At 34.3% G+C, this 60,948-nt stretch overlaps 7 protein-coding genes across 11 annotated transcripts; 4 read left to right on the forward strand and 3 right to left on the reverse strand.

Annotated features, from left to right (window-relative positions):
- The first annotated feature begins 26,284 nt into the window (after positions 1-26,284).
- LOC107962008 (probable WRKY transcription factor 31) lies at positions 26,285-28,792 on the forward strand. 2 transcript variants are annotated; one of them, XM_041115972.1, is made up of 6 exons: positions 26,341-26,785; positions 26,884-27,123; positions 27,217-27,603; positions 27,700-27,813; positions 27,912-28,227; positions 28,315-28,792. In XM_041115972.1, exons 1-6 carry the CDS (start codon positions 26,504-26,506, stop codon positions 28,545-28,547), a joined length of 1,572 nt encoding a protein of 523 aa, XP_040971906.1. In that variant the 5' UTR covers positions 26,341-26,503; the 3' UTR covers positions 28,548-28,792. The 2 variants fall into 2 exon arrangements, with proteins under 2 accessions (XP_040971905.1, XP_040971906.1); XM_041115971.1 differs by having other exon boundaries at positions 26,285-26,785; positions 27,912-28,792.
- Positions 28,793-32,907: 4,115 nt separating this feature from the next.
- Positions 32,908-34,368, forward strand: LOC107962009 (uncharacterized). Of its 2 annotated transcripts, XM_016898218.2 has the most exons (3): positions 32,908-33,960; positions 34,032-34,073; positions 34,178-34,368. In XM_016898218.2, exons 1-3 carry the CDS (start codon positions 33,153-33,155, stop codon positions 34,303-34,305), a joined length of 978 nt encoding a protein of 325 aa, XP_016753707.2. In that variant the 5' UTR covers positions 32,908-33,152; the 3' UTR covers positions 34,306-34,368. The 2 variants fall into 2 exon arrangements, with proteins under 2 accessions (XP_016753707.2, XP_016753708.2); XM_016898219.2 differs by lacking the exon at positions 34,032-34,073 and having other exon boundaries at positions 32,911-33,960.
- Positions 34,313-35,849, reverse strand: LOC107962012 (putative pectate lyase 2). Its single transcript, XM_041115973.1, has 3 exons — positions 35,118-35,849; positions 34,932-35,035; positions 34,313-34,863 (listed from the first exon to the last, which is right to left on the reverse strand). Exons 1-3 carry the CDS (start codon positions 35,832-35,834, stop codon positions 34,503-34,505), a joined length of 1,182 nt encoding a protein of 393 aa, XP_040971907.1. The 5' UTR covers positions 35,835-35,849; the 3' UTR covers positions 34,313-34,502.
- A 606-nt stretch (positions 35,850-36,455) lies between these two features.
- On the forward strand, positions 36,456-39,262 carry LOC107910042 (pyridoxal phosphate homeostasis protein). Its single transcript, XM_016837780.2, has 7 exons — positions 36,456-36,888; positions 37,018-37,084; positions 37,510-37,556; positions 37,838-37,925; positions 38,240-38,373; positions 38,466-38,564; positions 38,924-39,262. The coding sequence occupies exons 1-7, from the start codon at positions 36,604-36,606 to the stop codon at positions 38,996-38,998; spliced, it is 795 nt and encodes a 264-aa protein (XP_016693269.2). The 5' UTR covers positions 36,456-36,603; the 3' UTR covers positions 38,999-39,262.
- A 689-nt stretch (positions 39,263-39,951) lies between these two features.
- LOC107910044 (pentatricopeptide repeat-containing protein At4g04370) lies at positions 39,952-42,402 on the forward strand. The gene has a single exon (XM_016837782.2). The coding sequence runs from the start codon at positions 40,100-40,102 to the stop codon at positions 42,344-42,346; it is 2,247 nt and encodes a 748-aa protein (XP_016693271.2). The 5' UTR covers positions 39,952-40,099; the 3' UTR covers positions 42,347-42,402.
- A 167-nt stretch (positions 42,403-42,569) lies between these two features.
- Positions 42,570-46,032, reverse strand: LOC107962015 (glycosyltransferase BC10). Of its 2 annotated transcripts, XM_041115977.1 has the most exons (11): positions 45,803-45,976; positions 45,351-45,657; positions 45,140-45,256; positions 44,955-45,055; positions 44,776-44,847; positions 44,546-44,627; positions 44,176-44,256; positions 43,723-43,764; positions 43,551-43,610; positions 43,285-43,431; positions 42,570-43,111 (listed from the first exon to the last, which is right to left on the reverse strand). In XM_041115977.1, the coding sequence occupies exons 2-11, from the start codon at positions 45,627-45,629 to the stop codon at positions 42,935-42,937; spliced, it is 1,158 nt and encodes a 385-aa protein (XP_040971911.1). In that variant the 5' UTR covers positions 45,630-45,657; positions 45,803-45,976; the 3' UTR covers positions 42,570-42,934. The 2 variants fall into 2 exon arrangements, with proteins under 2 accessions (XP_040971911.1, XP_040971910.1); XM_041115976.1 differs by having other exon boundaries at positions 45,351-46,032.
- A 135-nt stretch (positions 46,033-46,167) lies between these two features.
- LOC107962013 (leucine--tRNA ligase, chloroplastic/mitochondrial) lies at positions 46,168-53,143 on the reverse strand. Of its 2 annotated transcripts, none has more exons than XM_041115975.1 (21): positions 52,641-53,143; positions 52,320-52,464; positions 52,166-52,222; positions 51,642-51,761; positions 51,437-51,541; positions 51,092-51,315; positions 50,940-51,006; positions 50,704-50,858; positions 50,293-50,557; positions 49,988-50,182; positions 49,800-49,879; positions 49,411-49,473; positions 49,168-49,249; positions 48,614-48,691; positions 48,442-48,543; positions 48,150-48,322; positions 47,884-48,061; positions 47,530-47,607; positions 46,892-47,023; positions 46,425-46,791; positions 46,168-46,324 (listed from the first exon to the last, which is right to left on the reverse strand). In XM_041115975.1, the coding sequence occupies exons 1-20, from the start codon at positions 53,024-53,026 to the stop codon at positions 46,546-46,548; spliced, it is 2,931 nt and encodes a 976-aa protein (XP_040971909.1). In that variant the 5' UTR covers positions 53,027-53,143; the 3' UTR covers positions 46,168-46,324; positions 46,425-46,545. The 2 variants fall into 2 exon arrangements, with proteins under 2 accessions (XP_040971909.1, XP_040971908.1); XM_041115974.1 differs by having other exon boundaries at positions 46,419-46,791.
- Positions 53,144-60,948: the final 7,805 nt, after the last annotated feature.

Here is a 60,948-nt window from a genome sequence, read left to right on the forward strand (position 1 = left end):
ATCACTATCACTTTCATCCTCAACCCCTTCCTCACCAACTTTTTCAACACTACTATTTAAACCTCCATCACCCTCTTCTAACCCTTCAATAAATGTATCTAAACCATCTAAACCTTCAACACCTTTACCACCCTCACTAACACATCTTAAAAATCAAGTTAGTAGAAATTGGGTTAATGGACCGAGAGAGTGGTCGCCCGAATTTTAGTTATTATTTATTTATTTTAGGTGATCTTTTGATATTAATAAATATCAAGTATAGTGGTTGAGCAGTGGTGGAGCTGTCCATGATGACTTGTGTTCGAATCCCTTCCCTCACACTATTTTCTATGTGGTGCAATTTTGCCTCAAACCTTAACAAATGACACACCATGTTTTTAAAATAAATGTGGTAGGAATTAAAATAGGGAAGTGAAGTGGTCATGTGGTTAAGTGCTCTTAAGTTATCCTAAAGGTCTTAAGTTTAAGTCCCATTATTCTTATCTTCTTTTTTTTTAAATTTTTTAACACAATTTCCATGTGCATAACGTGCTTGCCATCTACCCCATTGTTACCATGTTTAGAAGGATTCCTTTTCCTTATTATGAGTCAAACTTATCATATGTTGAGGTAACATGATCCCCTTTTTACTCTATATCTCCCTCCCTTGCCAAAACTTCATATCTTGCCTCTTGTTGTGGTTCATTGAACCTAGTCACGATTGACCAAGCTTTCACCACCCTTTGTTGTCCCTACCTCCTTCATTCTCCCTTATTCCTTTTTTTCATTTCTTTCACCTCTATTTTCTCTCAACTTGAAAAAAAACCACCACCACTTTTCTTTTCTCTTTACTCTTCTTCCACCACAATCGACCCTTGTATGACCATCAACACACCTTTTAACCACCATAAGCACCGCCCTTCCTCGTTCCTCCTAACTTCTATCGCCAACCGCCGCCACAAGCTACCGCAGGTCCTTCTTCTTCTCCACCTTATTTTCTTTTCTCACTCCTTTCTCCCCCTCTTTTTTGTCAAAACCCCATAGCCCTTTATCGTCGGACTGCCACTCTACCATCACCGGGCTATCTTCAGATCACTATTCTACCACATTTGGACCACTACCAAGCTGCCATTGCAGTCATTGTCGGTGGCCAAGATTCTTCATTTTTCTTCCTCTTTTATTTGCTGACTCTTTAATTAAATAAAATCACATTTTCTCTTCGCACTATCAATCATTTTATATCACTCAAATCATCGATCTCATTCCTTCCTCGACATCGACCATTCCGTATTGAATCAAATGTAAGTGTGGTTATTTGGATCGTAAAATCCTTCACTTAAAGGTTTCATATCTTAGTCGAATGGCATAGTGCCATAGTGTCAATATAATATTTTATTTTTTTATTATTATCATACTAATACGATTTCATATCGACTTTAAAGAGCCAAATGATATTCGTAGAGGAGACCCTAACTTCACAATTGGAAACCCTCATTTCGAGAGTCTTAAATTGTGGGGTAAGTGTTGATGAGACTTTTAATAATTGATCTTTTAAGTGATGAAAATGTTATCAAAAGATCCCAATTAATAATCGTTACTTATGCTTTGGATTGTCTTGCAAGATAGATTGAGTGAAACCGTTAAAAGGGATTGTGGCAATCGGATCTACAAAATAAGGTATGGGATTTAAACCTTTAATTTGTGTGTAATATGTTCGCTTTCATTTTAATAATATGATAGTAGATAATTAATTGAGATTACATTAAGTACTCCAATAGGAGTTGAAAAACTCATCAAGAAGAAACCCATTAGTTTCATGAAAGGCATGTTTTGTAATGTGTTGATGTATGTGATGATATCTTGTGTACAAACTCATCTCAATGTTATATAATACATGACTTATCTAGTATGTTGATGATTTAAATGTGTGATATATGTGTATGTAATGAGATCCATGATTTAATATGAAAAGTATATTAAAGTATGCTTTAAGTGAATAAAAGCGAATATTATGTGCTATATGAAAATATGGGCATGTTTACATGCATGTGTGTAATATTGAGAAATATGTGTTACGTGAGATTATGAAAATTATTACGTGAAAAATGTAAAAAGTGAATTATATGTGTTAAATTTGACAAATGGCCATATCACATTCATGGGTTGAGTTTTGTGAAAGGTGGAAGTTATGTGGCATTTTATCTGTGATTATGTGGCTGTTATTGGCAATTATGTGGTAGCTTGTCCATAAATGATGTGTTATTAGATGGACAGGTTCTTGGGAACTCGATATTGGTGTGTAACGGAGATGGGTAAGAAATTCTTCATAATTTGCATTGTTACATAAGCATGTCTCTATATATTCATGAATGTGTATCTATGGTGATTTGAGATTTCTACGAATATGATATACATATTAAAATGAATGTGTTGTTATGTAACAATATTTTGATGATCTCACACTAGGCTTGTAAGCTCACCCATCTTATGTGTCTGTTTCAAGTTATCCTCGAAATCAGGATTTGGATGCAGATTTTCGGTGATGCTCTCGGATGTGAACTTTAAATTATTGACTTTATATCATTTATGGATTTTTATAGACTTTGATTTGGGTTTGTTTTAATCATTATTTTGGGACTTTATTTTAAATTGTGGATTATGGCATGGGGATTTTCCTTTCTGATATTTTAGAATTATTGTATGGATTGCTTATGTTGGATTTCAGTTTTAAATGATCATTAAAGATTTTTAAGAGTTAGTATCCGCTGCAAATGTGTTTTCAAAACTAAGTTATAATACAAGTATTTTAATAAAAAGGAACAAATAAATTTTATTGAAAAGAACATGATATTTTCAAAATGACATGTTTCAAGGACAAATGAATTATTCTTATAAAAAAATTTTGGCCACCTTTATGGCCCATATAATTGCTCAAATTGGGTTGTAACATCTAGGCCCGATTTAAGGGGTTATACTTACTACCTTTATCTCCAGCAATCTCAGCACTTTTCCCATTTAAACCTTCACCACCTTCAACTTCACCACCATTGCCACATTTAATGCCAACAACCTCAACACCTTTCTCACCTAAACCTTCACCACCCTCACCATCTTTATTGCCAGCAACCTCAACACCTTTATCACCTTTACTGCCAGCAACCTCAACACATTCGTTACCATCACCAGCACCTTCCACAGTTGCTACAACTAACATTAAATCATCATAACCAAAAATAGTAGTGTCAATCTCATGCTCTATATATAGGTCTATCTCCTTATGCTTAACCCAGTAGTTCAACATGTTAATAGTGTTATTGTCATTCCACAAAACCCTAAGGTTATCCTATAAAGTCCTACTAGTTATCCTGTAAAGTCCTACTACTAGGTACATGGAAATAAGTTAATTGCACTATATTAAACCCTTTTAGCTATTTTACACAACTCAAAATACGTTATTGTATCTAGATCCTCTTTAAGCTTCACCATCTCACCACCTAAATACCTAACATAAGGATCACGTACAGATTTACAGCCAACATACAAGTTTATGTAGTATTCCTCTTCTATAGACATCTGCAATTTAAACAATAAAAAAACATATTACAAAAGTTAGAAAATAGTAAGATTCCATACTAATAGACAAACAAAGTGCAACCAGAAAAGGTATACACAAACAAAATATTAAATATTATAAAAAATACAAAATGCATATAAAGTTAAATGATTTAATAATTATATAATCAAATCTAATAAGGTTTATATATTTAATAATATAAAAACAACAAAAGATGGAAGGACTACTTCAATAAGTTCATCTACTGAATTATAACCCCTACCTAAAATTCGTACACTTAACCAAAAAGTATAATGAAACATACAGATTTATCAAATGAAATAATCAGAAAGGCCTCTTTTTTAGGTTTTGGGTTTATTGAGGGATTTTGATTTTGTTAGTAGCCAAAAAATAAAATACATGAAATTCCTCTTCCAATTAATAGCAAAACCCTAAAGCAATGTATTAAAAATTGAAAACCCTAAGCAAAAATCTCCAAATCAAAATACCCTAAATGAAAATCCCCAAAATCAAAACTCCTAACCCAAAATCCCTAAATCCGACAACCTAAATCAAAATCCCCAAACTCAAAAACCCTAAACATAAACCGAAATAACATACATAATATTTTCAAAGTGAAATTTTTTAAAAACATACCCCAATATCATCTAAAATCAAATGTGATTTTACAATAACCTTTGGGTAATTTTCTTTTGCACAGTTTTCTTACTTTCTCAAGCTAGGGTCCACTGTCTGCTCTCTCTCTCTCTTTTTATTAATTGATTCAAGATTTTTTTGTTTTTAGGATCGATCGGTCTTCTTTTTTTTTGAATATCTGATTCTTTTTTTAATTAATTTTAATTTTAATTAGGTGTCAAATGCGTTGGGGGCTAAGTGAAGTAAAAAAAAATTCCAAACTAGCATCGTTAATCACGTAACGGCTACATCAGCATCTCCGTTAAAAACAGGCCAATTTGACCCCCGCAGAAAAAATATTAGGTGTAAAAGTGATCCCCAAAAAAGTTAGGGGCCAAAGTGACTAAACAACCAAACCTTAGGGACTATCTTTTATACTATGTCATATTATAATTATATAAAAATTCATTTATTAGTTCCACATCTTGGAAATTAAATCAAAATGTACACATGACATCAAACCAACCATTGGGTAATGGGAATAACCATTAAAATATTTCATGTTGACATGTGCTAATATTTGCAACCATTGGATAATGAATTTTTAGTTTTATAGTATCTAACCATACCAAAAATATTTTATATTATACAATTCTTAGCAAACAATTTTTAAGTTTTCAAAGTCCAAACTAATATATTGTACTTAAAAATCCAGAGATAAAAAATTTAAATAATAAATTATCGTTAAAATGTAGAGGATCCTACAATTATCGTTTTACTTATGGAAGATCGAGAATATTGTATTTAACAGGAAAATAACCCCAATGATTTGACAACTATTCCCATTATCTACCGGTTGGTCCAATGTTATGTATATTGGAAAAATTCAATTTAGAAAATATTTTATTTGCAAAATGGAAATTTTCAATTTTTCTAAAATCTGAGCTTTTGTGTTATTTATAACAATAAAGTTTACTAAATTAGTGCATGTGATATCGACTAAGTGGCTCTAGTCATTTTTTGACTTTCAACTAACATGATCTTCTCCATTATTCATGAACTTTCGATTTGCTTAAAAAGTGAGTTCTAATTCATGAACCGATCACATAATGAAAACTTTTAATTTTCCAATAGGGAAAATTAAATCTCTCTATAGGCAAGAAACATGACTCAAGTCTTACAAAAATAAAATTTATTTAAGAATAAATCTCTCTATTTTTCGATAGAGTGATTGACTGCCTCCGAATGTACCAACTTTCAAAGTAAGAATCCTGCATAAAATATATCAAATAGGCGGTGTCCACAAGTATACAGGTCAGGTAGTAATATAGTTACAATGAAGTAGGTGAGTACTTCGAAGATTACCCAAGGGAGGCAAGCACTAAATTAACCCTAACCTAAGCACAAATAGAGTTAATTAGTACTTTAAATAAGTTATGTTATGAATAAACATAAAGAAAGATTTTTTGGTATTTTTTAAATAAACAATAAAATAATATAAAGAAAAAGACTTTGGGAAACTTAATATAAAAACTGAATCAGATTTGAGCATGGTGATTAGCTTGCTTCAGTAATCATAACTAATTGTCACTTCGGGTTTTCTGTTCAATCAACAAGTCGTTACCATAATATTTCGATCCTCCACTAAACTAACAAGTCAGAAAAACTATTTATTTCTCGACCTCAAAGTCCAAACCGATTCGAGACTAAGGTGTTCACGAATAGACCATACAATTTTGGGTCAATTCCCACATAGATGACTTCCTAAGGTCGTCAAACCTTGGGTTTAAGCTCTTCATCTCCTGAACAATTGATCCACTAAGAAAATCCTGCACAACAATCAATTAATCATACCTCCACTCGCTAATCCTCTATAAGGGAATTAGTTCCTCATGGATCTCAAAAACACAATAAACTTGATACGAAAGATAAATAATAACGAATCAAGATACGAAGGTTTAAGAGGATCCTAAATTGTATTATTGAAGCACGAAATCCATAAAGAGTTGATCAAGTTCCACAAATCAAGTCTTCTGACAAATGCAAATAGAAAATAACCTAAAGCCTAAGAAAAATGAAAAACTAAAAAATGAAATTACAAAAGAAAATTATAAAGTATGAAAGTTGTCTGCAATATCCCGATTTTGGCCTTAGTCGGAACAGTGGTTTCGGGACCACAAATTCGATGAGGAAAATTTCATTTTTATTATATTTTTATGGTATACGATTTCATGAAATGATTTCGTGAAAATTTCGTTTGAAAATTTCGATGTTTGGGCACTCAATTTAGTAAAATGGACTAAATTGTAAAAAATACAAAAGTTGAGTTTTATATGTTAGAGGTGTCTAATTGTCATGAAATTTTAAATAGGAGGTCCTTAAATGATAATTAAACCATTGTATAAATTTTTGGACAAAAATGACCTTGTTTGGGTAAAATTTGAAAGAATAGTAAAAAGTGCATTTTGGTCATTTAGGTGTAAAATGAATTAAAAGACAAATTTTAAACCCCAAATGTGTCCCTTTCTTCTTGCTACAGCAGAATGTACCAAGAGCAGCCATGGTTAGGGTTTGGCCAAGCTTCCAAGCTTAATAGTAAGTGATTCCGAGCTTCATTTTTAATGTTCTATGTATTTTTAAAATTCCGGTAACTTGTTCTACTTATTTCTACCATTAATTTGAGCTAAGGTTCATGTCTAAAAATTTACCCATGAATAATATACATGTATTTTGATGTCTAATGATAGAAAATGAAGGTTGGGTGTTAGATAAACGACTTTTGCTAAGAGATTTTTCGTGAAAACGAGTAAAATGACATAATCTGTAAAAATACCTAATGCTAATAAATACATGTTAGAGTGAGAATTGGATGTTGATATAGAAGAGAAAAATGATCATCATGTCATAAAACATAAGAAAATAGGGTGAAGTTTAATTTACGAGATTTGGGGCAAAAGTGTAAATATGTGAAAGTTAATAGGCAAAATTGTAATTTTTCCAAAATATGATTTTGGGTCGATTTGAATAATATGAGTCCTAATTAGGCTATATTTGAAATGATAGAGCAAGGAAAATCGAAATTCGGGCTAAAATCGGCAAAATACCAAGTTGTGGACAAAATGGTAAAAATGACCATTTTCGCATACGAGGTAAGTTCATATGATTTTAATAATGCAATGTGTATTTTAATGTTAATGTTATGATATTATATGAATAGTAAGTATACATATATGTGAATAATTTGATATTATGTAAATGATGTAACATTACTGTATGTTGTTTATGTATTTATAATGGTATGATGATTATTATTTACGAATTGTTGCATGTTATGATTATTGTTGAATTATTATACAAATTATGTGGAATACTTGAAAAATATGAGTTGCCACCGGAGTATCGATATTGACATCATGAGAAAAATGGAAAAGGCATATGATCGAGGAATAATTCCGTTTGAACCTTAGGAATAGATTAGGATACAAGTGACATGTCACTAGGATATTTGAGTTCCGAACTCGTTGAGTTGAGTCCGAGTTTGTGAGATGTAACTAGGCATCCGAACTCATTGAGTTGAGTCCGAGTTCACTTATGGATGCGAACACCCGAGCTCGTTGAGTTGAGTCCGAGTTCACTTATGGGTGGGTTACATGGTAGCTTGGCTACACATATATTCTGCAGGCTATTGAGTTTGTCTAGCTGATACGGGGTTGCGCGCGGACCAAGATCGAGTTGCCAAGTCACGGGAAACTCCTAATTATTTTAATATGGAAATTCGGTCAAAGGTCATTTTATCTGGGACTCTTGGACTGAATATTGACATAAAAATTTAAACTAAGTAAATAAATAAATAAATAAATAAATAAAAATAAAAATAAAACTTTACAACTTGGGCCACTTTGACAATTTGGCCTGATTTTCAACTAAGTATGGATGGATTTCTTGATTGGGCTGGGAATTTGCTTATTGGGCCTCGCCTTCAAGAATTTGGGCTTTTGTGACTCGTATCATTCCCCCCTTCCTCAAAAAGATTCGACCTCGAATCTGAAAAATCAAATGGGGACAAGTCAGCCACATTAAAAGTAGAACTTACATTGTACTCACTAGGTAGATCAATTTTATAGGCATTATCGTTGATCCTCTCGAGTACTTGGAAAGGCCAATCGCCCCTTGGGTCCAACTTGGTCTTTCTTCTTGCAGGAAATCGTTCTTTCCTCATATGGACCTAAACCCAATCTCCGAGTTCTAGGACAACCCGTTTGCGCCCCTTGTTTGCTTTGTTGGTGTTGGCATCATATGTTTTGGCTATTCGTTGCCTAGCCTGCTCATGTAAGGATTTCACCAACTCAGCTTTCTGTTCACCATCTAAATTAACAATGTGTTCAAGTGGTAATGGCGCAAGATCAAGTACTGTTAGTGGGTTAAAACCATAAACAAGTTCAAATGGAGAATAACCAGTTGTAGAATGAATAGATCTATTATATGCAAATTCAACAAACGGTAGGCATTCTTCCCAATTTCTAATGTTCTTTCCCACAACAGATCGTAATAAAGTCCCTAAGATCCGATTAACTACTTCGGTTTGGCCATCAGTTTGGGGGTGACATGTAGTGGAATAAAGTAATTTAGTACCAAGCTTACCCCACAATACCTTCCAAAAGTGGCTAAGAAATTTGACATCTCTGTCAGAAACAATTGTTTTAGGGATGCCATGAAGTCTTACCACCTCTTTAAAGAATAAGTCTGCTACATGTGTAACATCATCTGTTTTGTGACAAGAAATAAAATGTGTCATCTTTGAGAACCTGTCAATAACAACAAATATACTATCTCTTCCTTTCTTATTTCGAGGCAAACCTAGAATAAAGTCCATGGATAAATCTACCCAAGGTGAAGTAGGAATCGGTAAAGGAGTGTAAAGGCCATGAGGCATTACCTTAGATTTTGCTTGTTTGCATGTAATGCACTTGGAACATACCTTTTCGACATCCTTTTTCATATGTGGCCAATGGAAGTGTTCTTGCAAGATATCCAGTGTTTTGGCCACTCCAAAATGTCCCATTAAACCTCCACTATGGGCCTCATGAATCAATAAGTCTCTCATGGAACACTTTGGTATGCATAACCTGTTCATACGAAAAAGAAAGCCATCTACAAGATAAAATTTATCGAAAGCAGTATGTCCACAATTCTTATAGATATGGCCGAAATCAGCATCATCATCATATAGTTCCTTAATATGTTCGAACCCTAAGACTTTAGCACTCAATGTAGTTATTAAAGTATATCGTCTAGACAAAGCATCTGCAACTACATTATCTTTACCTATTTTATATTGTATCACATAAGGGAATGTTTCAATGAATTCTACCCATCGAACATGTCTTTTACTCAACTTACCTTGTCCCTTTAACCATTTAAGAGATTCGTGATCTGTGTGTATGACAAACTCATTAGGCAGCAAATAATGTTGCCATACTTGAAGTGCACGAACTAATGCTAATAGTTCTTTGTCATAAGTCGAGTAGTTTAACTGTGCACCATTCAATTTCTCACTAAAATAAGCAATAGGTTGCTTATCTTGCATTAAAACAGCGCCAATTCCAATTCCTGAAGCATCACACTCAAGTTCAAATTTCGATCCAGTTGCCATGGTTCTCCTAGCAACAAATGGCAGGCTTGAATAGGCATTACGTCGCACACAACTTCGTCTTGATACTTACCGATAGAAAAGGCGATGCGCACTTGTTGAGTGACCCTAAATTGGCCTTCGTTGCTAAGCCCTTGTAGTTGATAAGGTTGTGGATGCTTGGTAGTGGTTAAGCAAAGCTTTTCCACCATCGTCGTGCTGGCTATGTTTGAGCAACTTTCACCATCAATAATAACTCTACAAAGCTTACCTTGTACATGGCAGCGAGTATGAAAGAGATGTTCTCGTTGCTGCTCGCTCTTTGGTTTTGCCAAAGATGATTGTCCACGATCATGAAAATCATCATCCATTCTAGGGACACGTTGAGGGCTGCACCTATGGGGCTGGTTATCCCTATCTTCCTTAATTGGATCTCGATATTGATGTTTTTGATTCACTCGTACCTCATTCAAAGTAGTATTCAATGCTTGAAGTGTAGCATTTATTTGTGTGATTGCAGCAGTATGTCCGTCTAACTATTGTTGGACTTTCATAAGTGCATCATTATTATCACCTTTAGACATCTTCAAAACTGTAAAAAATAAACACTCAACACTCAAAAATAAAAGTTAGCAAACCTCACCATTAATCACTCAAAAAGAAAAATCAAATTCTCAATGAGGTCAAATTCAATCTTGTGAGTTCTTTATCAGAGTTTATATCAACCAATTAGAGAGTGTGAACCAAACTACCAAAGAATCCTAATTTGCACTAGGATGCCAAAAACTGACGAGACACCAATTGATTCGTGTTGCACCAAGGAAGAAGTTGTGCACACGTTTAAATCCTACTAACACAAGAACCAAGAAGGTGTTAGATAACGTAAAGGAAGAATAAAGGTAAACAAATGAAAACCTACAGCTAAGAATCAATAAAAATTGCTGAAAACAGAAAACCCGAAAAACTGCAGAGTAACTTGACAACTTCGTTCGAGGTGTTCCCGATCTCCAAAAATCACGAAATTAAATCTGGAGTGTCCTTATATATTGAATTTTTGATCTGGAAATTTTGGGCACCAAATTCAACCCGCTGAATCTTTTTTTTAAATTTTTATTTAATTTCGTATTTTTTGATTTTTTTGACTTTTTTGACTGATTTTTTTGCGGGAATAATTTTTTTATATTCAATCACAGTGCCAAAAACATGTATGTAAATTTCAGATCAATAGGACAACGTTTACCCACTCAAATGAATTTTTTTTGAACAATTTTTCTGGGTAAAACTGCTGTTTATGCTTTAAAAAATAGAGATCAATTTAGAAATCAACCAAGAACACCCAAAACGCCCAAAATCTGATACCAAATGATACGGGGTTGCGCGCGGACCAAGATCGAGTTGCCAAGTCACGGGAAACTCCTAATTATTTTAATATGGAAATTCGGTTAAAGGTCATTTTATCTGGGACTCTTGGACTGAATATTGACATAAAAATTTAAACTAAGTAAATAAATAAATAAAAATAAAAATAAAACTTTACAACTTGGGCCACTTTGACAATTTGGCCTGATTTTCAACTAAGTATGGAGGGATTTCTTGATTGGGCTGGGAATTTGCTTATTGGGCCTCGCCTTCAAGAATTTGGGCTTTTGTGACTCGTATCACTAGCTGTGGGCATGGCACTTATGTGCATGCATTCCGTGTATCCTATTATATTCCGAGTGTTCAATAGGTAATTTGACGGAGTATTCGATAATGGTCCCAATGAGACAAGCCATTGGTGAGTATGTTCTTAAGTTAAATTACAAGTTGTACAGGTATGTGCACTAAACTTATGTGTGATGCCTTGATATATGATGTATATAGTATTTGTGAATACTATGAAAATGACATGATGAGGAATAGGTCTTGATACTTGATGACATTGAGATTATGGATCTATGCCTATGAAGCATAATTATGTGTTCTTTTCATGATGGATGAAATGATATTGTATGGATTTAGTGAATAATAGTTGTGATTGAGTAAACTTAGCCTTGACAGTTTTGGGTTACGGCAGTGATGCAAATTTGGAAATTCACCATAAATTGTGAAAATTGATTTAGGGGCTGAATAAAATATGAGATTAAATCTCAATGATTCTAGTTTCACATAGAGGAAACGATACATGCAATTGAATTTTATGTTATGAGATATTTAAATTGTTGTGAGGTAGAGTCTGAATGACTTCGAGATCCCCTACTCCTATTTGAGAAATTAACTAAAAATTGTAAAAAAAATAATTAGGAGTTATAATTTACATGTATAGATTCCTTATTGAGTCTATTTTTAAGATAAATAAACGACATATCTCTTTGAATTCTGTACAGAGAGAAAATTGATTCGTAGTAAACAGAGGTCAAAGTAGACAAACACTGAAACAGGGGAAACTTTAATGAATAAAATGTACTAATTGGATAAGTAAAAAATTCTAGAAAAAAATTAGTAGATATATATATGAGTTTAGTTTCAGGAAAAATTTACGGATCTTAATTTTGAGTTTCAGAACTCGAGATATGAATTTTTAAGCGACTGTAACGCAATTAGCCAGCTTGTCTGGAAATTTTAAAAATAAATTATTTGAACTGTTTAATTAATGAATTAAGTTCGTTAACACCTCGTGCTCGACTCTAGTAATGGTATCGGGTATGGGGGCGTTAAATTTTCCTTTAACAAGTGTTTAAGAGCCTATTTATAGAGTTAAGGTTGTTGTCATCCTCGACCCTAAGTCAGCTAACACTCCTGTGCTTAATATTTGATTGTGCTGACCAAAACGCCCCTGGCTCATAATTACTTCCCGTAAAAAATTGATGTCATGACACTCTAGTTCTTGTTTCGCAACATCGAAAATAGTATGCTCATACTCAGGGTAGCATCAGGGGTGTGTCGCGACATCCCTTGGTTGTGTCGCGATACTGAAGGCAGTCTTGGGATTCTTGTGCTCTGCTCCTTATGGTGGGACATCAAACTCCCTGTGTTGCAACAAAGTGACCAATATTAAGTTGGTACACCCTCTAATGGTCTCCTACATACTCACAAAGTATATTATCTCACCCTTGCGCCTCATTCGACCCCTAAGGTCAATAAAAAACTCAAATTACACTTTTTATTAAATGTAATTGAATTATAAAAACTCAACTAAAACATAATAAAAATATTTGTATTCAAGCTCCTCAAATGCGAAAAATAGTTTAATTTGCTACTCTAATTACGACAGATCAGTGACTACACTCAACATCTGATTTATTTATAAAGAAAATCACAAGAGTCCTACTTGAACAAGAAGAGATAAACTAATAATATTTTAATAAAAATTGCACATAGTCCCACAGGGACTATATGGTGGGTTAAATGTGTTGCCCATGGTCTTTTTACCAACTCATATAATTTATCCACCTTAATAACCCCTTTTATATTCCCAAAATATTATTTATTTAATTAAAATAAATTTAATTAATTCACTCAATTAAATTATGTTTTCAACGTAACACTATTCTCATTAAAGTCATGATTGTTATAGAAAAATTAATAAAACAATAAATAAAAGTGGATTAAAATACGGGATAATTTTTCATTGACTTATTTCCGCTTACAAGGTGCTATTTATAAGCTCATTTACGTTTAATTAATAAAAGTATTTAATGAACTAAGTTTTCTTAATTACTCCATTTAATGATCTACTGATTATAAATGAAGTAATGAGTTTTATCTCTTTTCTTTAATATGCTTAAGGGGGTTATAGACATCCATTTAATTTAAAACACTCCTCCTTGGATGTCTTTTTAAATAAAAAATTGCCTCATTAAAACCTTTATTAGGAAAAACCCTGTGGGATAAAAGCCTAATGAAGGAAAAAGAGTACACAATCTCCTATTACAAGTTGCCTCGTTAAAAACCTTTACCATGAAAACCCAGTGGAACAAAACCTTGGTTAAAGGAAAAGAGTACAACATGTTTTAGACTCCCCTTAATGACGACATCACATTATATCTTTGAGTCGACGTATTCCAATCTTGTTTCGTAGTCTTTCAAATGTTGAAGTTGGCAATGCCTTGGTAAAAAGATCTGCTAAATGATCACTAGAATGAATTTGTTGAACTTCTATGTCACCTTTCTTATCAAGATCATAAGTGAAGAATAATTTTGATGAAATATGTTTCGTTCTGTCACCTTTGATATAACCACCCTTTAATTGAGCTATACATGCTGCATTATCTTCGTATAAGATAGTTGGCATATTTTCCTGTAAAGGAAAATTACATATCTTCTAGATATGTTGGGTTAATAACCTTAGCCAAACACACTCTCGGCTCGCCTCATGCATTGAAATTATTTCAGCATGATTTGAAGAGGCAGCAGCTAACGTTTGCTTTGTCGAACGCCATGATATGGCAGTACCTCTACATGTAAATAAATATCCCATTTGAGATCGACCTTTATGTAGATCCGATAAATATCCAACATCAGCATAACCAACTAATAGGGATTTTGAATCATTTCAATAAAATAACCCCATATCAATGGTCCCTCTAAGATATCTAAATACATGTTTAATTTCATTCCAATGTCTACGTGTTGGAGAAGAACTAAATCTTGCTAATAAGTTTACAGTAAAAGCTATATTAGGTCTTATGTTATTTGCAAGATATATCAATACTCCTGTGACACTTTATATGGTACTTCAGGACCAAGAAACTCTTCATCATTCTCATAAGGACGAAATTGATCTTTATTCACATCTAATGATCGTACAACCATCGGGGTACTCAATGGATGTGCTTTATCCATATAAAATTTATTTAAGATCTTTTTCGTATAAGTTGACTGATGGGCATGAATTCTATCTTTTAAATGCTCGATCTGCAAGCTAAGACAAAATTTTGTTTTTTTCGAGATCTTTCATCTCAAATTCTTTTTTTAAATAATTTACTGTATTTTGAAGCTCTTTAGGAGTTCCAATAATATTTAGATCATTAACATAAATAGAAATTATCACAAAGTTTAATTCAGACCTTTTTATAAAAACATATGGGCAGATTGGATCGTTTTTATAACATTCTTTTAACAAATATTCACTAAGACAGTTGTACCACATACGTCTAGATTGTTGTAATCTATATAAACTTTTCTTTAATCTGATTGAGCAATTTTCCTGAAAAACTCTATATCCTTCAGGGATTTTAAATCCTTCTAGGATTTTCATATAAATTTCACTATCAAGTTTACCATACAAATAGGCTGTAACAACATCCATTAGATGCATGTCAAGTTTTTCACGTACTGCCAAACTAATAAGGCCTCTAAACATGATTGCCTCCACCGCAGGAGAATATGTCTCTTCATAATCAATGTTGGGCCTTTGCGAAAATCCTTGTGCTACAAGTCGTGATTTATATGTTACGACTTTATTTTTCTCATTTCGTTTTCGTACAAATATCCATTTATATCCTACCGGCTTTACATATTTAAGTGTTTGGACTATAGGTCTAAAAACCTCACGTTTAGAAAGTGAATTTAATTCTGCTTGAATTGCGTCTTTCCATTTTGGCCAATCTTTTCTATTTCTACATTCCTCAATAGATTTAGGCTCAGGATCCTTATTTTCTTTTGCTATTTCAATAGCAACATTATAAGCAAAATTGTTGTCGGCAACTATATTTTTTCAGTTCTATCTTTTTCCTAAAGTAACATAACTTATTGAGATTTCTTCGTTATCACCATTTTCAGGTACCTGAACCTCTTCTGGGGTTTTTTGATTAGTTATATCTTTGGCCTCTTCTTGGGCACTTGCCTCCACAATATTACCATATTGAATAATTGTTCCTTTCCTTTTACGAGGATTTTTATCTTTGGAACTGTTTGGCTTTCCACGTTTCAGGCGTAGATTACTTTCTTTTGCACTAACAATTTGCCCTATTGGGATATCAATTTGTATTGGGGCATTTTCAGCTCGTATGTGAGATTTTTTAATTCTCTTTAGGTCAGTAAATGAATCTGGTAGTTGATTGGCAATGTTTTGCAAATGTATGATCCTTTGAACTTCTTGTTCACATTGATTTGTGCGAGGATCTAATTGAGATAATGATGATCCATTCCATGTAATTTCTTTGACCAGTTGTATTTTCTCTCCTCCTAATTTTGGGAATGTTGTTTCATCAAAATCACAATCAATAAATCGTGCAGTAAATAAATCTCCAGTTAATGGTTCAACATATTTAATTGTAGAAGGAGATTCATAACCAACATATATTCCCAACCTCCTTTGAGAACCCATCTTTTTGCATTGTAATGAAGCAATTGGAACATATACTGCACATCCAAAAATTCTAAGATAGGAAATATTTGGTTCCTGACCAAAAGCCAATTGTAATGGGGAATATTTATTATAACTTGTTGGCCTTAAGCGCACAAGTACTGCTGCATGCAAAATAGCATATCCTAATGCTGTAACAGGAAGTTTTGTTCTCATAAGCAATGGCCGAGCTATTAGTTGGAGGCGTTTGATAAACGATTCAGCTAAACCATTTTGTGTATGAATATGAGCTACAGGATGTTCAACTTTTATCCCAAATTACATACAATAATGATTAAAAGCTTGGGATGTAAACTCACCAGCATTATTAAGATGAATAGTTTTGACTGCATAGTCTAGAAATTGTGCTCTTAATCGAATTATTTGAACAAGTAGTCTCGCAAACACCAGATTGCGAGTCAATAATAAGCACACATGTGACCACCTACTAGATGCATCTATTAATACCATAAAATATCTGAATGGTCCACATGGTGGATGAATGGGCCCACATATATCACCTTGAATACATTCCAGAAATGCGGGAGATTCAATCCCAACTTTAGCTGGTGATAGTCTAATAATCAATTTTCCTTGGGAACAAGCGACACAAGATAAATCTTTGAATTCAAGAATCTTTTGGTTCTTTAATGGGTGTCCAATTGAATTCTCGATGATTCTCCGCATCATAATAGATCCGAGATGGCCTAATCAGTCATGCCAAATAGTAAAAGTATGTGGTTCTACAAACTTCTAGTTTGTAGTAACATGTGATTCAATTGCACTAATATGTGTATAATATAAACCTGATAAAAAAGCAGGTAGCCTTTCCAAAATATATTCCTTTCCACATTCAACATTTGTAATATATAGATATTCAACATTTTTCTCATTCATAGTCTCAATATGATATCCATTAAGACGAATATCTTTAAAAATCAATAAATTTCTTTGAGACTTAGTGGAATATAAAGCATATGAAAAATTTTGTACCTTTAGGTAATAATATAATAGCTCTTCTAGAGCCTTCAATAAGTTTTGAACTACCCGATATTATATTAACATGGGCATTACTCATTGTCAAATGAGAAAAATATTTTTTATCTTTGAGTATCGTATGTGTTGTAGCACTATCTGCAAGACATATGTCTCCACTGATTTTGGGTCCATCGAAATTTTGTTGAATATTCATATTCTTCATAAAAACAAACAAAATATAATATGAGAAACATTGCAAATATTTATTAAGTATATAAATTATTCTTTATGCAAGAAAATAAAATATACTTAAAACAATATCAAAATATCAAAATAACATCAATTTTTCTAATGATTCTCCAAGAAATCTGCCACATCTAGGTGAGCTATATTATTAAGGTCATTAAATTTATCACCCTCGTAGGCATGGTCAATTTTAGTATTATAGTGAATATCTTCATCTTTTGCCTCCATTTCATCATTTTAGGATATAAAATTTGTCTCCATATGTTTTCTTTCCTTTTAATGGATGCTTGATAAAGTTTCACTAAAGCTCAGACGTACGACAGGTACGTGACCAATGCCCCTTCATATCACATCGGTAGCATATATTCTCAACAATCTTTGAAGGATTATTTTGACCACTTCTTTCTTGTCTTTCATTATTATTCTTTTTCTGGTGGTTAGAAGTATCATTGTTATGACCACCATGATAACGATTACTAATACGTCCTTGACCACATCCCCCACTACGTCCACGACCACGGCCGCGACCTCTATATTTTCTATTTTCATAATTATTGTGTACTGCTACATTCACTTCAGGGAATGGTGCAGAACCAATGGGACGAAATCCATGATTTTTCATCAACAGCTCATTATTTTGTCCAGCCACCAAAAGACATGAAATCAATTCAGAATACCTTTTAAAACCTTTTTCATGGTATTGCTGCTGCAGAAGCACATTAGTAGTATGAAAGGTTGAAAATGTTTTCTCTAACAAGTCCTCATCAGTTATGTTTTTCTCTACATAATTTTAGTTGAGAACTAATTTTGAAAAGTTCTGAATTGTATTCACTTACAGTCTTAAAATCTTGTAACCGTAAGTGCATCCAATCATAACAAGCTTTAGGGAGTATCACAGTTTTCTAATGGTCAAATCGTTCTTTCAAAATTTTTCACAACTCAAAAGGGTCTTTCATAGTGAGATATTCCACTTTTAACCCTTCATGTAGATGATGACGGATGAAAATCATTGCTTTTTCCTTGTCTTGATTAGATGTTTCTTTATCTGCTAATATAGTATTTCCTAGACCTTTAGCATCTAGGTGAATTTCAGCATCTAACACCCATGACAAATAATTCTTGCTTGAGATGTCTAATGCCACAAATTCAAGTTTGGCAAGATTTGACATTATAATCACTTGAATTAAAATAAAAAAATTAGTAAAATAATAAGTATTCTCAATCGTAAAATAATTCAATTATATATACCAAATTTGCTAAATAATAATATGTATGTCAAATATTGACATAGAGAGGAATAGTCATAATAATAACTTAACACAAATTACATTAATTGAAATTTCTTTTAAAAAAAAACATGTATATTATCATTTTTAGATTTTAGTTGTAAAAATAAATGTACGAATGTTACCCAAAGGAAATATTTCATCTAGAAAATAAAATAAAAGAATTATGAAAATATGTATACCGTATATAGTTTAACGGGAGTTATACGGGCAAATTATATAAAATCGAAATGACGTGAACTTCACTGTGAACTCATAGAAGCTCGTGCTGATAACGTGTTATAGAAAAATTAATAAAACAATAAATAAAAGTGGATGAAAATACGAGATAAGTTTTCATTGTCTTATTTCCATTTACAAGGTGCTATTTATAAGCTCATTTACATTTAATTAATAAATGTATTTAATGAACTAAGTTTTCTTAATTACTCCATTTAATGATCTCCTTATTATAAATGAAGTAATGAGTTTTATCTCTTTTCTTTAATATGCTTAAGGGGGTTATAGACGTCCATTTAATTTGCAACAATGATAACTTTTTTGTACTAAAATGTATGAGTAATTAAATTTAACTGTCTTGTTATGTAAAACTATGATGGCTTATTAATTTAATTTTCACATTGAAATTCAATTATTTATTACAATAAATGAAATAATAATTTGAAAAATTTAAATTAGTCACTAAGTCATCTCTTCTTCTCATGTGAGAAAATGTATTCACTACGAATAGTAATACATGCAATCTATTTTTCTATTTGTTGTTTTCATTAATTCAGCATATCGATTCAAATGCAATCCTTATAGGGTTGTGATGAGCTAGTGGATAGACTGGTTGGACATATATAATTAGGCTCAAATAATTCGAAATTAAGTTTCACTCCTCGTCTATTAATTACAACATTATTTAGTCATGGAGTTAATCTACTAAAAGTATCATGGTTGAACTCTCTTTTATGATATACCTTTACCAAAGCAATTTAATTTGCATGTTTGTCCAATGACCTTGTCATTTGTGTGTTACCCTCATAGGATATCTTTTATCACTTTAGGTTAAATTCGTTCATCTAATATGATCTTATTTTATCTCATAGCAACCATTACTTCTTCCTTCATGAAAAAGTCTATTAAGACAAATGATCTGTGGTCACATTTATTTTTCATCAACCATGTAATGCTAATGAGAGTATATCATTTATCCTTTGTTGAGCATGAATTTCATTGTTATAAGGTTATGTCATACATAAGTCGTATACCCAACATACCAACTTTCAACTTTATTACCAATTGAACTCAGGGTTTTAATATATCAAACTATACAAGTTACATACACAGTTAATTACTTACTCAAGATTGAGGTAAGATTGAGGTAAGTCCCACTATAAACGTCAATACATCACAAGTAAATAAATATATAAGTGACTCTAGAATAAATTCATCTTGGGTCTTGTCCGATGTATTCTCAATCTAGACAATCACACTAATGTTTTTCTTTTGAGAGTCATTCGCTTTGATACCCAAGACAATGTATCTTCTCAATTGGACTTGATAGACAATATTATAGTCTACTGAACCAATTTGCTTAATTTTGATTCTTCATCAATTAGATTACTCGCTGATATAAGTTGTCTTCTCGCATTATTTTCCGACCACATGATGCAACTTAATATTAATTAAACATTATGTAATTAGTGAGCCAATATTTGTTTATACATTTTGCTTTTCATGAAAAAACCATTGAGAACAAATACGAAAGATAGTAATATAAACGACAAAATTTTATTAAACCATGTACAAAAAATTACATGCATACATGATGAAATAACTACACTAAGGATAATGGATACCAACAATGTGTTCATTATGGTTTTAGAGGTTTAAATTACTCTTTTTTTATAATTTCTTATTTTTTATAATTTATTAGAGGTTTTTTTATTTTTTTATATATTTTTATAAGTTTTATGAATTTTTATATTTTTTTATAAAATTTTAAATTATTTAATATGTTTTATTAATTTTATATTTTTTTATAATTTATTAGACTTTATTAGAATTTTTTATAATATAAAAAATCATAAAAAAACTTATAAATAATATTTTATGAAATATTTATAACTTTTATAACTTTTATAAGTTTATATAAATTTTTAATATTTTTAAATTCTTTAAATATTTTTAAGAATATTTTTTCTAATAATTTTTTTATATATTTTTTTTTATTTCATGATTTTTTTTATGATTTTTGTGAAAAAAAAATGAAAGATTAAATTATAAGTTGTCACGGGTCACCACCTAATTGGTTTGTTAGTTTATTTTAATGACCAACATGGTCAAAGATGGAAATTATTAAAGGAGAGGCTTAATTGATTATTTTTTTTTTGGTAATGACACGAACTCTATTTAGTGCGAATTACGGCGAGAGGCTTTTTTTTGTATATTCTTAAAGGTTTTTTTTACTTATAACTCAATATTTAAAAAAAAACTCTCATAATAATTTAACTTACTTTATATATAAAAGGATTAGTTGGTTCGTGACACCAAACTTAGTTAAGGGCTTAATAGAAATATAAATGCATATTTATGTAATTATTTTTATAATTTTTCATTTAAATTATCCAAATTGGATGAATTCCAATTTAATCCAACCGTGTAAAAAACTATTTTTTTAAAATTGATTGCAAAGACGAGTAGGTTTTCATTTAAAATTTTGGGGGTAGAATTAGATTTTTAACAAAACCACTTTGTCCTCTAGAAAGGTTTATCAAAATATCTCTCTTTTAATTTTATAAATAATTTTATATATTTTAATTAATTCATTTTAATTTTTATAAAATTTTATAATATTTATTGATACGAGGCTTAAACTGCCACCTCACCTATAAATGTATACTTAAACGCATTTAAACTTACATTTTATTTGTTATTGCAACAATAACAATACTAATGAGCTAAAATGCTAAACCTTTTATCCATGTAAGATTTTATAATATTTTAACTTTTTTTTATATTTTTTAGTTAAATATTTTTAATTTTTATAAGATTTTATAATATTCATTTTGTTTAATTTTTTAAAATTAATTAATATTTTAGGGTGGGTTAGGGAAGAGAGCGAGGTTTTTATTTTTATTTTTTTTAAGGTGGAGGTTGAGATATTAAGTTTAAAAAAAATTAAGTTCAGGCTAAAGTCAAGGAGAAAGATGTAAGAGTTAGATTATTGTTAGGACGAGCAAAAGCCATCCCATTCCATCCTATTGTCATCCTTATATAAGTAATTCATGTATTCATATCATATTCATAAATTTGATATATTGGTAGTGTGCATTTTTTTTTCAATTCCTTAAATAGAGTTACAAATTTGTCTCATGTCCCATATATATATATATACATATATATAATTGTGTACCATTTCCTACACACTTATCATTATCCTTGTGGGGTATGCTTTGCATTTATCGGACACGTTACAGGTCTCTTAGATGAGAATTGACGAGTAACTAAAGAAGGGCCAAAACAGGTCTGACGTCGGGACGAGGAACGTCAGCTCTTTGGGACAACGTTGTGACGAGGCGAATGGGATGTTGCGATGTCACGACATGTTCTCTTATTTGGCAACCGTGTTTTAGACTTCAAGTAAGACTTCTTCTCCTAGTTAGACTCTGATTATTCTAGGGATACTTTAGTATGATTAGAACTCTAATATTAACCTATTTAAAGAGGCCAATTAAGAGACAATTAAAGATATAGTATTACAAGACTTTTCTTTTGGAGGTGACAAGATATAGTCACAGATGAGTTTTGGTTAGAGTTTTCGTGGTAACTATGGAGAGAGTTTTGTACCTCTTTTGAGAGAACTCTATGAGAGTTAGGGCTTTATATTCAGGGTTTTGGGTAATGTATGTTTAGTACATTTATGTTTATTTTCTTCATATTGTACACTTATTTGTTAACTCATTTAGTAAAAAGTCGAAGCCTTTTTTGCTCGTGGTTTTTATCATCTTCGGAGAAATTTTCCACGTAAAATTTATGTTCGATCTTCTCTACATTTTCTATTTCGTTGTTTATACAGGTCAAGCCCTAACAATCTTAATTTTATTTGTAAAAGTTTTAAATTCCAATGAGTGTAGCATGAATATATATTTTTTCAATAAAGTGGATGGATATAAGGTTAGAGATGAAGTACTGCCTAATAATGGATAACACCAAAACCTTATTATACCCACGTTTTAAAGGTGAGTGGAAATCCAAACATATTGCGAACAAAACACAGCTTTGATTTGGAATCGAATTAGGTTTGATAGTATGGGGAAGAAACCTTTTTCCCTAAAATTCTTACATTTGGGCGCCGTATGTTTGAAAAGGATGCTACTTTCTTTAATAAAACATTAATGTCCTTCTGGGAAATTTCTAAGTCCAACCCCATCAAAATGAAATTTCATACTTCATACTTGTACCGTATGATAACTTGCCAAACCAAACTGCAAAAAAGTCCATGCCCACGTCCCCTTTTCTCATTTTACATACAAAAATCGGCTCATATTCTTTCCATTTCTTTTTGGCCCATTATTTAAACATCAATTTATTTATTCAAAATCAAAATTAAGAAAGATATTTGTAAAGGTTTGAACGTTAAAAAACAAGTTTGTACAAAAAAACATTAAATTTTAATTTAAAAATATATAATACTAACTTTTATATTTTTTTTTGTTAATTTGACTTTTATTATTCTTTTTTAGTTAAATTTAACTCTCAACTTTTTTAACAAAGTCAAATTTAACCATTAACTTTTTAAAAATAATTAAATTGCTGTTTTTTTAATGAATTACGGACTAAAATGTTAAAATTTTTAACATGCCATATTGCAATGTAATCTACATGTATCATGCTATTTTTTCGCAATTAAGAACTTTTTTATAATTTTAAAAATATTTGTTAACGTAGCATATAAGATAAATAGTGTCATGTCAACATGAAAGTATCATGTGGGTTGTCGCATCAACATTGTAAAAAAATGTTTTAGTCAACAATTCTATTAAAAAAGTGATTTTAACTCTTTTTTGAAAGATTAATGGTCAAGTTTAATTAAAAAATAAGGTCTAAATTGACATAATATGTAGACATTGAAAGCTAAATTTAACCTTATGTCAATTTAAAATTAACATATATTGATTTTTTTAAAATTAAAAAAAGGTCGTTAAAATGAAATTGGATTAGCCTTCTGAAAGAGAAATATTGATAGGTTTAAACAAAATTTAAAGTTTATTATATCTGTTTTTTTTATACAATACTTAGAACTACTCATAGCTCCACTTCAACTCATAAATAAGATAATAATATACTTCAGCACACTCGACTCCACATCTTCCTACATTAATATCAATGTCCATACCAATCGAACTAAGGCTTAATCATTATTAAAAAATACTTAAGAAAAACTTGTTTTAAAATATTTATATGTTTTAAGTGGGATTGATATAAATGTATGAAACCTCATTCTTTAAATTCTTAGTCACGAGTAAAGAATCAGGGTTAACTTTTTTGGCCTTCATTCAACTTCGACAATGATTTTCAGTTTTGAAAAAAGGTAAATGAGAAAAAAAAAGTGAAATAAAAAGGTTGTGACGACATGTTGAAAAATATGGTCTACAACGTTTAAAAGAAGAGAAAGGTTAATTATACATGGAAAAGCATTCCACATGTTATTAGTGAGAAAAATAAGCCCACTACTTCCCCATGCATGTACCTATGTCCTTCATGCAATTTATGTATTTACACGAATTTGTTCTTTTCTTATGTTTTAATCAAATACATTTAAGATTTTTTTTTAACACTCATAAAACATTACTTATAATTGAATTTCAATAAATTAAAGTAGACCTAATCATGAGTCGAACCACTCATATTTGGATAAAAATATAGGTTTGAAAAATGTTCTAAATGAGGACCTCGGGTAAGATTTTTTGGCCCAAGCGTGGCCTGAATTTGCCTAATTTTTTTCTCTGCTATTTACTGTTGTTTTGCTATTATATTACTACTATTTTATTGTTATTATTTGAGTATTGTATAATTCTTGTTTCATTATTAATTTTGCTACTATTTTAGAGACATTTGCTTACAATTTTAGTGTTATTTAAGTATAAATATTATTTTTAAATATATTTTTAATTTGTTGAAAATTTTATTTTAATATTTTAAGTGTATTTGATATGTTATATTTTTTAAATTTACTTTTATATAAAAAATTAATACAGACAAATTAAATCAGACTTAAACAAAATTTTAAATTTATTTTTCGAATTGAACCAAATCTAGACTAAAAAATAAACTTAAAATTTTATATTAAACCACCCCGAACCAACCCGGCCCGTGATGAATTCTAATAATAAGTTGGCCTCTAGAATATTTATTACGTCAAGTACTTAATTAAAACATTTTACATAAAAATGATATTTTAAAGAGGAAAAGAAAAAAAGAAAGTGTAAGCAAAGGACTCGGTCCCACCGGTGAACAGTCAAAGAGAGATAAATCTAAAATGTGGGGGTAGGCCAAGTAAAGACCAAGGCAGTAATTGGGCAACAAAAGGGAAAACAAGGCACTGACTGCTGAATCAGGTCACCGGTAATAACAGAGCCGGGCCGTCAAATTCGTTGACTTGGCTTGGAGCTCCTCATACCTCTCATTTTTATTTTAATCACGTGAAACGCGCCGCACCCTTCGGGACGGTGGATTTCTTTCTCCATTTCCTTTTTTGCCTCTTGATTTAAAGGAAAAAAAAAGTAATAGTCAAACCCTCTGTCGACCAAATTGTAGACGAAACCTCTTATTTGTTTCAAAAACGTTCAACAACTCCATATTTCCCGTTCTAGCCCGATTCACACTGGAACCTCCCCCTCTCTCTCCATGTTTTACCTTTTTAATTTACATATTGAAATTCAAAATTAATATTTAACATAATATTACATGAACTCAACATTTTCAATTTCAAACAACTTGGGATAAGAATGTATTTTCATATATTAATTTACTGCATTCTTTCAAAATAAAAAATAAAAATACTGGTGTTTCTTTTATAGAAAAATCTCAGTGAGAATCAAGTAAATCTTTTATGATAAATTAAGAAAGGAAATAGAAAAGGTTAAATTATGTTCTAAGTCATTATACTCTTTGCATATATGAAATTTAGTTATCTTATTTTTATTTCAAAGAATTTAGTTTATTTACTTTTTAAGTTTATTACATAATTTTTCTTGTTATATTGCTATCAAGTGTGTATCCATTTATTCCAAAATGACACTATCTGTTTATTCCAAAATGACACACTTATAAACAATTGAACTTAAATTTTAAAATTTAAAAAGTAAAGGGATTAAATTCTTGAAAAAAAAGAAAGACTAAATTCTAAATCTACAAAAAAATATAGGTACTTAGAGCATATTTTAACCAAAAGTAAAATCTAAAGTTACTGCTAATAGTGAAAAGCAGAAGGGATTAAAAAAAGTTACTGAAGGGTAGGTAATTTGGTCAATGGCGATGGCCCCAAAAGGGTAACGAGGCCAATAGAAAAGGGGGGGAAGGTGGGGCCAAATGCCAGTTGTCAGTCGACTAAACATCTTACATAATAATATTATAAAAGAATCCCATAAAAGAAAATAATTGTAATAATAAATTCCGAAAAATCCAATATTGGTCCAAGGTCCACACCCAATTTATAGGCGATCCCATAGCACCGGTAAAAGACTAGTCGCACTTGACAAACGCCCATATTTACACCCATTTCTCTCTTTCAACGCCATCTTTGCTCCATTTTCTCTTCTCTTCTCTTTCTTTCGTTTCTCCTATCTTTCCTTTCTTCTTCTTCTTCTTCTTCTTTTTTTATGGGCAAAAGATGTGGGCTTGCCCTTCATTCTCTATCTAATTTGTTTCCCGACAATACCAGTTCCAGTTCCAGATCTAGTACTAGGTTAAACCAGAATCCAAACATGTTTCACTTCCCTGTTTCCCTTCCTTGTTCCAGGGACGACCCCCATGACAGTGGCATCGGCACCTCCTCTGATGAGAACCGGCTCCCTGTTGATGAGCTTGACTTTTTCTCAGCCGCTACTGTCAATGTCAAGAAGGAGAATTTTCATGCTGATTGTGCTCGGTTGGATGTTAATGTAAGAATAATGAATTTTTGGTCCTTACACATGCAATGATGCAACATATTACATTTAGACTGAATTGTTGTTGATATATATATATATATATATTATAGACGGGGTTGAATCTTCTCACTGCTAACGCTGGAAGCGATCAATCAACGGTTGACGATGGGGTATCATCGGATGTGGACGATAAACGAGTCAAGAATGAGGTGGCGCAATTACAAGTGGAATTGAAACGTATGAATGCTGAAAACCAGAAGCTAAAAGACATGGTTAACGATGTCAGCAACAATTACAGTGCTCTCCAGATGCACCTCGTAAACTTAATGCAACAACATCAAAGACATGAGGTAAACAACCTTAATACTAGTGTTAGTAGTAGGAGTGATGATGTTTCAAAGGGTTTGGTTTTAAGTAGTAAATCTTTTGATATGGATATTCAGATTAATGAAGTGAAGGAACAAGAAGCGAGTCTGATTGTGCCTAGACAATTCATGGATCTACGCCCATCGGGCATAGCTGAAACCGATCATGAGCCGTCTCATTCTTCCTCAGAAGAAAGAACGCCTTCAGGGTCGCCTCCCAACAACGTTCAAGTCACATCACCTAAGGATTATTTGAAAACCAAAAACCCAGTTTCTCAGTTGGATCAAGAGAGTTCTAGTTTCCGGGATGGTAAGAGAATCGGTAGGGAAGAAAGCCCAGAATCTGAAAACTTGGGTCGTAACAAACTCCAAAAGATGAATCCATCAAAGCCAATCGATCAAGCCACTGAAGCTACCATGAGAAAAGCTCGTGTTTCGGTTCGAGCTCGATCAGAGGCTCCCATGGTACGTGTGTGTGTATATATATATATATGTATGTATATGGTACTGCTTTAATCTAGTATTCGTAAAAATTCGATTTCAAGTAAGTGATTGCTGCAGATAAGCGACGGATGCCAATGGAGAAAATACGGACAAAAGATGGCGAAAGGGAATCCCTGTCCTCGAGCATATTACCGATGTACGATGGCAGTTGGTTGTCCTGTTAGGAAACAAGTATGTTTCAATCTTTCGTCTGTAACGCTATCGTGTTTTTGTCTTAGATTTTCGAGGGTGGAAACTGATTTTGTATACTTTTGGTGCGTGATTCCCAGGTTCAACGCTGCGCGGAAGATCGAACGATCTTGATAACCACTTACGAAGGCAACCATAATCACCCGCTTCCTCCAGCTGCAATGGCAATGGCGTCGACTACGGCCTCAGCGGCTACCATGTTGCTGTCGGGGTCGATGCATAGTGGGGATGGGATGATGAACCCGAATTTGTTTCCGAGGACAATGCTTCCATGTTCTTCAATGGCGACGATCTCTGCTTCGGCTCCATTCCCGACTGTAACATTAGACCTTACTCACTCACCCAACGCCCTACAGTTCCAAAGACCGAACACACAATTCCATGTCCCATTTCCAGGTCAACCCCAAAACTCAACCTCAACATCAGCAACACAGTTTCCTCAAGTTTTTGGTCAAGCACTGTATAACCAATCAAAATTCTCAGGCTTACAGTTGTCTCAAGATATTGTGTCTTCTTCACAACTACAGCAGCCTCAGCAATCCACACTGGCTGACACAGTAAGTGCTGCCACGGCAGCTATCGCTAACGACCCGAGCTTCACCGCCGCCCTTGCCGCCGCCATCACCTCCATCATTGGCGGTGCTCACCCAAATAGTAGCAGCAACACTTCCAACAACAATAACAACAATGGCAACACCACAAACAGCAGACAATAGATTAGCACTCTTTTGTTTTTTAATCATTTTTTTCCTTTGTTCACTTTTTCCATGTTTTTCATTTGGGGATGAGAAGGAGATTACATGTTTATAGTTTTGTTTTTTTTTTTTCGTTCTTTGTTGTGGGGAGGATTAGATGAACAGGTAGACAAACTTCATTATTCTTTCGTATTATTGTTTGTTTCACTTTGAATAATTCTAACCAGATTTTGAAGTGAATACACGAAATTCAAAATTTAAAATTATTAATATCTCTCCTTAAAGACTTTATATAAACTAATCCAACAATCTCCTCAAAGCATGAAACAAACAACCGATATTTTTTATATTATTAAAATCAAGACAAAAAAAAAGGAAAAACTAAAACATGGAAGTTCTTTTCTTTCAACTAAGTGTGGGTTTGGATGGGCGATTGGGTGCGGTGCGGTGCGTTTAGCTTACTTTTTGTCTCACGCTACAGTATCGCTACAGTATCTAATCTCACCGCCACCGCTGTTTTTACACTAACCGCAGGTAAACGCACCGCCCATCCAAACTCACCCTAATAGGCTGAGAAATTTATAAAGCTGAGGTGCATTATTTTGTATTTTATCCATTAAAATTTTAAATATAGTTACATAAATTTTGTATATAAATATAAAAATGAATAAACTACCTTATTAATCACTCTAAATTATATTAGTTCGTTTCTATTTTTGTCATTTAATTTTATTTTTTTGTTGTAAATTTGGTCAATTCCGTCTAAAACAATTTGATCAAACTTATCATTGAACCATTAAATCCATTTTTTTAATTTTTTAAAATTTTCTTCTTTTCTCTTTTCTCTTTTTCCCTTTATTTTCCTCTTTCCTCTCATTTTCTTCATCATCCCCCTTCTAAATTGAGAACCCTAGTCACCATCGTCTCCCTTAAAGATATCATGGTTGCTTCTTTTGAATCATTGTCAACAAGCTCAAAAGTAAAAAGACATCTCAAAATCATATCATATCGATGATGAGATTAGGAGATTGAAGCATGAGAATTCTAAAACTTTGGGAGCAGCCTCACAATATTTGAGGGATTTTTTGATAAATCTAATCCTATGTATTTGAAGAGGAGGCTTTGCACTTCACTTTGGTGGTTTTGAATCAAAATTTAATGTGGGTTGATCACAACAACGAATGTGAGAAGTGGCAGTCATAGGTAGGGAGAAAAAATGAGAAGTAAAACAAGGAAAATAGGGAGAAAGAAGAAAGATCCCTCATCATTGTTCATTGATAGGACAATGCTTGTAACGACCCATATTTCACGAGCACCGAAAAAGTGAATTTAGGGCCTCCGTCTTAGGAAAAACGAGTCCGTAAATATTTATTAAAAATATTTACGAAGTTAGTTATGGGTTGAATTAGATTTTGATTAGGTGAATTTAGTTTAATTAGAAGTAATTATTAAAAAGGACTAAATTGAATAGAGCGTAAAAGATTAATTTTAAAATAGAGAAAAATGACAAGGGACTAAATTAGTAATTAAACCAAATTAGTGACATGTGTAAGATAAAGAATAAATACATGTGTATTTAAATTATTAGTACAAATGTATGTTATATATATATATATATATTTACTTATAAATTAAGTAAAAGATATTTACTTATTATTATTATTATTATTATTATTATTATTATTATTATTATTATTATTATTATTATTATTTACAAATGGTGACAATTGTATGGTGAAAAGTTAACACATGTATACATGTGTGTATAAATACTAATGTAATAAAAAAAGGATAAAAGAAAAATAATAGAAATAGTTACAGAAGAAACGAAATAGAAAGAAAGAAAGAAGAAAAGAAAAGAAAAAAGGAGAAATTAGTGTTTTAATGCTTAAAGTTTTAATTGGTAACTTTAATTAAGCCATTTTCTTATGATTTTGATGTTTTTGAAGTCCTAGAGTTAAATACTTTTGAGTTTATGTGGAAATATTGAAAATTAATAGATTTTTTAAAAGGGTTTATGTTGAGCAAATGATGAAATTATGGATTAAATTGATAGAATCATTGATTAGAATTATTAGAGGCTTAAATTGTAAACTAGACTATAAGTTTTGAGTTTATCGGCTAAATTGAAAGAAGTTTAAAATTATGGTAAAATGATGAAAATTTGATAGTTATATTGAAGTTTTGATGGAAATTGAATAAGAAAATGATGTGAATTGACTGAATAGAGGAAGTAATCCGATACCCTATTAACTAGTCGGGCTTAGTGGATATAGTTGGCATGCCATAGGATTGGAAAGGTTCAGGGATACTTCGACTTTGAGTAGATGAGACACTTGGTGTGTCATTATTGCTTCGGATAGATTCGATGAGGTGTTGGTTGCCACTTTGCTTCGGCTTAGCCGATGAGACGTTGGTCGTCACTTATTTGCTTCGAACTATCCGATGAGGCATTGGTCGCCATCCTGGTGTGTTTGGTTGGATCCGTGTATCCGCCAAAGTCCGAGTCATGCTAATAGGGGAAAATAAGTGAAATAATAAAATCAAATGAATTTGATTAATTGAGCTATTGAATGAAATGAGAAAGTGATATTGTAAGATGGAATGTGAGATGAAATTTGTAAAGAGATTGAAGGTATGAACCAAAGGTTCGTGAAGTGTTCATATTTGAAATGTGAACTGAATAATTATATGTGGTTGAGAGATGAATCAAAGGTTCATGAGTTATTTGAAATCTCATTGATGATTTATTGGATCTATCATTGGAAATGATATAATGGAAATATGATAGTTTGGTATGAATTTATATATATGATTTGTATGTATGATTTGCTAATTATCTATGTATGTTATGATATTTTATTGTTGTTATAATTTGAATTATGATAATACCACTGAGTATTTCCAATATTCAGTGTACCGTTATTTACCGTGCGCAGGTTAAGTAAAGTTGAAGTTCAGTCAAGCATCCGAATCAATCCCGACCTCAGCTCAATTTTGGTGATGCACCTATCTTTTAAAAATGTGGCATGTACTAGGTTTGGTGTTTGTCACTTGTAAATGTTTTATATTTTGAATGTAAATGTGGTGCATAATCCTTAAGAGGTAATGAAATGAATGAATGAAAATTTGCTAAGTTTGAATAGGTTTGATGAATGTTATTGATTAAGATTTATAAGTAAATGTTTTGGGCATGAATTAGGTGTGTTTCGTATGTGAAAATAGCTTTAAAATGGTGAAAAATTAGGTTTTCACACGGCCTAGCCACATGGGCGTGTGCCCAGGCCGTGTGGCAAAGTCAGACTTGCCCACAGGTTAGTCCCACGGCCGTGTGAGTAAGTCAGATCTGCCCACGGGCTAGCCCCACGGCCATGGGAGCCCCACAGGTAAGCCACACGGGCATGTCCGAGGCCACACGGGCGTGTGCCTTTATTCTCAAGGAAAAGTTTCCGGTCTAATCCCAAAACACTTCCTAAGTATATTTTGGGCCTCGTAGGTCCATATTAGGCTCTTAAAAGTAGAATTTAATAAATTTTAAATTGAAATATAGATTTATGACTCGGTGTTGTTCGTTATTAGCGTTTAATTCAAGTAATGCCTCGTAACCCTGTTCCGGCGACAGGTTAGGTTAAGGGGTGTTACAATGCTCGCTTGCTATGTTCGACAGAGGAAGCAACAATATTTTTAAGGGAGGTGGCAGCAGAGGTTTCTAAGTTAAAAATGAGAAGATGAAAAAAACAAGAAAGATTTTTTTTTTAAAAAAAAAGAGAGATTAGTGCATTCAGTTAAATTTACCGGTGAAGTGATTAATTTAGTCAATTTCTTTAACGAAAGTGACTAAATTAATTAAAAAAATTTGGAATGATCTAATTTTAGAGTGACTAACGTAATAATTTAACCTAAAAAAATTAAACTCTAAATCATGATACTAAACTTTAAATTCTAATTAATCAACCCTAAATACTAAATCTTGAATTATAAACCTTAAATCATGACCCTAGATTCTAAGTATAGAGTACTAAACCCTTAACCTTAAATTATAGGGTAAACTACAAAATAGTCACTTTTGTTTGACTCTGATTATATTTTAATCATTTATGATTGAAATGTTACATTTTAGTTAGTTACATTATCATTTTATTACGAAGTGATCACTTCTACCATTAGACTCCGTTACTTCCTTAACGGCAGTCCAAATGGGTTTTAAATGCCAACTTGAATGTCTAATTACTGGGATGAAAATAGGTTTTTAACTAAAAATAATAATAATTTGGACTGCAACATAGGACATCCAAGTTGGCATTTAAAACCTATTTGGATTACTACGTAGAACCGCCGTTAGAGAGGTAATGGAGTTTAACGGTAGAGTGACTACTTCGTAACAAAACGATAACGTAAGTTACCAAAACGTAACAGTTCAAATATAAATAACTAAAATGTAATCTGAGGCAAATAAAAGTGATTATTTTATAGTCTACCCTAAATTACATCATTTAATCAATAAACTTTAAATCTTAAATCTTAACTTTTAACAGATATTCTCTCTCATCAAGACTTCACTTTATTTCCTCTTATGATTGCTTGAAGTTAAAACAAAACAGAACCTTCCCTTCCACCACAACTCTAATGGATTCTATGATCTGTTTATGTTCCTTTATAATTCTTTTCATATTTCCATCTCTTAGCCTCATAGAAGCTCAAGCAAGCCTTTGCAGAAGCAGCTGTGGTGATATCCCTATAAACTACCCTTTCGGAATTGATGATGGTTGTGGCAACCCTTATTACAGACACATGCTTGCTTGTTCCGACCCCGGCAAGCTCGAGCTTCGTACACCCTCCGGTAGATACCCTGTACGTAGCATTAGTTACTTTAATCCTCATATTCTCGTAATCGACCCATTTATGTGGAATTGTCGAGATGGCGATAACTTCCGTCCGGTTAGGCCTTTTAGCCTTGACACAGGCACACATTTATCATTGTCCCCTGAAAATGACTACCTCTTCTTCAACTGCAGCAAGGATCATGTGATCGTTGAGCCGAAGCCTATCTTCTGTCAAAGATTTCCCGAGCTGCGCGGTTCGTCATGTGATAGCGGTAGTTATCTTTGCAAGCATTTACCTGAATGTGCCACCGCATTAGGTGGCAGTTCTTTCTGCTCTTACTACCCGAAAGCGGCCAAATCCTTAAGGCTGATGCTGAAGTATTGCGCTTCATATACTAGTGTGTATTGGACAACTGTTGGTGCAACTGCTGGTTCTCCTTATAACCAGGTACCTGAATATGGAATTCGAATCGATTTCGATGTGCCCGTAACTACACGCTGCCTTCAGTGCCAGGATCCATCAATGGGAGCTGGAACATGCGGATTCGATACGAAAACAGGGAATTTCTTGTGTCTATGTAAGAAGGGAAACGTCACCTCCTATTGTAAAGGTACATTTTCTGATTGCCATGAATTTTCTGATTACATTTTTGTCAATCGTTGAGTGTTACATGTTCTGCAGATCATCACATTTCATGGCACAGTAGAGCAGGAGTCATTGCTGGTTAAATTTCTGAACCTTTTCGGTTTAGCATTTGATTATTTGTAGGTGATGAACTTTGTACATAAAAAAAACATCGAAACTTCGATTAATTCAGAGTGTTGCAGGGACTGTAACTGCAGTTTCAGCAGCTGGAGCCATAGGAATTGGGGTCAGCATTTGGTTATTGAAGAAAGTAAGAGCTAAAGCACCTGTAACATGTGGGGTTCAAAGCAATGAGAATAGGCTTTTCTAAAACAAAGTGAAAATCAAGCTCAAACTTTATTCTTTTCTTCTTAACTAAGCATACCTTTCTTTATTTGGTTCTTTTTAACTGAACAATTCAGTTCAAATTAAACTATTTTTGTACCATAAATAATATCTTTGGTAAGCAAAAGTTGAGTTGAATCGAATCGAGAAATAAAGAAGATATGTAATAAGTTCTTCGGTCTTTTATAGCATGCATGGTCTGTCAAGAAGACAATGTAAAGGACCAGCATCGCCTGTTAAATCAGGGACCATGTATCCTGGAGCAACAATGAAGGATTGAGTCATGGTGTAAAGAGGATCGGAACTTCCATGGCCCGATGGAACGAAATAAGCACCATTTATAAACACATCTTTTGAACTCTGCCATCTCCAAGTTTCCCAATTATTTGTTTCTCTCTTGGTAACCTCTTTGGACCCTGGATCATCGGGAGCTATGAAGTAGTTTCCTTCGCTGAAAATGGTTGGATTAGCGCTGCCGCCAATGGCATACATCTTCCATTCATCATATCGGTTGTTGGCAACATGAGCGTAGCCTATCCGGACCCTGTCACGGCCATCGATTTACACGTATAAATCAGATAAAATGAGCATAATATATGGTTAGAAACTTACCTTGGCATCCTCTCTATAAGTCCCTCTCCAAACCGGTTGAAAACTAACGTAACTTTCATAACTTCATCAGCAGCGAAGTCGTCGCTGTGGCCTAACAGCATAACCTGCAAATCAGGTACGATTAATAGGTTAAAAGACAGCAACGGATGCCATAACAAAAAAGAAAAATGAAATCTTAATGTTGACTTTATCATGTTGAGCGAAATAGTTATTAGAGATCGTGACATCCGTCGAAGCATGAATGACATCGATAAGACCATCCGCGGAACGAGCAAGATAGCAATGATCGATCCAAATGTTGGAAGAAGAAAAAATGCTAACAGCATCTCCGTCACTGCCCCCGCGTTTCCCTACATATGTCGGGGAGCTCCGAACTAAACCAGCCACCCCGGGCTTGCAGTCATGTATGCTAATCCCATGTATGATAACATCAGTAACGCCGTGAATGGTTATGCAGGGTCCATATGCAATCTCCACGTTAGCTCCTCTTCCATCAATGGTCTTGAAACTATTGACTATAAGTTCATTTTTGAGCGTGATAACCATATCAGTAGCGAAAATGATCCAAAGTGGACTCGATTGAATGACACCGAAACGAAGCGTGCCAGGTGTAGGGTTGACGGGGTCATCGTAAGGGGTGGTAACTAGATATATCGGTCCATATTTCCCACCTATCGATGCTTTCCCGAAGCCAACCGAACAATCAGCCAATGCTTCTCGATTGGTAGCCCAGTTAATGGTTCGCCAGCAAGAGTCGATCACATTCATAAGCTTCACAGTGGAAATAGTGGAGACATTGTACAGTAGCGATGCCGAGGCGTTGTTGGGTAGTGGTGATGAATAAGCAAAGCTTAAGAAAAGGAGTAAAAGCAAAGGGAGAGAGATAAGGGTAAGGGAAGCCATGGTTTTACAGAGAGAAATAAAAGTGAAAGATCTTTATAGGAGGATAACTGAGTAGGTGGCACACACGATTTAAGGGAAAAAAAGAGAGTTTTTTTAGTTGAAGTAAGATTTCCATGCTGTACAATAACATGGTTGCATGGACCAAGATACTGTAGAATTATATTAGTAATTTACTATGGATATTCAATGTGGGACTACATGCATATAATATAAATATAGCTACATAATACATGTATCTAATTCAATCTTTAAAAGAAAAATTAAGTATGCATAACTAACATTCTAGAAAAAAAAGACATTTGCATGCTTAACAAGTTAAACCAAGTGCTAACATTTTTATATGGGTGAAATTATGTTTTCGTCTATAATTACAAACAACATGGTTGAATCACTGTGTGCATCTGTAGGTAGCGGTGTTGAAACAGGGGAGCCAAGACCGGGCAACCAGTGCTCTTCCTTGATCTTCCGGAAAGATGATCCCTTGAAAAACAAAGCACTACAAAATATGAAAAAAGGAATTTAGTTTTCTAAGGCCCAAATCGGCCGGCCCTTGAGAAACTCAATTTTTCTTGAGTAAATAAAAATGGGTCTTTGGGTAATAAATTATTATTTTAGTATTATTTCTGTAAAAAAGCCGAAAACAAAATAATAAACGCACCGGGTTGTCCCAAGGCTAAAACGCAACGTTTGGCTTAATCCTGACGCTGAACTGAGCGGAAGGAAAGGGAGAAAAAAGGGACATCAAGGGAAACACGAATCACAAGCGCTGATGAACAATCTGGAAGAGTGCAAAGCCTACAACCCACAACATCTACAACAAGAAGAGATGGCAGCTTCCGCGGGGGCTATGGACGGATTGGCTGCATCCGCTCTCCGCTCCGTTCTCCAGAGAGTCCACCAGACCGCCGAGCGGTGTGGTCGTGAATCGCAGCGGATCCATGTGGTCGCCGTCAGTAAAACCAAACCCGTCTCCGTCATTCGCCAAGTGTACGACGCTGGTCATCGCTGTTTCGGTGAAAACTATGTCCAGGAAATTGTCGAAAAAGCTCCTCAGGTTCTTTTCTCATTTCCTTCGAAAAGAAAAAAGCATGGAATTTGTCGAACTTTTCTTACATACAAGGACTATTTGACATTTTAAAAGTAAAGCACCAAAGTAATAAAATTGTTTTGCCTACAATTGCAGCTTCCGGATGACATAGAGTGGCATTTTATTGGGAATTTGCAGAGCAATAAAGTGAAGCCTTTGATTGGTAAGCAAAGCTACCCTTTTCTTCAGGGACGTTGGTATAATTCCCTTTTTAGCCCATTTTGAAATTAATAATTTAATTTGATCTCTTTTAGTCCTTCCTTGGATGGAAAAACTATATTTTTGGTCCCTCCAAAAAAATAAATATTCAATTTAAATCATTTTAATACAAAATTTTTAGCTAGAACCCAAAATTTTTTTATTTTATTTTGGCCTCCTAACAAAAATTTCCTGCCTTGCTCCCTACTTTTCTTCTAGTAATTGTATAGTTAGAAGATTAGTACTTCTTTCTTCGTGGGTCATCTTTGTATTTTCGATATCATGTTCACATTTTTAGTTTCTTACTACTTTTAAGCTTCTCCTTATTATGGATATTTGAAATAGAACATTTACTTCAGTTGGTTTTTCTTATTATTCATTGTCGTGCAGCTGGTGTGCCAAACCTTGCCATGGTGGAAACTGTAGATGATGAGAAGGTAAATTAAGGTGTTCTAAAGTTTTCTGTTTATTTTCTATTAGTTGCTATAAGGTATTCTTTATAATTGCAGACACAATTAGATACAACCTTAATTTATAGCTATTTTAGAATCTGATTTTACCGAGAAAGACCGGCATGTTTTTGTTTTCTTATATCAATAATCATTATATCATGGCTATTGATTGATAGCTTCGAGAACAGCAATCATATTGTGGCCAAATATATATATATTATATTAGTCATCACTCATCAGTGAGCATCTTCCTTATTTTGGACCAGATTGCAAATCATCTTAATCATGTTGTTGGAAGCTTTGAAAGAAAGCCTTTAAAAGTATTAGTCCAGGTGAATACCAGTGGCGAGGAATGTAAGTTTGTTTTTATTGCATTTCCACCAAATATATATATATATATTTTAGTTGAGTTGTTTTAAGGCTTGCTTGTTCAAACTTATTAGATAAGATTGATCTGGTTTCTTTATCTCCCCAGTTCCATAATATGTTAAATCAATGTGGAAATTGAAAATAGAAAAACCCAGTTCACTGGGGCTAAATATGCTGTGAGATTAGGTCAACTATATTTGCCAACAAATGTGCTGCTATCCTATAGTTCGTATATTGAAGCTTTCATCAGTCGCTTGGAAGTCGTGTTGATAGTTTCGCCCTGCATCATGTTATTGCAGCAAAATCTGGTGTAGAGCCTTCAGGTTGTGTGGAACTTGTAAAACATGTTAGTCTGAATTGTCCGAACCTTCAATTTTGTGGACTGATGACAATAGGGATGCCTGATTATACATCAACACCAGAGAATTTCAAGGTGGATGAACTTTTTATCTTGGTTTATCTTTACTTTGTTTCAATTTTTTTTAATTTATCTTACAATTATTTTTTATTTATTGAAATTGCCAGACATTAGCAAATTGCAGAAGTGAGGTCTGCAAGGTTCTTGGAATACCTGAAGAACAATGTGAACTATCAATGGGAATGTCTAGTGATTTTGAGCTAGCTGTAAGAACCATTTGCATATTACCACTTAGTAATTTTGGCTGTGTCTACAATTTACCGCTAAAGTATCGTACAATGTTGGTGCCCCTTGTCGCATCTTATGCACAAAGCCATGCTATGTTTACTCAGACTTGGATGTGTCTCAAATATGAGTATGCTCAATTTTTCATAAGTTTCTCATGTATTTTAAGAGTTCTTTGAGGTCATATCTTTATACTCATGTCGGGATATGGACAAGAGTATCTAAGAATAAAGAAGAGCGGAAACATGGAAGAAGGCAAACCCCATAGCAGTAGCTTTCAATAGTTTTAATGCTTAGGAGGACGTGTTTATGTAATGGATTGTGTTGTTCTTTTTTGCAGATTGAAATGGGCAGTACGAATGTCAGAGTTGGATCAACCATCTTTGGAGCAAGGGAATATCCCAAGAAAAAATGAAACAAAGCTTATGAAGTAGAGGGGCTTAATCCTTAGATCTTCAGTGCGTTGTTTATTAAAAGAGTTGTAGGCAAACACAATCCTCGGTCTGTTATTCTCGTACGTGAGGAGAAAGAAAAGGTGAAAAGATACTGATCTATCTTATAATCCATGGAACTTGTTTATTCCATCAAAATTAATGCTAATAAAATGTAATGATTTGATCTTATATTTAATTCTTACTGTTCCATTGGAAAATTATTAATATAATATTTGGTTCCTGAATCTGATAAATTTTTTAATTTGATACCTTAGCTTTTTTCTTTTTTTCAATTTAGTACTTGAGCTTGACACTTTATTTTAATATCTCAATTTTTTTTTGTCCAATTTAGTATTTAAATTTGTCAAATATTGTACAAATTACATCAAAATACTAACTCTTAGTTTTTTATGTGAGGATAGAAATAATTAATGAATGACCAACACGAGACAGAAGGCATGAAATTTAATGGTATGAATGACTTATTTATTTGGAGTTTTCTCTGTTTTGCTTAACAATGTGCTTAAATTTTACTTATTAATTGTTAATAAAGCATTATTTATCTTCACAGGAAATTTGTGTTAAAAAATCATACTTTGTTATGCTTAAAGATTGGATATTGAAAAAATTGAAAAATCTAAAACAAAATAAATTCATTATATTAAATTAAAACAATAATATTAAAAGTAAAATTATAATTAAATATATAAAATACAAAAAAAAATGTCATTTATCATATATTGGTCATATATCGATGATTTTTGTTACCTCAAAAAGCTAACACTACTAGTATATTAGAGTAATTTGTACAAGATTTAATAAATTCAAATACCAAATTAGATAAAAGAAAAAATTTAAATACTGAATTAAGAAAAATGTGTGAAATTCATATAACAAATTGAAAATAAAAAATTTAAAGTTAAAAGTAGGAAATATTAAATTTAGAAGCATATCGCTACAACTTAATTGCAATTAAAACTGCTACAAATAAGAACTAGAAATGCAAAGCTAAAAAGTTAATCTTTGTAAAACCTTCCAAGGTTTCAAGATTTACGTGCCTATCTAGAGGTGTAAGATGAGTGATGAACAAAATTATATCCACTACAACTCCTAGCAGCACCACCAAATCATTTAATTCCATCATTAACCGTCTCTCCTCGCAAGGGTCCTACGATGAAGTCCTCTTCACCTACATTTCCATGCTCAAATCCAACACACCGCCTGATTCCTACACATTCCCCAGCCTCCTCAAAGCCTGCACCTCTCTAAACCTCTTTTCCCTCGGCCTTTCCATCCACCAACACATTGTGCATCATGGGTTTTCTTCAGATTCTTACACCGCATCTTCTTTGATTAATTTTTATGCGAAATTCGATCGCACCACGAATGCTCGCAAGGTTTTCGATAAAACGCCCAACAGAGATGTTGTTCCCTGGACTGCCATTATTGGCTGCTATTGTCGTGCTGGCGATCTGGACCATGCTTTTTCTATGTATAATGAAATGCGATGCAATGGGGTTGAGCCTAGTCCGGTTACTTTCTTAAGCTTACTCTCTGGAGCATTGAACTTTGCCTACGTACAAGCTTTACATGGCTGTGCGGTTTTATATGGCTTTGAATCGGCTACAACTTTGGGGAATTCGTTATTAAATGCATATATCAAATGTGGGAGTATTAGGGAAGCAAGAGGTTTGTTTGAATTTATGGACCAGAGAGATAAAATTTCATGGAATTCTTTGATTTCAGGTTATGCTCAGTTGGGGAATGTTGAAGGAATTTTGCAACTTTTATATAGAATGAAGGTAGAAAGTATGGACCCTGATCAGCAAACTTTTGGTTCTTTGCTTACTGCTGTGGCAGCACAGAGTAAGCTCGATATAGGAAGGATGGTGCATGGACAAATTTTAAGAGATGGGTTACATTCAGATGCGCATGTTCAAACAGCACTTATAGTTATGTATTTAAGCTGTGGGAATGGTAATGCTGCATATCAGATTTTTGAAGAGGTACCTGAAAAAGATGTGGTTTTATGGACAGCAATGATCTCTGGGCTAGTGCAAAATACTTGTGCAGACAAGGCCCTGGCAGTTTTCTATGATATGTTAAAGTCAAGAGTAGTTCCATCCACTGCCACCATAACTAGTGCTCTTGCTGCTTGTGCACACCTGGGAGCTTTTAATTTAGGAACTTCCATCCATGCTTACCTTTTAAGGCAAGGATTGACAATAGATATTCCAGCCCAAAACTCTCTTCTTACCATGTATGCCAAGTGTGGTCATTTGGAGCAAAGTTGTGCAGTTTTTGAGAGGATGGATAGAAAGGATTCGGTCTCTTGGAATGCAATTATTGCCGGATGTGCCCAAAATGACTATTTATCTAAGGCCTTCTTCTTCTTCAGTAAAATGAGGTCAACCCTTCAAAAACCTGATTCAATAACTGTTGTCACCCTGCTTCAAATGTCTGCATCTACTGGTGCTCTCCATCAGGGGAAGTGGTTCCACAACTTTGTAATTAGAAGTTGTCTTAGGCCATGCATCTTGGTGGATACAGCTCTGGTGGACATGTATTGTAAATGTGGTGATTTAGACTCAGCTGTTAAGTGTTTTAGGGAGATGTTGCAATGGGACTTAATCTCATGGAGTACAATTATTGCTGGATATGGTAGTCATGGCAAAGGGGAGACAGCTTTAAGCATGTATTTTGAGCTTCTGCACTCTGGAATGAAACCAAATAAGGTGATTTTCCTTTCAATTCTCTCTGCCTGCAGTCACAATGGGCTTGTTGACCAGGGTCTGAGCATATTTGAGTCAATGTCTAGAGATTTTGGTGTTCAACCAGGAGTTGAGCACCATGCTTGCATTGTAGATCTCCTTTGTCGAGCTGGAAGGGTGGAGGAAGCTTATAACTTCTACAAGGGTAACTTCCTAGAGCCTGCTGCTGATGTTTTAAGCATGCTTCTTGATACCTGTCGAGCAAACGGTAACCTGGAACTGGGCAGCATTATTGCCCACGATGTCATCATGTTGAAGCCTAATAGTGCCGGAAACTATGTCCAGATAGCACACTGTTATGCTTCTATGAGTAGATGGAATCGCATGGGGGAAGCATGGACCCAAATGAGGTCCCTAGGCTTGAGAAAACTCCCGGGATGGAGTATTATTGACCTGCACGGCAGAGTTACCACATTTTTCTCCGGTCAAACTTCTCATCCAAAACATGAAGAAATAGTTGCAACACTGTTAATTCTGTGGTGGGAAATGAGTGAAGCGGGTGTGAACTTCAAGATGAAAGAAGTTCATGATATGTTCTTGGATGGATGGTTTTTATAAGAGGTCCAATAAGATGTTGACTTTTGAGTATGAAAAAGGGAACATTACAAGCATTACATTCATGGTTTTGATTTCATATTTGATGTGGTTGAAGGTTTAGGTTTCTGACTGCAAATTTTGGGTCTTTGTGTTGAGTGTTATGGTTCATTGTTTAGGTGGATAAAGGGGTAAAAATAAATAAATTAACCTTCGCCGATATAAGTTATTTAGATAGGCCAAATGATCATTGAAATGACTAAATAATTATTGTAATTATGTAGTTATTACACTAAAATAATGATACAGAATGTAATAAAAATGTCGAGCTTTTCCTAGCCAGTAAACATATACGATCAATCAGACTTTCCCCGTCATTTAATTAGGGACACCAATAGCAATGGTGGTACCCAATTCCTGTACTATGTTTGATCTTCCAACTCTTTTATATGCCTCTCGAAATTCTGTTTTGAAACTAAAAGCTACTCTGCGTATACGGTAGTGTTGTACATCAGCAAAACTTTTAGCAGGCATTCTGCTTGCCACCCTAATTGTTCTTACAAGCGGATGAGCTGAGAGTTAGGTGGTGCGAGAAATTACGATTGGCAGTCACTAAGAATTGCCTAATAACGAGGAGGCGTCAAAGGGGCCAACCACCCCCTCGCTCAAGAGGCGCATGGCAGCTCCTCGCGAAAACTTCCTTGCAAATAAAAAGCAGGGAACAAATGTAGAGTTAGTTTGACACCACTCCGTCCGGGCTTCGCTCTCGTAGTGTACATGGTTGATATCCTGGTCAAACAAGCAAAACACGGTCAAAAATATGTTCATTACAGCACTAAGCAAAACTTGACTGTTAAAAGTTTCTTTGGCCAAAGTAGTGGAATTCATTTGAAGAAAGATATCAGGCCAATGCAAAAAATAAGTTGTCCAACAAGCAGTAGAAATGAGGCAAAATGACAAACCTTTATTTCTTTGAGTCGTTTAGGGCTTGCATCTGCATAGTTGAATGTTACAGGATGCCAAGCTTTGTTATCCATTTTTGTAGCAGATTGATTCCACAGTGTATAGGTCAGTGTTCTTCGTTCTATGTCACCTTCGAGCTCACTCATCTGACAAGAAAGAAAAAGAAAACAGTTGGAACAATTAGAAAATGTGATTCCGAATGTAACAAAATCAGAAAGCTATATATACAACCAAAGAGACCAATTTATATTGATTCTTTACTTACAGCAATCAACGTTGGCACATAATGTTCATCTGGGATACAATTGTGTTGCTTTTGAAGTTTCTGCCCAATCAAAAAGAAGTCATCAATCACATAAAAAGGGAAACATATTCTTGATCACAATACCCCAATCAGTCGGCCTAATTGCATTCATTTGGGGATTGAACTCGCTTACAAGATTCAGCTTTCCTTTACTGGTGTCCACAGCAGGGCGTCGCTGCAAACCAAGAAGAAAATTTAAATTTCAGATTGCAGTTCCATATGATCCAGCATGTGCTAACAGAACCTAACAAATATCGTTGGGGAGTCGTGCATGGCATCAAACAGTTGTCCCATTGACTAGTTTAGAATATAGTTTTCAATTTACACTAGACTTAGCATAATTGATAAACATTTCAGAGCATACTTTTTACTTCAGTAAATCAAATCAAAAGAGGATATCACCAAAAAGAGTTTAGGATTACACCAAAAGAAGACCAGAATACTATCGTAACATTTATGCAGTAAAGCAGGAAGCTAAAGAAAGAAAAGAGCTCTATGAAGACAAAATTCGAGGTCACAAATATTTCACAATAACAAAAAGAGATATCAAATTGAAAGTAAACACATGATATAATAAATTGCATACCTTGCAGAATTTCTTAAAAACTGGAAGAACAACCTCATCATCTACGACGACTTCAGCATGGCTCCTTACCAAAGATATCCACTGCAAATCCAAGGCAATTTAAATTCGATTGTGCACTGAAGCCCGTAGAAATGCACATAATTATGACTGAAACATGAACAATCCATCCATTTGGCTACTGAAATCAGTTGGATTTGCAGTCAGGACGGGAAACAAAGGACACTTTATACAACAGCAATTATCAACATTAAAGCCAGTTTGGTTCGGCTAAGGAATTAGACTGTGTATTAGGATGTTCTTGTTAAAGCTATTATGAAGTTCTATGAATTCGAGATCTGCAGTCAATTCATCAACATTCCGAATAAATAACCTGAGATCCTTTTCGCCACTTGTCCCTTGGTATTACCGGAGCCATTTTTGGGTGGTAACGCCCATCCTTCAAATCAAGAAAGCTGCAAAACAAGATTTTCATTTCTTCAAATCAAAACAAGGACTTGTTTAAAACTAATACAACTTTCTTTCCCCAGATGTACAAAATACAAAGGAAAATCAATGAATCAATGCTTGGCACCTCAAGAATGAAAAAGGCCCGCCATCTACCTGTCCACGAAACTCCTAGAAGAAGCCATAAGATATCTATAGATATAGCTGAAGTTGTATAGAGGAACACAACTGCACAAAGATAAAACAACTTGCTATTAAAAAAAAAAGCCCTTCATTTAATTAATTATAATATAAACAAAAATACCCATCAAGGTAATTAGTTAAAAAGTCCAGACCTGTCAGAGAGAAGAACAAATCTTTGATTCGCAGGATCCTGTAGAGCAGTTGCAAGTAACAATCTTTCAGCTTCTATCATACTTGATTCTCCCCATGCTACCTGCAACAAAAAATATAAGGTCACCCATATCATTTTTTATTGAGCTTTTTTTTTTAAAGTTTAAATCTTTTAACGAGTAATCACCTGAATGCTATCAGTCAATTGCCGGTTATAAAAGAAATGCGATCGAGAAGTCGTCTCGTCGAAGATGAAGCCAGGGGCGGAGTGTATATAAATGGAGAAATTGGCTGCGTCAGCGTTCTGTAAGGAAGTTCCACATCAAAATTAGCTGAAGTATGAAAAAGGCAGGGGGTTTTTCGGGGGGGGGAGGGAGGAGTAAAAGAGGGAAACGAACCTCGAAAAAGCTACCCCAGAGAAAATCGAGAGGGAGGTTGAGGCGGGCCAGGAAGAGAAAAGCGATCTTAGGGGGACCATCGAAGTTGTAGCGAGGAATACGAGATCTCCAACGGGTACGAGAGAGAGAGTTAGTAGGAGAAGAGATGTCGGGGGAGAAATGGAGGCGGAGGAGAGCGATGAAGCAAAGAGCGAAGGATAGGAAGACCACGAGTTTCCAGCCTAACCAGATAACATGGCGCACTAGTACCGGAGCGACGGCGGCAGCTTTCTTCGTCATGCTTCTTCCGGCGGCAACCGATCACTGCCTACTCAAGATCAAGCCTTTTATCAGCATCTTCATAAATTATATCATTAATTAGCATAAATAATCCAATCATCAATCAACAAGTTTCAAGAAAACAAGGTCAGGAAAGAGAAGATAAACGTGTTCACAATGAAGGGTTTTTATACCCATAGCTACAGCTAGAGAGAAACACAGACAGAGCATTTTAAAATTAAAAAATTAAGAAATACTGCGTGCGTAGGTTATTAGGTTGCGTTGGGTCGGGATTATTCCAATCTATTGTCTCGCCCACGTCAACTCCGAAATTGTCGTTTTGGGTTGGTTTATTAATTTCATTTTCCCACTTACCGACGCCACCGGCCACCGCCATTAAAATAGGTTGGGCTCATGGTTGTTAGCCCATTTTTCCTTCAAAGGTAAGTTAATGTATAACATGAACCAATGCCATCAAGTTGTTGGGTTTTGGGTGACGGATAAAATTAAAATCTTTAAGTTACAGATTCAGAGACAAAGGAATCTTCGGATTTTGCAATTTTGCACACCAAGATCATGAGATATTTATATTTGGCTTTAAAATGTTACAACAAGTATCATCTATCTATATATAAACATGTAATTCCAATTTAACGGATGTCTAAACCCTAAAGCCAAAGATCCAAAGACCAATCCTGTAGGGAGCTGTCCTGTTCCTGTAAAAAGAAAAAAAGGAAAAAAAAACAGCTGTTTTAATGTTCAAAGCTTGTCAAATCTGTTTGTATGATTTAAAACTTGAAATGTTAGAACCTGTACTCTTTAATATATGCACTAGTTTGCATTTGCAACGTGGATGCAAGGATGCTGTACTCAAAACTGTTTGGGATCTCTGCATTTAAAAATGTGGGGCACAAATATAAATGCTGGTACACGAAAATTATTGGATGCTTCCTGCCTTGACGTTTTGACGATCCAATATAACGTTTAAGATCTTTCCAGGAACAAAGATTCTCTTTTTGATCGGTTTCCCATTGAGATATTTTGAGAGTTTCTCGTCTTGTGAAGCTAATGTAAATGCATCCTCCTCTGAACATCCTTTTTCGACCTGAATTGTACCTCTAGTCTTGCCATTTATCTGGACAGGTAGTACGACGGTTGATTCCTTCAAGTATGCAGGATCAGCCTGTCATCGGAGTATGAATAAGATTTGAGGCCTGTAGCAGGTGATTCTACAAATACGAGTAGTAAAATTATGTAAATATAAATTTGAACAGAAATCATACCTTAGGGAAGGCCTCGTATGCTATTGAATCTGGATGACCAAGGCGAGACCAAATCTCCTCAGCCATGTGAGGTACATAAGGTGAAAGCAACAAGACAAATGCTTCAATAATTGCTTTTGGCTGCTTATCCCACTGATGGCATGATTGAAAGAAGAAATCAGATCACAAATACACAAACAAAAGCATCAAACAGAAAACTGAAGAATATGGAGGTGGCATTCTCGTAGACATCACACGAAAAGTGATTTAACAGGACCTAACTAAAGAAAATGTTAAAAAAGACTGAAGGCAATTGCCCCAAAATAAAATCTTCCCAAGAATGGTGCATAAGAGTGGGCCTTTGCAGATTAGCAGATAAACAACTTATGTAGGTAGATCACAAGCATATTCAACTTTGCTTCAGACCTGATATGCACACTGTACTTTTAACACCAACTACCCCCACAACATCACAAGGTAATTAAAAGCCAAGGAAGTACTATTCCTTAAAAAAATACATATAAAAAACATCAAGAAGAGGAAAGTATTCATGTTATTTATTCTATGTGTACCAAAACAGTATAAGGATCTGCCTGTATATAGCAAAAGAGAAAAAGACCAAAAAAAGGGTCGAGCTTCATTTTCTCAATAAATAAAACCTTATATGCTGCATTAATGAACTCCATCATTGCAGAAATTCCAGTGTTGAACCTTGTCCCTTCGATTTCCTCTGTCACCTGATTAAAAATTTAATCTTCTCTCAGAAAGCTACCAAGGATCTTAGGTTTCAATATTCTTGTTAGTTGTGCACTCATAAATGGCTAAATTGATGAAATTCCTTCTGGATCACACTGGTAAAATATTATCTGATCTGGAGAATTCCTGGGTTATTTAACATAAAGGCATAGTAAATTGGTCATTATAAACCATCTATAAAGACTATAATCCTGTAGGAAGTGTATACTTCTTTGCAGATAATGCAACATTGCCTTCAAAAGAGTGTAGAACATGACCTTAGCTATGCATTTATGGAGTGTGCGAAGCTGTTCCATAGTAGGTTCCTCATCAGTAACCAATGTTCCATCCTTGAATGCACCATGATGTAAGGGTGAGCCAACAATCAGCCTCCAAGTTCGTCCCAAAAATCGATGGACCCCTTCAATGCCACTAGTATTCCATGTTTTTGAGTCTCTACAAGCAAAATGCAATAGGCATCTTTGTTGGGTTCCCTCATTATAAATGATGAAAAAATACTAAAATAAATCCAACCAAATATTACCGAAATGGTCCCATGAACATTTCATATAATCGAAGAGAATCTGCACCATATTCAGAAACGACATCATCAGGATTGACAACATTTCCCCTACTTTTACTCATTTTATGAGCACGTGCAATCAAACGAATGTTTGGGCTGTCTTTCAACACAAAAAACTCCCCAGACTTCACAACCTACAAAGGGAATCACAGAATATAACAAGATGACTGCCAGAATTTATAGGCTCATATTCAGTACAGCAAGTGAACAACAAAGGAAACGGAACCATATCAAAACATGTTGAAAAACTTACTCTTTCCTCTGAAATGTTTTCTTGAAGGTATTCACCTAAGTCATCAGCAGAGTCTGCAGATATATAGTTTCCATCTGTGTCTTTGCAAGCCGTATATTGAACCTGCCACTCCAAGCATAAGAAAAGCTTCGATTGTATTATCACTTTACTATGTACAAGAAAGTTTGCTTACTTCCCCAAGAATAATCCCCTGGTTTATGACACATTTGAAAGGCTCTTTGGTTGATACAACACCAATGTCATATAGAACCTGAAATATAGAATCAGAAAGCCGTATCAGCAATGTGTAGAAATAAAATTAGACAGTTTTGATTTCCAAAAAGAAAACCAAACAGTTTGTTCTCGCTCTTAGGCAGCACACAATCAAGTTAGGACTGCATGTCCCTCTGTATCTCTACAGAACTTTCCAGTCATAAGAACAGCATTACCCTGGTTGAATATGAGAATAGTAGCAGAAAGACAACTGATCTTTTATGTTGAGGCTCTAAATATGTTAAATTTGGTCCTATATTAGCCCAAAACATAAATACTTTAGTAGCAATCCTGTGTAAAATATTTTAGAAGGAAGACTTGTTTTTCATCCAAGGTAGCATCATTCAATAGAAAATAAAACAAAAAGAATGTTCAATCATGTTCTATAAACAGTTCTACATGTGAAGTGGCCCTTGGCCATCACTTTGGAAACCATTCGTGCGTATTTTCATAAACAATAGAATCCAGACTTACCTTGTGCCAGAACCTTGAATAAAGTAAATGGAGAACAGCATGCTCAGCACCACCAACATAGACATCAACTGGGCTCCAATACCTAGATGTAGAGATATAATTAAGGAAAGCAAAGAAACAAGGCAATAAAATGCACAGAAAAGCTTTCTTAGGTTCTTCATGAAAACCTGACGACAAAAATAAATTTTGTTATAGAGAGAAAACTTAGAGAATTCATGTCAAACGATGAAAAGATGCCCTTACTTTTCTTTTGCCTTATCAACTAATTCATTGGAGTTTTTGGGGTCCATAAATCTCAAATAGTACCTGAACAAAGATGGAAAAGTATGAGACAACAACATTCTACCAAAATAACAATAAAAGACTACATTGATTTTTCCATCAAGCCAACATGAACCAGCAAGCATTCTCTTATAATATCAATAGAGATTCCCAACTTTCAGTTTCATATTCCACAATTTTTTAGATGACCTTTATCTTAAAGAAGATATCCCTATTTCATTATCTTACATCTTCCTTATGAAGCATCCAAGGCATTTCTAAGAAGAAAGAAAAAAGGGTAGAAGAAGCAACTACTGAAGAGATGTTTACTGATAGAATTAAACTACGGAAGGTAATTACTGGTGCTTTACCAGCAAGAGCCAGCCCATTGCGGCATCGTGTTTGTTTCTCTCGTGGCAGGTTTCCCAGATGAAGGATCTATAGTTTTGACCTGAGATAGATTAAGGGATCAAAATTAATCCATGATTAACCATATCATTAGCATAAGTACGAGGATAGGTGAATGAAATAATAAAAGAACCAAGGGCTAAGATTGTACCCAAGACACAGCTTTGGACAGTGGTGGTTCCCCTGTTCCACTTGGAGTAAAATCATCCAATTCAGGAAGGGTAAGGGGCAGTTCAGATTCAAGAACTGGAAGGCTCTCACCACTATCTTCTAAGAAGATGACTGGGATAGGTTCCCCCCAATATCGTTGCCGAGCAAAAAGCCAGTCCCTCAACTTGTAGTTCACCTAATAGATAAAACAACTGCTTAAGCAAACAATGACAGAAATATACATGATTATGGTCATATCCATCCCATTTCACTGACAAAATGTTTCAGGTAACCAAGTAAAGTAACCTTTTTCTTCCCCTTCCCAACTTTCTCTGCCCACTCAATAACTCTGTAAGCTGCTTCTTTGCTTGACAAGCCATTGATGTCAAGGCCCACCTTCAAATTTGAAGAATTAACAATGATACCTTCTCCTGAATAAGCCTTCCCAGATTCAAAACAACTTCCATTATTGGGTGTCACAACCCATTTGATTGGAATATTAAACTTTGAGGCAAACTGATGGTCACAAGCATCATGTGCAGGGACAGCCATAATTGCTCCAGTTCCGTAACTGCACAAATAAAATTTTGTTTTTTTCTTGTGAATTGGTAAAAATTGTCCATATCAGATTTTATTCTAGAGAAACCAGACAAATGGGCAGCATAAAAGCATCACCAATCCATAACAAATACAAATGGAGAATCAAGTAAAACACACCTCCCCAACACATAATCTGCAACCCATACTGGAATTGGTTCCCCACTTGTTGGATTTTTGGCACAGCAACCACTGAAGACTCCTGTTTTCTCCTTCTGAAGTTCAGTCCTTTCAAGATCACTCTTTCTAGAGGCAATGTCTTGATATTCCTCCACCTGAATTGTAAGATTCATTGTCCTCAAGTTACTGATGTTACTAAAAGAAAATGGTAGGTTAGAAAGGAAACAGTAACATACACTTTCCCTTTGCTCTGTAGATACTATTGATGACAAAAGGGTATACTCCGGTGCCACGACTAAGTACCTGCATACAAATAACCGGTGAGAATAAAATTCTTCAACTATTATATTGAAATAAAGACACCTAAGAACAGGGGGCAGGGAAATACGTTGCACCAAATATGGTATCAGGCCTGGTAGTATAGATTGTAATTTTCATGTCTGTTTCCCTTCCATCACTGTCAAGAACACAAAATTCAACTTCAGCACCCTCTGACCTCCCAATCCAGTTCTTTTGCATTTCTTTGATACTTTCAGGCCAGTCAAGTTCATCTAAATCTTCAAGAAGACGATCGGCATAAGCAGTAATCTTCAGCATCCATTGCCGCATTGGCTGCTTGGTAATAAACAATGACACTGTAAAATATTAAACATTCACAAAAACCTGGGAATAAGAGAAGTCTCTAAACTTAGAAAACTAGAGACACAGAGCAGAAATAATGAAACTAACATACCTTTCTGATAACAGGATGACCCCCACGCTCACTGACACCATCCACGACCTCCTCATTTGCAAGAACAGTGCCAAGAGCTGGACACCAATTAACCGGTACTTCAGCCTGAGCTTAGATTTAGATCAACCATCAGATTGAGTATTGATTGGGGATGTACTAAAATAATAATAGGAATAATGAACTTGAAACTAGTCATAAGCCAGACCTGGTAGGCCAATCCTCTCTTTAACAATTGAAGAAAGATCCATTGGGTCCATTTATAGTACTGAGGTTCTATGGTGGATATTTCACGCTCCCAGTCATATGAGAAACCCAATGATTTAAGCTGCAAGTAAATGATCGGGTAAGAGGCTATTCAAGCTAATCACAAAGATGAGCAGAGCTATCAAACCAACTGCCAAGATGACCAGAAATTGGCAGACTTAAGAAGCTATACATAAAGAAAACAATAAAAGCTTCTGAGAAAGAAGCTTTCTCATAATGACCAACTAAATGGGTTACATTTACAAGTCTTTGCCTCTTTGAAAGTGGAAGACTTTGACCATATATTTCATTCTTTTTCTCAAAATAAACACAGAATCAAATACTGTCTCTATATATAATTGATTGGTAATAAAAATGAGAAACATGCAAGACAGTAAGATGTAACTTCTAAAATCTCTACTATCAACAATTCATCATATACATTTCACATAAATTTGATCTCCAAGCATAACAAAAAGTAATAACCTGGGAGCGGAAGCGATTAATGTTCCTCAATGTTGTGAGCTTTGGGTGAGTTCCAGTCTGCCAACCACATTATGAAAGCAATTAATAAATTAAAAACAGAATCATGGCATTGCACAATAATGAGAATTACCTAATCAACGATTTCAACACAAACCTCAATTGCATATTGCTCAGCAGGCAATCCAAAAGCATCCCATCCCATTGGATGCAACACATTGTAACCTTGCATTCGTTTGAACCTAGCAAGAATGTCTGTGGCCGTATATCCCAGTGGGTGCCCAACATGCAATCCAGCTCCACTGCAAACATTTAACACAAACCTTCATTCAAAAGAACTCACTAAAAAGAAGAAGAAAAAAAAAAGACCCCTCAGGCCTCAAGGGGAATGCAACTCCCTGAACTATCCAGTTCCTACATATTTATCAGTGGAACTCCAAGCAATGAAAATACAACCATTAAAAATAGAGAAATGGACCTGGGATAAGGGAACATGTCAAGCACATAAAACTTAGGTTTAGAAGTGTCAACATCATTAGGTGTACGAAAGGTTCGATTTTGTTCCCAATAACGCTGCCATTTGGGCTCAATTTCATCAAACGGATATGCCCTTTTCACAAGCAGTGGCTTCTGTTTTTGCTCCGCTTTAACTTCACTTACGGAGCTCCTGGTTCTACTCCTGCTAACTCCGAAACAACCATAAAGTAAAAGAGTATGCTTTTTATACAGAAACGAAGGACTAACGTGGGCAGGTTTCAAATTTCTTGGGAATGGAAGAAGACTTCTGCTTGAAAAGAGAAACGTAGGATGAGTGAGAGGAGGAGAGTGAGGAAATGGTTGGATTTTAGTATGGGTTAAATTCATTTTCTGGTCATGAAATTAAGGCTCAAAGAAGAGAAGAAAGACGTAGCCTTGAAAGAGTGAGAAGAGGTTGCAGAGGAAACAGAATGGGGATAATGTTGGGGATAAACTAACTGATTGGTTGTTCCTAACTTGGGCCCTAATATTTGCCTTTCTAAGAAATTTCTGGGCCCAACAATGGTTTTTTCTTATACAATATTGGATATGGAGTAGAGGTAACATATTCGAACTCATGCGAAATTGGTCTTTGATAACAATTTGAACCACTACTCCATATAAGTCAAATATAATATATAAAAAGGGAATATCTCAATATAACACTTCGATAATTTTTTATAGTAGAAAAAAATATGAAAATTATACATGATTTTTAATTCAAAGTGTAATATCATACGCAAACTTTGATTTTGTATAATTTTATACATAAAATTTTATTTAATTCAGTTTTCACAAATTATTGACAATATTATCAAATTAGCACCATTTTATATTGATATTACACAAATAAATATATTAGACAATTATGAAATTAAATATATGTATTCAATTTTTTGAATGTGTATAATTGAATCAAAATTAAATTTTCATGTATACATATGAACTATAATTCAAGTTTCATGTATATAATTGTTCCAAATCAAATTTCATGCATCATATTGCATATTAAACCAAAGTTCATATATAAATTTGATATTTATCCCTATATATATTCATCCAAATTTAAAGGTTCCGTTGACATTTGAAAGGATTTAAAATGGAGTGAAGTAAAAATTTAGACTTTAAATGAATCGAGCTAAAGCTTCAATATTTAAAACTTGAATCTATTAAAAATATTTAAGTTTATAATTTAATTTTCCTTTTTATATACCATTATGTATTTTATATTATATAAAAATTAAATATATTATATTAAAAGAGTCGAAACTATTTTTTTAAAAAGACTCGACTTTGATTTTGAAAATGAAAACGAACATGGAAGTCGCCACCAATCATTTTTTATGAGGTGTAATCAGATCACCTCGTAATTTAATCATTTTAATAAGAATTTTAATTTATTAAAACGATGATTTTGGTCTACGAAATTCAGAAAAATGGGTTCAGGAGTCGGTTACGTACGAGGAAGTATTAGCACCCTCGTAACGCCCAAAATTGATACCTAGTTGATTAATTAATGTGTTAGTGTCGAGAATTGAGAATTTAAAAAGATTTTTAAAAAATACAATCCTTTGTTAATATATTATTTAGTTGAAAATTTTTCGAGAAAAGGACATATTTCACGTTAATCGAGAAAATAAATTACGTCCCGTAAGTTAAGACACAATGTCTTAAATTCCCGATACGCGAATAAAGGCAAAAAAAATTATTTTAAAAGATGTTTGACTATCTCGGTTTTAGAAGAAATATCATATACCGTGAGTTAGGACACGACCTTCTCTTAATTTCCGAGATTAAAAAAATAATTAAAGAAACGTTCGTTTATTTGGATTTATCAAGAAAATCGAAACCCCGTAAGTTAGGGAACGACTTTTCAAATTTCAAAATAAGAAAGATTGCTTATTTAAAAAACGAAGTTTTATGTATCGGGTAAAGATTAATGTAATGTTTAAAATAACATGTTTAATTTATTTGATTATGGCATAAAAACGGGTAAAACGTAAAAAGGGAGTCACACTTAGCTAATGATGATAATGAGACGTACATTTGGAGTAATGATAGCGTAATATGCATAATACAATATAATATATAGCATTGATATTAATAAATTAAATATTCATATGCATGAATAATAATAATGATTATGAGAACGATAATAATAATAACCAACAACAACACCCATAATAATAATAAAATATGCAAATAAAGGAATAAATAATCACATAAATTCTAAATAAAAGAAGAGCAAAAAAAAACTAGATATATAAATAAATATAGAAATAAATAAATAAATAAAATAAGATACAACAATATGTAAAAAATAAAAGCTTGAAATTAAGCGAATAAAGAATTAAATTGAAATTAAAATAAACTTTGAAGCCTAAGTTATAATAAATATAAATGAATAAACATAAAAGGGGGCTAGATTGAAACTTGAAGGGAATTTAATGGCATAAATTAGAATAAAATACAATAAAGGACCATATTGAAGGGCAAATAACTAGGAGGGACCAAAATGGGAAAATTCCCTGCCCTTTCGAAACGCACCACTCAAAAAGACCAAATCGAAACTGAAGTAAAATTTTTGGTTGAAAATGAAAACAAACGAAGGAACCCCATTGAAACCATCCTCAAAATCAGAAGGATTAAGGGCGCAAATAGACCCTTAGTCCAAAAACACGCGGATCTTAGGCGGTCATGGGTCGGGTTGGGTCGGATCTATCCAAAACAACGCAGTTTCGGCGCTTGAATACCGGGCCTAAAACGACATCGTATTCCATCTGTATATAAGCGAAAAATATCACAAAAAAATTTGAAAACCGAGAAAATAAAAAAAAACCCAACAGCCTTTGTTTTTTTTTCCCTGATCTTTCCCTTAGCCACCCTCTAGCTCCGAGCAGATCTCTGGCGAGCTTCTATTGTAGCTCCATCGTAGCTCCGCTATAGGCGGTGGCCGGAGCTACAAAAACTGGGTTTATTTTTCCCCTTTCTAACTCTCATTCTTTGTTTTGTAAAGAAAAGGTTTAAATCGAGCCCCCTTTTAAAAAAAAGGAAATAATGCGCAACAAAAAAACGAACCCCCTCCCTGTTGCCTTGCTGAACCCTCATTAGAACCCATATAGGTTCTTGGGTGCTCGGATGTTAGCCACACTCGATGGAGGGGAAGAAAGATGTACAGGTCAGTTTTTATTACTTATTCATTTTATTTCTAATAATGAAGCAAAAAAAAAATGCACCTTTTTGAATCTGTTCTAAAATCTTTGTTTTCTTTTTGTATTTGATCGTCTGTAAAAATTTTACATCGGGTATTGGGGATTTTTATAGCCGAAAACACAAGTGATTTGATTTTTCTTGTTATTTGGTTTATCTCTGCTTTTGTTGTTTCTTGCCATTTATGTCTTGTTCTATTGCTCCGTAGGTATCAGGAAGGAAGTCAACGAAGCAGAGGTTACCATTTTGGTGCAAGATGCCAAGAATGGTGGTCTTCGGGCGACGAGCGTGCTGACTTAGCACGTGGAGGCAGCGACGCACAAGGAAACCCTAGGGTTAGGTTGCTCTCCAAAAATGTTTAACATTTTGGGCCATTGGGCCATGTTTAGTTTGGGTCTGATTTTGTAAAATGGGTTTGGGTTTATTGGGTTTGGACTTGGATTGTAAAATGGACTGTTTGGATATTGTTTATTTTATATATTTTGGTTATCTAATTTGGGCCTGGGCCAGGCAAAATAGGCCTATTACAGCTACCCTTCCTGCTCATTGTCGTGCAATGGAAATAGAGTAAAGACTATAAAAGAGCCAATTTTGCCTGGACCTGTTGAGTCTCGACTTCTCTTGGGGCTTCTTTTCTTCAAGTAGCTTCAACATGCTCCACTACAACTTCAAGAAGATAAGGTCTGTAGCCTTAATTTGTTCTACTGCAACTTTAGAGAGATAAAATTTGCTATCTTCAGTCTGCTCCACTGCAACTTCATGGAGATAAGACCGGCAACTTGTAGCTTTAATCTGCTCCACTGCAACTTCAGGAAAATGAGATTCACTATCTTCAGTCTGCTCCGCTGCAACTTCAGGGAGATAAGGCTGGTGGCTTCAATCTGCTCCAATGCAACTTCAGGAAGATAAGATTTGCCATAATTTGTAACTTTAATCTATTCCACTGCAACGTCAGGGAAATAAGATTCGCTATCTTCGATTTGCTCCACAGTAACTTTAAGGAGATAAGATCTACAACTTCAATCTTCTCCACTGCTACTTCAGGGAGATGAGATTTGCTATCCTCAGTCTGCTCTGCTGCAACTTCAAGGAGATCAGGCTGGTGGCTTTAATCTGCTTCACTGTAACTTCAGGAAGATAGGGTCTGCCATAATTTGTAGCTTTAATATGTTCCACTGCAACGTCAAGGAAATAAGATTCGTTGTTTTTAGTTTGCTCCGCTGCGACTTCAGGGAAATAAGACTGGTTGCTTCAATCTGCTCCATTGCAACTTCAGGGAGATAAGATTTGTCATCTTCGATCTACTCCATTGCAAATTCAAGGAGATAAGATCTACAACTTCAATTTTCTCCACTATTACTTCAAGAAGATGAGATTTGTGGATTCACCGGTCTTGCTACACCATCTTCTGGGGACATGACCTGTAAAATCGATTTCATGAACCTATGCTTATGCTAAATAATTAGGATGCCATGATCAGAATGAATCAAATGCTCCTAATTAGATCTGTATGAATGCCATTTGCATCAATGCAAAATGTCATGAGAATGATCCCTTCTTAATGTTTGGGTTGTCATTGTTCATCAAGATTCTATCACTGATGCAATATCTTGTCTGCTTGTTCAGCCGATATCTTTGACAGAAAACTCGAAGAAATAGTTACAATTTAGCCTCTTCTTTCTCAAATATTTCCAATCCTCAGGTTTGGTTAGCTCTAAATAATAGTCCTGTTTCAAGTCCTCGTTCTATTTAGAAGTTTTCAGAGTAATATGCAGAACCCCTCTTAGTTGAATATTATCAGTCCATTAATCGTTATTTCAATGAAAAGTGCTTGAAAAAAATTATCACAATAGACAAGATGGAATTTTATTGAGAGCAAAGCTCAAAATGAATTAATCAAGATAGAAAATTTTACTAAAATACAAAATGAGAATAAATTAATCAAGATATGGCATTTCGTCAAAATACAAAATGAATAGGATGAAAACAGGTGCCCTAGATATCATAGCATGAGTTTCTCTGCACAAGACTTCTCGAAGACCCTTTGAATTTGATACATGTTCAGAAGTCCTAGAATACTTTGTTGATGTCCCAAGAAGTAGCATCCCTCTTCCTTGTTAATTCAGGCATAGCAAGACTATTGCATGCCCCTATCTTTGATCAAAATTTGAATTGTCCACTTTCAACTCAAAATCCCTTTGGTCTCAAGGAGCCATTTTACGGGTTTTCACCTTGGCTTCTTTTTTTTTTAGGTGAAATACTTCTTTACTGAATCTGAGTTTGCAGGATTAGGGAAGTTTTTACCATCCATCTCGGTTAAAATTAGTGCTTCTCCAGAAAAAACCTTCTTTATCACATAAAGTCCTTCCCAATTTGGCATATTTCCCTTTGAAATCTTTTTGTATGGGTAGGATCTTTTTCAATACTAGATCCCCCTCATAGAATTCTCTGAGACGAACCTTTTTTTGTTGTAAACTCGCATCATTCACTTTTGGTACATCTGACCATGACGGATGACTTTCAACCTTTTCTCTTCAATTAAGTTTAGTTGATCGTATTGGGATTAGATTCATTCTGCATCATCCAATTTCAATTCTGCCAAAACTCTGAGAGAAGGGATCTCGACTTCAATGGGTAAAACTGCCTCCATTCCATAAACTAAAGAGAAAGGTGTTGCCCCGATTGAAGTTCTGACAGATGCTCGATAAGCATAGAGGGTAAATGGTAACTTCTCATGCCAATCTTTATAAGTCTCAGTCATTTTCCCCACGATTTTCTTAATGTTCTTATTGGTTGCTTCCACTGCACCATTCATTTTTGGGCGATATAGTTATGAGTTGTGGTGTTTGATATTAAACTGACTGCAAACTTCTGATATCGTGCTGTTGTTCAAATTTAATGCATTGTCAGATATAATTCTTTCTGGTATTCCATATCGACATATGATTTCCTTTTTCAAGAATTTACTGACTGCTGAATTTGTAACATTGGCATATGAAGCAGCTTCTACCTACTTGGTGAAGTAGTCAATGACCACAAAGATGAATCGATGCCCATTTGAAGCTTTTGGCGAGATCGGTCTAATGACATCCATGCCCCACATAGAGAAAGGCCATGGAGAAGTCATAACATGCAGAGGTAAATGAGGTACATGGATTTTATCTCCATAAATTTGGCACTTATGGTATTTCTTAGCGTAATTGGTGCAGTCTCCTTCCATGGTAGACCAATAACACCCGAATCTCATGATTTGCTTAACCATTGTGAAACCATTGGCATGTATTCGGCAGACACCCTCATGAACTTCTTTCAAGATTTTCTTAGCCTCGAAAGCGTCTACACATCTTAGTAGCACATGATCCTTTCTTCTTTTATATAGGATCTCTCCATCTAAGACATAGTCGCTAACCAGTCTTCTCAGCGTCCTTTTATCGTTCTTAGTTGCTTGGTCAGGGTATTCACGATTCTTCACGTATCGCAGTATATCGTGGTACCAAGGGTGATCGTCCTTTTTTTTTTCTTCTTCGATATTGTAACAATGAGCCAGAGTATCATAAATACTCATCTTGATAGGTTTCACATCCACTTATTTGTTCACTTTAACCATTGAAGCCAAGGTAGCCAAAGCGTTAGCCATTTGATTTTCGTCTCGTGGAAAATAGTAGAAGGTAATGTTATCAAACTCTTCAATTAGCTCCAAAACCAGCCTTCAATAATTAATCAACTTGGGGTCCCTCATCTCCCATTCACCTTTGAGTTGATAGATCACTAGTGCAAAATCTCCATATACTTCTAGCATTTTGATCTTACGTTCTATGGCTGCACAGATACCCATGATGCATGCTTCATATTCTACCATATTTTTCGTACAATCAAAATCCAATTTGCTAGTGAAGGGATAATGATCTCCGTTTGGGGATACCAAGACTGCCCCAATTCCGTTACCCACAGCATTTGAGGCTCCATCAAAATTTAGCTTTCAAGGATGACCTTCTCGAGAGTTTTCTTCAGTGGTTGCCACATACATTAGATCTTTATTTGGGAAATTGAAAGTCAAAAGCTTGTAATCTTCTAGAGCTCTATTAGCCAGAAAATCTGCTATTGCGTTTCATTTTATAGCCTTTTGATTCACATAGACTATATCAAATTCAGAAAGCAGAATTTGCCACCAGACTATTCTTTCATTTAAAGCAGTCGACTCCATCATATATTTTAGAAGATCGGGTTTTGAGATGAGCCAAGTTGTGTGGTACAACATGTACTACCTCAGTCTTCGGGATGTCCATATCAAGGCGCAACATAACTTCTTGATTGGAGAATATTTTGTCTCGCATTCAGTGAATTTCCTACTGAGATAGTATATCACTCTTTCTTTTCTTCCTAACTCATCATGTTGACCAATTACGTATCCCGTAGAATTTTTGAATACTGTCAAATATAGTATCAGCAGTCTATCTGGGATGGAAGGCATCAACACCGGAGCATTGGATAGATAATGTTTGACTTTGTCAAAAGTCTTCTGGCACTCCTCATCCCAAACTCTTGGATTGTGTTTCTTAAGGAAACGGAATATAGGGTCGCATTTCTTAGTTAGTTGTGAAATGAACCATGCGATATAATTTAGTCTTCCTAGAAAACCTCGAGCTTCTTTTTGAGTGCATGGTGGAGGCAATTCCTGTATAGCCTTCACTTTATCTGGGTCGATTTCGATTTCCTTTTCACTGACTACAAATCCTAGCAATTTTCCCGACCTAGCCCCGAAAGTACATTTTGCTAGATTGAGCTTCAGCCGGAATTTTCTCAATCTCAAGAATAATTTCCTCAAGACTTGTACATGTTCTTTCTCTGTTTGGGACTTTGCAATCATATCATCAACATAAACCTCGATTTCTTTATGCATCATGTCATGAAACAAGGTTATCATGGCTCTTTAGTACGTTGCTCCCGCATTTTTCAGTCTAAATGGCATCACCTTGTAGCAAAATGTTCATCACATGGTCACGAATGTGGTCTTCTCCATGTCTTCATGATGCATTTTTATCTGGTTGTATCCCGAGAAA

The sequence above is a fragment of the Gossypium hirsutum genome, chromosome A06 (assembly GCF_007990345.1).
Source record: "Gossypium hirsutum isolate 1008001.06 chromosome A06, Gossypium_hirsutum_v2.1, whole genome shotgun sequence".
Taxonomy (NCBI): domain Eukaryota; kingdom Viridiplantae; phylum Streptophyta; class Magnoliopsida; order Malvales; family Malvaceae; genus Gossypium; species Gossypium hirsutum.

Excerpts from the sequence above, each read along its gene's own strand:
- LOC107962008 (XM_041115971.1), top strand. The coding sequence starts at position 26,504 with ATGGGCAAAAGATGTGGGCTTGCCCTTCATTCTCTATCTAATTTGTTT. Across the intron at positions 27,124-27,216 it reads AACAACATCAAAGACATGAG|ATTAATGAAGTGAAGGAACA; the intron begins GTAAACAACCTT and ends ATGGATATTCAG. Across the intron at positions 27,604-27,699 it reads CTCGATCAGAGGCTCCCATG|ATAAGCGACGGATGCCAATG; the intron begins GTACGTGTGTGT and ends TGATTGCTGCAG.
- LOC107962009 (XM_016898218.2), top strand. The coding sequence starts at position 33,153 with ATGGATTCTATGATCTGTTTATGTTCCTTTATAATTCTTTTCATATTT. Across the intron at positions 33,961-34,031 it reads CGTCACCTCCTATTGTAAAG|ATCATCACATTTCATGGCAC; the intron begins GTACATTTTCTG and ends CATGTTCTGCAG. Across the intron at positions 34,074-34,177 it reads TAGAGCAGGAGTCATTGCTG|GGACTGTAACTGCAGTTTCA; the intron begins GTTAAATTTCTG and ends AGAGTGTTGCAG.
- LOC107962012 (XM_041115973.1), bottom strand. The coding sequence starts at position 35,834 with ATGGCTTCCCTTACCCTTATCTCTCTCCCTTTGCTTTTACTCCTTTTC. Across the intron at positions 35,036-35,117 it reads ATTTCGCTCAACATGATAAA|GTTATGCTGTTAGGCCACAG; the intron begins GTCAACATTAAG and ends CCTGATTTGCAG. Across the intron at positions 34,864-34,931 it reads CTTATAGAGAGGATGCCAAG|GGTCCGGATAGGCTACGCTC; the intron begins GTAAGTTTCTAA and ends TGGCCGTGACAG.
- LOC107910042 (XM_016837780.2), top strand. The coding sequence starts at position 36,604 with ATGAACAATCTGGAAGAGTGCAAAGCCTACAACCCACAACATCTACAA. Across the intron at positions 36,889-37,017 it reads TTGTCGAAAAAGCTCCTCAG|CTTCCGGATGACATAGAGTG; the intron begins GTTCTTTTCTCA and ends CTACAATTGCAG. Across the intron at positions 38,374-38,465 it reads CAACACCAGAGAATTTCAAG|ACATTAGCAAATTGCAGAAG; the intron begins GTGGATGAACTT and ends TGAAATTGCCAG.
- LOC107910044 (XM_016837782.2), top strand. The coding sequence starts at position 40,100 with ATGAACAAAATTATATCCACTACAACTCCTAGCAGCACCACCAAATCA.
- LOC107962015 (XM_041115976.1), bottom strand. The coding sequence starts at position 45,629 with ATGACGAAGAAAGCTGCCGCCGTCGCTCCGGTACTAGTGCGCCATGTT. Across the intron at positions 45,257-45,350 it reads TCTGGGGTAGCTTTTTCGAG|AACGCTGACGCAGCCAATTT; the intron begins GTTCGTTTCCCT and ends ACTTCCTTACAG. Across the intron at positions 43,112-43,284 it reads AACGACTCAAAGAAATAAAG|GATATCAACCATGTACACTA; the intron begins GTTTGTCATTTT and ends TTGTTTGACCAG.
- LOC107962013 (XM_041115975.1), bottom strand. The coding sequence starts at position 53,026 with ATGAATTTAACCCATACTAAAATCCAACCATTTCCTCACTCTCCTCCT. Across the intron at positions 49,880-49,987 it reads TGTCCAAAGCTGTGTCTTGG|GTCAAAACTATAGATCCTTC; the intron begins GTACAATCTTAG and ends AATCTATCTCAG. Across the intron at positions 49,250-49,410 it reads GTTGATAAGGCAAAAGAAAA|GTATTGGAGCCCAGTTGATG; the intron begins GTAAGGGCATCT and ends CTCTACATCTAG.